General features: G+C 50.8%; 1 protein-coding gene across 1 annotated transcript; it reads left to right on the top strand.

Moving 5' to 3' along the window:
- Window positions 1-34,491: 34,491 nt before the first annotated feature.
- On the top strand, window positions 34,492-51,014 carry LOC119976237 (steroid 21-hydroxylase). The gene is made up of 10 exons (XM_038816584.1): window positions 34,492-34,753; window positions 36,181-36,270; window positions 38,542-38,696; window positions 38,820-38,915; window positions 40,049-40,159; window positions 41,546-41,632; window positions 44,694-44,897; window positions 48,553-48,722; window positions 50,258-50,361; window positions 50,466-51,014. The coding sequence occupies exons 1-10, from the start codon at window positions 34,528-34,530 to the stop codon at window positions 50,723-50,725; spliced, it is 1,503 nt and encodes a 500-aa protein (XP_038672512.1). The 5' UTR covers window positions 34,492-34,527; the 3' UTR covers window positions 50,726-51,014.
- Window positions 51,015-72,089: the final 21,075 nt, after the last annotated feature.

The following is a 72,089-nucleotide window of genomic DNA, read 5'->3' as shown; positions in this document are numbered from 1 at the left end:
TGCCGAGATTCAATGGATAGAGAAAAGTATGACAGTGCCGTGGAAGTTGGGCACACTTCCCAGGTCAGTCTCTACTTTTGGTGAGTGACTGTGGGAATCTTCAGACTAAACAACCATATATTCCGGACTGGCTTTCCTCCCTCTGGGACTGGGTGGGACAGTGGGTCAGACACTGTCCTTTCCCCCTCTGGGTCTGGGTGGGACAGTGGGTCAGACACTGTCCTTTCCCCCTCTGGGACTGGGTGGGACAATGGGTCAGACACTGTCCTTTCCCCCTCTGGGACTGGGTGGGTCAGTGGGTCAGACACTGTCCTTTCCCCCTCTGGGACTGGGTGGGACAGTGGTCAGACACTGTCCTTTCCCCCTCTGGGACTGGGTGGGACAGTGGGTCAGACACTGTCCTTTCCCCCTCTGGGACTGGGTGGGACAGTGGGTCAGACACTGTTCTTTCCCCCTCTGGGACTGGTTGGGACAGTGGGTCAGACACTGTCCTTTCCCCCTCTGGGACTGGGTGGGGGTCAGACACTGTCCTTTCCCCCTCTGGGACTGGGTGGGACAGTGGGTCAGACACTGTCCTTTCCCCCTCTGGGACTGGGTGGGACAGTGGGTCAGACACTGTTCTTTCCCCCTCTGGGACTGGTTGGGACAGTGGGTCAGACACTGTCCTTTCCCCCTCTGGGGACTGGGTGGGGGTCAGACACTGTCCTTTCCCCCTCTGGGACTGGGTGGGACAGTGGGTCAGACACTGTCCTTTCCCCCTCTGGGACTGGGTGGGACAGTGGGTCAGACACTGTTCTTTCCCCCTCTGGGACTGGTTGGGACAGTGGGTCAGACACTGTCCTTTCCCCCTCTGGGACTGGGTGGGTCAGACACTGTCCTTTCCCCCTCTGGGACTGGGTGGGACAGTGGGTCAGACACTGTCCTTTCCCCCTCTGGGACTGGGTGGGACAGTGGGTCAGACACTGTCCTTTCCCCCTCTGGGACTGGGTGGGACAGGGGTCAGACACTGTCCTTTCCCCCTCTGGGACTGGGTGGGACAGTGGGTCAGACACTGTCCTTTCCCCCTCTGGGACTGGGTGGGGGTCAGACACTGTCCTTTCCCCCTCTGGGACTGGGTGGGACAGTGGGTCAGATACTGTCCTTTCCCCCTCTGGGACTGGGTGGGACAGTGGGTCAGACACTGTCCTTTCCCCCCTCTGGGACTGGGTGGGACAGTGGGTCAGACACTGTCCTTTCCCCCTCTGGGACTGGGTGGGGGTCAGACACTGTCCTTTCCCCCTCTGGGACTGGGTGGGACAGTGGGTCAGACACTGTCCTTTCCCCCTCTGGGACTGGGTGGGACAGTGGGTCAGACACTGTTCTTTCCCCCTCTGGGACTGGTTGGGACAGTGGGTCAGACACTGTCCTTTCCCCCTCTGGGACTGGGTGGGGGTCAGACACTGTCCTTTCCCCCTCTGGGACTGGGTGGGACAGTGGGTCAGACACTGTCCTTTCCCCCTCTGGGACTGGGTGGGACAGTGGGTCAGACACTGTTCTTTCCCCCTCTGGGACTGGTTGGGACAGTGGGTCAGACACTGTCCTTTCCCCCTCTGGGACTGGGTGGGTCAGACACTGTCCTTTCCCCCTCTGGGACTGGGTGGGACAGTGGGTCAGACACTGTCCTTTCCCCCTCTGGGACTGGGTGGGACAGTGGGTCAGACACTGTCCTTTCCTCCCTCTGGGTCTGGGTGGGACAGTGGGTCAGACACTGTCCTTTCCCCCTCTGGGACTGGGTGGGACAGTGGGTCAGACACTGTCCTTTCCCCCTCTGGGACTGGGTGGGACAGTGGGTCAGACGTTGTCCTTTCCCCCTCTGGGACTGGGTGGGACAGTGGGTCAGACACTGTCCTTTCCCCCTCTGGGACTGGGTGGGACAGTGGGTCAGACGCTGTTCTCTGTTTGTTTGGCAATGCAAGAAAACCAAACTGCCCATGCAAAGATCTGCTCACTTCCTTGGCTGATGGATTCATTTAATTGAGATCTTTTCCAGGATAAATGTGTGTCTGACCTCATTCCAAAAACTGCCCCTCATGTCTCTACCAATCATCCAATTCACAGGGACAACAGCAATGGGCAAAGAAAATGGCCCATTGATACAGTACTGAGGGAGCATTCACCCAGTGAAATTGTCACAGTCAGCACTCAGTCACACATGCTGACAGCACTTAGTAACACTGTAACAGACAACACTCAGTCATCCTGTCAGAGACAGCACCTAGTCACACTGTACAGACAGCACCTAGTCACACTGTACAGAGAGCACCTAGTCACACTGTAACAGACAGCACCTAGTCACACTGTACAGACAGCACCTAGTCACACTGTAACAGACAGCACTGTCATCCTGTCAGAGACAGCACCTAGTCACACTGTACAGACAGCACCTAGTCACACTGTGCAGACGGCACCTAGTCACACTGTACAGACAGCACCTAGTCACACAAACAACACTCAGTCATCCTGTCAGAGACAGCACCTAGTCACACTGTACAGACAGCACCTAGTCACACAAACAACACTCAGTCATCCTGTCAGAGACAGCACCTAGTCACACTGTACAGACAGCACCTAGTCACACAAACAACACTCAGTCATCCTGTCAGAGACAGCACCTAGTCACACTGTACAGACAGCACCTAGTCACACAAACAACACTCAGTCATCCTGTCAGAGACAGCACCTAGTCACACTGTAACAGACAACACTCAGTCATCCTGTCAGAGACAGCACCTAGTCACACTGTACAGACAGCACCTAGTCACACTGTACAGACAGCACCTAGTCACACTGTACAGACAGCACCTAGTCACACTGTACAGACAGCACCTAGTCACACTGTACAGACAGCACCTAGTCACACTGTACAGACAGCACCTAGTCACACTGTAACAGACAGCACCTAGTCACACTATACAGACAGCACCTAGTCACACTGCACAGACAGCACCTAGTCACACTGTAACAGACAGCACTCAGTCATCCTGTCAAAGACAGCACCTAGTCACACTGTACAGACAGCACCTAGTCACACTGTACAGACAGCACCTAGTCACACTGTAACAGACAGCACCTAGTCACACTGTACAGACAGCACCTAGTCACACTGTACAGACGGCACCTAGTCACACTATACAGACAGCACCTAGTCACACTGTACAGACAGCACCTAGTCACACTATACAGACAGCACCTAGTCACACTGTACAGACGGCACCTAGTCACACTATACAGACAGCACCTAGTCACACTGTAACAGACAGCACCTAGTCACACTGTACAGACAGCACCTAGTCACACTGTACAGACAGCACCTAGTCACACTGTAACAGACAGCACCTAGTCACACTGTACAGACAGCACCTAGTCACACTGTAACAGACAGCACTGTCATCCTGTCAGAGACAGCACCTAGTCACACTGTACAGACAGCACCTAGTCACACTGTGCAGACGGCACCTAGTCACACTGTACAGACAGCACCTAGTCACACAAACAACACTCAGTCATCCTGTCAGAGACAGCACCTAGTCACACTGTACAGACAGCACCTAGTCACACAAACAACACTCAGTCATCCTGTCAGAGACAGCACCTAGTCACACTGTACAGACAGCACCTAGTCACACAAACAACACTCAGTCATCCTGTCAGAGACAGCACCTAGTCACACTGTACAGACAGCACCTAGTCACACAAACAACACTCAGTCATCCTGTCAGAGACAGCACCTAGTCACACTGTAACAGACAACACTCAGTCATCCTGTCAGAGACAGCACCTAGTCACACTGTACAGACGGCACCTAGTCACACTGTACAGACAGCACCTAGTCACACTGTACAGACAGCACCTAGTCACACTGTACAGACAGCACCTAGTCACACTGTACAGACAGCACCTAGTCACACTGTACAGACAGCACCTAGTCACACTGTAACAGACAGCACCTAGTCACACTATACAGACAGCACCTAGTCACACTGCACAGACAGCACCTAGTCACACTGTAACAGACAGCACTCAGTCATCCTGTCAGAGACAGCACCTAGTCACACTGTACAGACAGCACCTAGTCACACTGTACAGACAGCACCTAGTCACACTGTAACAGACAGCACCTAGTCACACTGTACAGACAGCACCTAGTCACACTGTACAGACGGCACCTAGTCACACTATACAGACAGCACCTAGTCACACTGTACAGACAGCACCTAGTCACACTATACAGACAGCACCTAGTCACACTGTACAGACGGCACCTAGTCACACTATACAGACAGCACCTAGTCACACTGTAACAGACAGCACCTAGTCACACTGTACAGACAGCACCTAGTCACACTGTACAGACAGCACCTAGTCACACTATACAGACAGCACCTAGTCACACTGTAACAGACAGCACCTAGTCACACTGTACAGACAGCACCTAGTCACACTGTACAGACAGCACCTAGTCACACTGTACAGACAGCACCTAGTCACACTGTACAGACAGCACCTAGTCACACTGTACAGACGGCACCTAGTCACACAAACAACACTCAGTCATCCTGTCAGAGACAGCACCTAGTCACACTGTACAGACAGCACCTAGTCACACTGTACAGTCAGCACCTAGTCACACTGTACAGACAGCACCTAGTCACACTGTACAGACAGCACCTAGTCACACTGTACAGACGGCACCTAGTCACACAAACAACACTCAGTCATCCTGTCAGAGACAGCACCTAGTCACACTGTACAGACAGCACCTAGTCACACTGTACAGTCAGCACCTAGTCACACTGTACAGACAGCACCTAGTTACACAGACAGCACTCAGTCATCCTGTCAGAGACAGCACCTAGTCACACTGTACAGACAGCACCTAGTCACACTGTACAGACGGCACCTAGTCACACTATACAGACAGCACCTAGTCACACTGTAACAGACAGCACCTTGTCACACTGTACAGACAGCACCTAGTCAAACTGTACATACGGCACCTAGTCACACTATACAGACAGCACCTAGTCACACTGTAACAGACAGCACTCAGTCATCCTGTCAGAGACAGCACCTAGTCACACTGTACAGACAGCACCTAGTCACACTGTACAGGCGGCACCTAGTCACACTATACAGACAGCACCCAGTCACACTGTAACAGACAACACTCAGTCATCCTGTAAGAGACAGCACCTAGTCACACTGTACAGACAGCACCTAGTCACACTGTACAGACAGCGCTGAGTAATATTGTAAAAGACAACACTCCGTCATCTTGTATGAGACAGCACCTAGTCACATTGTACAGAGAGCACCTGGTAATACTCTATCAGACAATACTTAGTCATCCTGTAACAGACAGCACCCAGTCAGAGTGTGACAGATAACACCCAGTCACACAGTACAGAAAACATTCAATCACATTGTATAGGCAACAGTCAGTCATACACTTACAAACATCAGCAAGGCTGGTTGTAGAGACACCACTCAGACAATAACAGGTAACACTCAGTCACACTGTAATAGACAGCACTCAGTCATAGTGTAACAGGCAACACCCAGTCACACTAACAGACAGCACCTAGACATACTGTAACAGGCAACATTCAGTTATCCTAGAAGAGGCAGCACCCAGTCATACTGTAACAGGCAGCACCCAGTCATACTGTAACAGGCAGCACCCAGTCAGTCTGTAACAGGCAGCACCCAGTCATACTGTAACAGGCAGCACCCAGTCATACTGTAACAGGCAGCACCCAGTCAGTCTGTAACAGACAGCACAAAGTCAAGCACATAGTCATAGCATCACAGATAGCACCCAGTCACATTGTAACAGTCAGAAGCAAGTCAGACAGTAGAGACAGCACCCAATCATACTGTAAAAGAAAGCACAGACTGTAACATAAGGTACCCAGTCATATTGTAACAGACACAACCCAGTCACTCTGTAAGAGAACAGGACCAAGTCATACGGTAACAGGCAGTACAAAGACAGACTATAATAGGCGATACTCAGTCACTCAGGAATAGAAAGCAACCAGTCAGTCTGCAAAAGGCAGCACCCAGTCTGTCTGTTACAGACAGCACTCAGTCAGGCTAAGAGACAGCAACCAGTCAGACTGTAAAAGACAGCACTCAATCAATCTAAAATAGACAGAACACAGTGGTACTGTACAGGCAGCATCCAGTTATTTTGAAACAGAGACCATCCACTCACTCTGTAACTAACAGGATCCAGTCATACTGTAACAGACAGCACAAACTCAGAATGCAATGGACAACACCCAGTCATATTGTAACAGGCAGCAGCCTGCCTGACTGTAACAGATGGTACCCTGTCAAACTATAACTGACAGCACTCAGTCACTTTGTAGCATACAGTACACAGTCAGACTATTACAGATAACACCGAGTCCGGCTCTAATAGACAGCACTCAGTCACTTTGTAACATACAGTACACAGTCAGACTGTAACAGACAGAACCCAGTCAGTCTGTAACAGACAGCACCCAGTCAGTCTGTAACATACACAGTCAGACTGTAACAGACAGAACCCAGTCAGTCTGTAACAGACAGAACCCAGTCAGTCCGTAACAGACAGCACCCAGTCAGTCTGTAACATACAGTACACAGTCAGACTGTAACAGACAGAACCCAGTCAGTCTGTAACAGACAGAACCAAGTCAGTCTGTAACAGACAGAACCCAGTCAGTCTGTAACAGACAGCACCCAGTCAGACTGTAACAGACAGAACCCAGTCAGACTGTAACAGACAGCACCCAGTCAGACTGTAACAGACATCACTAAGACAGACATAACAGACAGCACTAAGACAGACTGTAACAGACAGGACTAAGACAGACTGTAACAGAGAGCACTAAGACAGACTATAACAGACAGCACTAAAACAGACTATAAAAGAGAGGACTGAGACAGACTATAACAGAGAGCACTAAGACAGACTATAACAGTCAGCACTAAGGCAGACTATAACAGAGAGGACTGAGACAGACTATATCAGAGAGCACTAAGACAGACTATAACAGAGAGGACTGAGACAGACTATATCAGAGAGCACTAAGTCATACTGTAGCAGTCAACTCCCACGCAGGCTGTAAAGTAAAGTCAGCATCCAGTCACACTGTATCAGACAGCACCCAGCGACACCGTAACAGACAGCATCCAGTCACACTGCAACAGACAGCACCCAGTCACACTGTACCAGACAGCACCCAGTCACACTGTAACAGACAGCACCCAGTCACACTGTAACAGGCAGCATCCTGTCACACTGTATCAGACAGCACCCAGTCACACTGTAACAGGCAGCATCCAGTCACACTGTAACAGACAGCACCCAGTCGCATTGTAAAATACATAACTCAGTCACACTGTAAGACAGCACACAGTCACACTGTATCAGATAGCATCCAGTCACACTGTATCAGACAGCATCCAGTCACACTGTAACAGGCAGCATCCTGTCACACTGTATCAGACAGCACCCAGTCACACTGTATCAGACAGCACCCAGTCACACTGTAACAGACAGAACCCAGTCACACTGTAACAGACAGCATCCAGTCACACTGTAACAGACAGCACCCAGCCAGACTATAGCAGACAGCACCCAGTCACACTGTATCAGACAGCACCCAGTCACACTGTATCAGACAGCACCCAGTCACACTGTAACAGACAGCACCCAGTCACACTGTATCAGACAGAACCCAGTCACACTGTATCAGACAGCACCCAGTCACACTGTATCAGACAGCATCCAGTCACACTGTAACAGGCAGCATCCTGTCACACTGTATCAGACAGCACCCAGTCACACTGTATCAGACAGCACCCAGTCACACTGTAACAGACAGAACCCAGTCACACTGTAACAGACAGCATCCAGTCACACTGTAACAGACAGCACCCAGCCAGACTATAGCAGACAGCACCCAGTCACACTGTATCAGACAGCACCCAGTCACACTGTATCAGACAGCACCCAGTCACACTGTAACAGACAGCACCCAGTCACACTGTATCAGACAGCACCCAGTCACACTGTATCAGACAGCACCCAGTCACACTGTATCAGACAGCACCCAGTCACACTGTATCAGACAGCACCCAGTCACACTGTATCAGACAGCACCCAGTCACACTGTATCAGACAGCACCCAGTCACACTGTAACAGACAGCATCCAGTCACACTGTATCAGACAGCACCCAGTCACACTGTAACAGACAGCACCCAGTCACACTGTATCAGACAGCACCCAGTCACACTGTAACAGACAGCACCCAGTCACACTGTATCAGGCAGCACCCAGTCACACTTATCAGACAGCACCCAGTCACACTGTATCAGACAGCACCCAGTCACACTGTAACAGACAGCATCCAGTCACACTGTATCAGAGAGCACCCAGTCACATTGTAAAAGACAGCACTCAGTCACACTGTAACAGACAGCACCCAGTCACACTGTATCAGACAGAACCCAGTCACACTGTACCAGACAGCACCCAGTCATATTGTAAAAGACAGCACCCAGTCACACTGTAACAGGCAGCATCCAGTCACACTGTAACAGACAGCACCCAGTCACATTGTAAAATACATAACTCAGTCACACTGTAACAGACAGCACACAGTCACACTGTAACAGGCAGCACCCAGTCACACTGTATCAGACAGCACCCAGTCACACTGTATCAGACAGCACCCAGTCACACTGTATCAGACAGCACCCAGTCACACTGTAACAGACAGCACCCAGTCACACTGTAACAGACAGCACCCAGTCACACTGTATCAGACAGCACCCAGTCACACTGTATCAGACAGCACCCAGTCACACTGTATCAGACAGCACCCAGTCACACTGTATCAGACAGCACCCAGTCACACTGTAACAGACAGCATCCAATCACACTGTAGCAGACAGCACCCAGTCACACTGTAACAGGCAGCACCCAGTCACACTGTATCAGACAGCACCCAGTCACACTGTATCAGACAGCACCCAGTCACACTGTAACAGGCAGCATCCAGTCACACTGTAACAGGCAGCATCCTGTCACACTGTAACAGGCAGCATCCAGTCACACTGTATCAGACAGCACCCAGTCACACTGTAACAGGCAGCACCCAGTCACACTGTATCAGACAGCACCCAGTCACACTGTAACAGACAGCACCCAGTCACACTGTATCAGGAAGCACCCAGTCACACTTATCAGACAGCATCCAGTCACACTGTATCAGACAGCACCCAGTCACACTGTAACAGACAGCATCCAGTCACACTGTATCAGAGAGCACCCAGTCATATTGTAAAAGACAGCACTCAGTCACACTGTAACGGACAGCACCCAGTCACACTGTATCAGACAGAACCCAGTCACACTGTACCAGACAGCATCCAGTCATATTGTAAAAGACAGCACCCAGTCACACTGTAACAGGCAGCATCCAGTCACACTGTAACAGACAGCACCCAGTCACATTGTAAAATACATAACTCAGTCACACTGTAACAGACAGCACACAGTCACATTGTAAAATACAGCACTCAGTCACACTGTAACAGAAAGCACACAGTCACACTGTAACAGACAGCACTCAGTCACACTGTATCAGACAGCACCCAGTCACACTGTACCAGACAGCACTCAGTCATACTGTAACAGACAGCAGTCACATTGTAAGACAACGCCCAGTCAGTCTGTATCAGACAGCACCCAGTCACATTGTAACAGACAGCACCCAGTCATATTGTAAAAGACAGCACTCAGTCACACTGTATCAGACAGCACCCAGTCACACTGTATCAGACAGCACTCAGTCACACTGTAACAGACAGCACCCAGTCACACTGTAACAGACAGCACCCAGTCACACTGTCACAGGCAGCATCCAGTCACACTGTACCAGACAGCACCCAGTAATATTGCAAAAGACAGCACCCAGCGACACTAAAAGACAACACTACAGTATACTTTAACAGACAGCACTCAGTTAGAGTGTAAGAGACAGTACCTAGTAATAATCTAACAGCCACACTCAGTCTTGCTGTAATAGACAGCACCCAGTTAGACTGTAAAAGACAGCTCTCAGTCATACTGGAACAGGCACACCCATTTAGGCTGTAATCAACAGCACCCAGTCAGTCTGTATCAGACAGCACCCAGTCACACTGTAACAGGCAGCATCCTGTCACACTGTATCAGACAGCACCCAGTCACACAGTATCAGACAGCACCCAGTCACACTGTATCAGACAGCACCTAGTCACACTGTAACAGACAGCATCCTGTCACACTGTATCAGACAGCACCCAGTCACACTGTAACAGACAGCACCCAGTCACACTGTAACAGGCAGCACCCAGTCACACTGTAACAGACAGCATCCAATCACACTCTATCAGACAGCACCCAGTCATATTGTAAAAGACAGCACTCAGTCACACTGTAACAGACAGCACCCAGTCACACTGTAACAGACAGCACTCAGTCACACTGTAACAGACAGCACCCAGTCACACTGTATCAGACAGAACCCAGTCACACTGTAACAGACAGCATCCAGTCATATTGTAAAAGACAGCACCCAGTCACACTGTAACAGACAGCACCCAGTCACACTGTAAGAGGCAGCATCCAGTCACACTGTAACAGACAGCACCCAGTCACATTGTGAAATACAGCACTCAATCACACTAACAGACAGCACAGTCACACTGTATCAGACAGCACCCAGTCACATTGTAAAATATAGCACTCAGTCACACTAACAGACAGCACACAGTCACATTGTAAGAGACAGCACTCAGTCACATTGTAACAGACAACATCCAGTCTCGCTGCATCAGACAGCACCCAGTCACACTGTAACAGGCAGCATCCAGTCACACTGTATCAGACAGCACCCAGCGACACTGTAACAGACAGCACCCAGTCACACTGTAACAGACAGCATCCAGTCACATTGTAACAGACAGCATCCAGTCACACTGTAACAGGCAGCATCCTGTCACACTGTAACAGGCAGCATCCAGTCACATTGTAACAGACAGCACCCAGTCACACTGTAACAGACAGCATCCAGTCACACTGTATCAAACAGCACACAGTCACACTGTAACAGGCAGCACCCAGTCATGCTGTATCAGACAGCACCCAGTCACACTGCATCAGACAGCACTCAGTCGCACTGTAGCATACAGCACCCAGTCATACTGTAGCAGACAGCACCCAGTCAGTCTGTACCAGACAGCACCCAGTCACACTGTAACAGGCAGTGCCCAGTCAGTCTGTATCAGACAGCACCCAGTTACACTGTAACAGGCAGCATCCAGTCACACTGTATCAGACAGCACCCAGTCACACTGTAACAGACAGCATCCAGTCACACTGTAACAGACAGCACCCAGTCACATTGTAACAGACAGCACTCAGTCACATTGTAACAGACAACATCCAGTCACACTGTAACAGACAGCACCCAGTCACACTGTAACAGGCAGCATCCAGCCACACTGTATCAGACAGCATCCAGTCACACTGTATCAGACAGAACCCAGTCACACTGTAACAGGCAGCATCCAGTCACACTGCAACAGACAGCATCCAGTCACATTGTAACAGACAGCATCCAGTCACACTGTAACAGACAGAACCCAGTCACACTGTAGCAGGCAGCATCCAGTCACACTGCAACAGACAGCATCCAGTCACGTTGTAACAGACAGCTCCCAGTCACATTGTAACAGACAGCGCCCAGTCAGTGTGTATCAGACAGCACCCAGTTACACTGTAACAGGCAACATCCAGTCACACTGTATCAGACAGCACCCAGTCACACTGTAACAGACAGCATCCAGTCACACTGTAACAGACAGTACCCAGTCATATTGTAAAAGACAGCACCCAGTCACACTGTAACAGGCAGCATCCAGTCACACTGTAACAGACAGCACCCAGTCACATTGTGAAATACAGCACTCAATCACACTACCAGACAGCACAGTCACATTGTAACAGACAGCACCCAGTCACACTGTATCAGACAGCACCCAGTCACATTGTAAAATATAGCACTCAGTCACACTGTAACAGACAGCACACAGTCACATTGTAAGAGACAGCACTCAGTCACATTGTAACAGACAACATCCAGTCTCGCTGCATCAGACAGCACCCAGTCACACTGTAACAGGCAGCATCCAGTCACACTGTATCAGACAGCACCCAGCGACACTGTAACAGACAGCACCCAGTCACACTGTAACAGACAGCATCCAGTCACATTGTAACAGACAGCACCCAGTCACACTGTAACAGGCAGCATCCTGTCACACTGTAACAGGCAGCATCCAGTCACATTGTAACAGACAGCACCCAGTCACACTGTAACAGACAGCATCCAGTCACACTGTATCAAACAGCACACAGTCACACTGTAACAGGCAGCATCCAGTCACGCTGTATCAGACAGCACCCAGTCACACTGCATCAGACAGCACTCAGTCGCACTGTAGCATACAGCACCCAGTCATACTGTAGCAGACAGCACCCAGTCAGTCTGTACCAGACAGCACCCAGTCACACTGTAACAGGCAGCGCCCAGTCAGTCTGTATCAGACAGCACCCAGTTACACTGTAACAGGCAGCATCCAGTCACACTGTACCAGACAGCACCCAGTCACACTGTACCAGACAGCACCCAGTCACATTGTAACAGACAGCACCCAGTGATATTGTAAAAGACAGCACTCAGTCACACTGTAACAGACAGCACTCAGTCACACTGTAACAGACAGCACTCAGTCACACTGTAAAATACAGCACTCAGTCACACTGTAACAGACAGCACTCAGTTACATTGTGACAGACAGCTTCCAGTCACATTGTAACAGACAGCGCCCAGTCAGTCTGTATCAGACAGCACCCAGTTACACTGTAACAGGCAGCATCCAGTCACACTGTATCAGACAGCACCCAGTCACACTGTAACAGACAGCATCCAGTCACACTGTAACAGACAGCACCCAGTCACCTTGTAACAGACAGCACTCAGTCACATTGTAACAGACAACATCCAGTCACACTGTAACAGACAGCATCCAGTCACACTGTAACAGGCAGCATCCAGTCACACTGTATCAGACAGCATCCAGTCACACTGTATCAGACAGCACCCAGTCACACTGTAACAGACAGAACCCAGTCACACTGTAACAGGCAGCATCCAGTCACACTGCAACAGACAGCATCCAGTCACATTGTAACAGACAGCATCCAGTCACACTGTAACAGACAGAACCCAGTCACACTGTAGCAGGCAGCATCCAGTCACACTGCAACAGACAGCATCCAGTCACATTGTAACAGACAGCTCCCAGTCACATTGTAACAGACAGCGCCCAGTCAGTCTGTATCAGACAGCACCCAGTTACACTGTAACAGGCAGCATCCAGTCACACTGTATCAGACAGCACCCAGTCACACTGTAACAGACAGCATCCAGTCACACTGTAACAGACAGCATCCAGTCACACTGTAACAGACAGCACCCAGTCACATTGTAACAGATAGCACTCAGTCACATTGTAACAGACAACATCCAGTCACACTGTAACAGGCAGCATCCAGTCACACTGTAACAAGCAGCACCCAGTCACACTTATCAGACAGCATCCAGTCACACTGTATCAGACAGCACCCAGTCACACTGTAACAGACAGCATCCAGTCACACTGTATCAGAGAGCACCCAGTCATATTGTAAAAGACAGCACTCAGTCACACTGTAACGGACAGCACCCAGTCACACTGTATCAGACAGAACCCAGTCACACACTACCAGACAGCATCCAGTCATATTGTAAAAGACAGCACCCAGTCACACTGTAACAGGCAGCATCCAGTCACACTGTAACAGACAGCACCCAGTCACATTGTAAAATACATAACTCAGTCACACTGTAACAGACAGCACACAGTCACATTGTAAAATACAGCACTCAGTCACACTGTAACAGAAAGCACACAGTCACACTGTAACAGACAGCACTCAGTCACACTGTATCAGACAGCACCCAGTCACACTGTACCAGACAGCACTCAGTCATACTGTAACAGACAGCAGTCACATTGTAAGACAACGCCCAGTCAGTCTGTATCAGACAGCACCCAGTCACATTGTAACAGACAGCACCCAGTCATATTGTAAAAGACAGCACTCAGTCACACTGTATCAGACAGCACCCAGTCACACTGTATCAGACAGCACTCAGTCACACTGTAACAGACAGCACCCAGTCACACTGTAACAGACAGCACCCAGTCACACTGTCACAGGCAGCATCCAGTCACACTGTACCAGACAGCACCCAGTAATATTGCAAAAGACAGCACCCAGCGACACTAAAAGACAACACTACAGTATACTTTAACAGACAGCACTCAGTTAGAGTGTAAGAGACAGTACCAGTAATAATCTAACAACCACACTCAGTCTTGCTGTAATAGACAGCACCCAGTTAGACTGTAACAGACAGCTCTCAGTCATACTGGAACAGGCACACCCATTTAGGCTGTAATCAACAGCACCCAGTCAGTCTGTATCAGACAGCACCCAGTCACACTGTAACAGGCAGCATCCTGTCACACTGTATCAGACAGCACCCAGTCACACTGTATCAGACAGCACCCAGTCACACTGTATCAGACAGCACCTAGTCACACTGTAACAGACAGCATCCTGTCACACTGTATCAGACAGCACCCAGTCACACTGTAACAGACAGCACCCAGTCACACTGTAACAGGCAGCACCCAGTCACACTGTAACAGACAGCATCCAATCACACTCTATCAGACAGCACCCAGTCATATTGTAAAAGACAGCACTCAGTCACACTGTAACAGACAGCACCCAGTCACACTGTAACAGACAGCACTCAGTCACACTGTAACAGACAGCACCCAGTCACACTGTATCAGACAGAACCCAGTCACACTGTAACAGACAGCATCCAGTCATATTGTAAAAGACAGCACCCAGTCACACTGTAACAGACAGCACCCAGTCACACTGTAAGAGGCAGCATCCAGTCACACTGTAACAGACAGCACCCAGTCACATTGTGAAATACAGCACTCAATCACACTAACAGACAGCACAGTCACACTGTATCAGACAGCACCCAGTCACATTGTAAAATATAGCACTCAGTCACACTAACAGACAGCACACAGTCACATTGTAAGAGACAGCACTCAGTCACATTGTAACAGACAACATCCAGTCTCGCTGCATCAGACAGCACCCAGTCACACTGTAACAGGCAGCATCCAGTCACACTGTATCAGACAGCACCCAGCGACACTGTAACAGACAGCACCCAGTCACACTGTAACAGACAGCATCCAGTCACATTGTAACAGACAGCATCCAGTCACACTGTAACAGGCAGCATCCTGTCACACTGTAACAGGCAGCATCCAGTCACATTGTAACAGACAGCACCCAGTCACACTGTAACAGACAGCATCCAGTCACACTGTATCAAACAGCACACAGTCACACTGTAACAGGCAGCACCCAGTCATGCTGTATCAGACAGCACCCAGTCACACTGCATCAGACAGCACTCAGTCGCACTGTAGCATACAGCACCCAGTCATACTGTAGCAGACAGCACCCAGTCAGTCTGTACCAGACAGCACCCAGTCACACTGTAACAGGCAGTGCCCAGTCAGTCTGTATCAGACAGCACCCAGTTACACTGTAACAGGCAGCATCCAGTCACACTGTATCAGACAGCACCCAGTCACACTGTAACAGACAGCACCCAGTCACACTGTAACAGACAGCACCCAGTCACATTGTAACAGACAGCACTCAGTCACATTGTAACAGACAACATCCAGTCACACTGTAACAGACAGCACCCAGTCACACTGTAACAGGCAGCATCCAGCCACACTGTATCAGACAGCATCCAGTCACACTGTATCAGACAGAACCCAGTCACACTGTAACAGGCAGCATCCAGTCACACTGCAACAGACAGCATCCAGTCACATTGTAACAGACAGCATCCAGTCACACTGTAACAGACAGAACCCAGTCACACTGTAGCAGGCAGCATCCAGTCACACTGCAACAGACAGCATCCAGTCACGTTGTAACAGACAGCTCCCAGTCACATTGTAACAGACAGCGCCCAGTCAGTGTGTATCAGACAGCACCCAGTTACACTGTAACAGGCAACATCCAGTCACACTGTATCAGACAGCACCCAGTCACACTGTAACAGACAGCATCCAGTCACACTGTAACAGACAGTACCCAGTCATATTGTAAAAGACAGCACCCAGTCACACTGTAACAGGCAGCATCCAGTCACACTGTAACAGACAGCACCCAGTCACATTGTGAAATACAGCACTCAATCACACTACCAGACAGCACAGTCACATTGTAACAGACAGCACCCAGTCACACTGTATCAGACAGCACCCAGTCACATTGTAAATATAGCACTCAGTCACACTGTAACAGACAGCACACAGTCACATTGTAAGAGACAGCACTCAGTCACATTGTAACAGACAACATCCAGTCTCGCTGCATCAGACAGCACCCAGTCACACTGTAACAGGCAGCATCCAGTCACACTGTATCAGACAGCACCCAGCGACACTGTAACAGACAGCACCCAGTCACACTGTAACAGACAGCATCCAGTCACATTGTAACAGACAGCACCCAGTCACACTGTAACAGGCAGCATCCTGTCACACTGTAACAGGCAGCATCCAGTCACATTGTAACAGACAGCACCCAGTCACACTGTAACAGACAGCATCCAGTCACACTGTATCAAACAGCACACAGTCACACTGTAACAGGCAGCATCCAGTCACGCTGTATCAGACAGCACCCAGTCACACTGCATCAGACAGCACTCAGTCGCACTGTAGCATACAGCACCCAGTCATACTGTAGCAGACAGCACCCAGTCAGTCTGTACCAGACAGCACCCAGTCACACTGTAACAGGCAGCGCCCAGTCAGTCTGTATCAGACAGCACCCAGTTACACTGTAACAGGCAGCATCCAGTCACACTGTACCAGACAGCACCCAGTCACACTGTACCAGACAGCACCCAGTCACATTGTAACAGACAGCACCCAGTGATATTGTAAAAGGCAGCACTCAGTCACACTGTAACAGACAGCACTCAGTCACACTGTAACAGACAGCACTCAGTCACACTGTAAAATACAGCACTCAGTCACACTGTAACAGACAGCACTCAGTTACATTGTGACAGACAGCTTCCAGTCACATTGTAACAGACAGCGCCCAGTCAGTCTGTATCAGACAGCACCCAGTTACACTGTAACAGGCAGCATCCAGTCACACTGTATCAGACAGCACCCAGTCACACTGTAACAGACAGCATCCAGTCACACTGTAACAGACAGCACCCAGTCACATTGTAACAGACAGCACTCAGTCACATTGTAACAGACAACATCCAGTCACACTGTAACAGACAGCATCCAGTCACACTGTAACAGGCAGCATCCAGTCACACTGTATCAGACAGCATCCAGTCACACTGTATCAGACAGCACCCAGTCACACTGTAACAGACAGAACCCAGTCACACTGTAACAGGCAGCATCCAGTCACACTGCAACAGACAGCATCCAGTCACATTGTAACAGACAGCATCCAGTCACACTGTAACAGACAGAACCCAGTCACACTGTAGCAGGCAGCATCCAGTCACACTGCAACAGACAGCATCCAGTCACATTGTAACAGACAGCTCCCAGTCACATTGTAACAGACAGCGCCCAGTCAGTCTGTATCAGACAGCACCCAGTTACACTGTAACAGGCAGCATCCAGTCACACTGTATCAGACAGCACCCAGTCACACTGTAACAGACAGCATCCAGTCACACTGTAACAGACAGCATCCAGTCACACTGTAACAGACAGCACCCAGTCACATTGTAACAGATAGCACTCAGTCACATTGTAACAGACAACATCCAGTCACACTGTAACAGGCAGCATCCAGTCACACTGTAACAAGCAGCATCCAGTCACGCTGTATCAGACAGCATCCAGTCACACTGTATCAGACAGCACCCAGTCACACTGTAACAGACAGAACCCAGTCACATTGTAACAGGCAGCATCCAGTCACACTGCAACAGACAGCATCCAGTCACATTGTAACTGACAGCATCCAGTCACACTGTAACAGACAGTACCCAGTCACACTGTAACAGACAGTACCCAGTCACACTGTAACAGGCAGCATCCAGTCACATTGTAACAGACAGCATCCAGTCACACTGTAACAGACAGCATCCAGTCACACTGTAACAGACAGCACTCAGTCACACTGTAACAGACAGCACCCAGTCACACTGTAGCATACATCACCCAGTCACACTGTAGCATACAGCACCCAGTCACACTGTAGCATACAGCACCCAGTCACACTGTATCAGACAGCACCCAGCCAGACTATAGCAGACAGCATCCTGTCACACCGTAGCAGGTAGCACCCAGTCAGACTGTAGCATATAGCACTCAGTCACACTGTAGCAGACAACACCCAGTCAGACTGTAGCATATAGCACTCAGTCAGACTGTAACAGTCAGCACCCAGTCAGACTGTAGCAGACAACACCCAGTCAGGCTGTAACAGACAGCACCCAGTCAGACTGTATCAGACAGCACCCAGTCAGTCTGTAACATACAGCACCCAGTCAGACTGTAGCAGACAGAACCCAGTCACACCAAAGCAGGTAGCACCCAGCCAGACTATAGCATACAACTCCCAGTCAGACTGTAGTCACTGAAGTAATTGCCCCTGCCTCTGCAGTACAGCTATCTGTGGATATTTGAACTAAACATTTTTTAAATCCCTGAGTAGTTGGGTCTTTACTTGAAATTTACTGGCAATTTCAGGATTGATCTGGAAGTGATTTGTTTAATGTGGCTTGGGGAACTCTGGTCAATAGCACTCTAAGCAGCAGCGTGTTTAGGTTTGAGGTTCTTGCTGTTATACATTGGAGATATTGACATTGCTGAGTCATCAGAACAACGTGTATCATGTGGCCCCTTTATGAATGATGGAGTGTAAGATGGCAGAATGTTAAATCCTATGGAAGGGGATGTAAAATGAAATAATAAAGGTGATTTTGTACCCAATGCTTGTGATTCAATTATTCACGTGTAAGATCTGTACCATATCTGAGTGACATTCACTTTCTTTAGCGACAGAGTTTGTATAAATCGCTTCATGAGAATTCCAGCAGCAAACAACTGAGACTGGGGTGAAGTTGGACAATGTTAGAAATGTGGTAATAGATGCACATCATTTTCCATTTCCCCCCATTATTTTCGAGTGGAATTAAATATGGGTGCAGACTGGAAAGGGAGAGGGGCAAACTGAAATTCTTTATCCTCCTCCAGTCTGTCCACAGGTAGCTGTGTTTATGAGTACCTTTCAGACTGTGGCGTGTTCCCCCAATGCTCAGTTTGTGTGCTCTAATTGTGGAAGTAACTGGTAGCAGACTCTCTTTATGATGAATTGAAAAGGTTTGTTTATTTCACCTTCAAACCGGGAGAAAGTGGGTTGTTCGCAATGACACACACACATACATACAGTAAGGACCATTGAAAGAGGGCGTTTCTACAACTATAGATAATAACAGTAAACGAACCACATACACACATACAGATAGAACATGGGAAAAGGGAGTTTCTACAACTATAGATAACAACAGTAAAAGAACCACATACACACATACAGATAGAACATGGGAAAAGGGAGTTTTTACAACTTTGGATAACAACAGTAAAAGAACCACTTACACACATACAGATAGAACATGGGAAAAGGGAGTTTTTACAACTATAGATAACAACAGTAAAAGAATCACTTACACACATATAGATAGAACATGGGAAAAGGGAGTTTTTACAACTATAGATAAGAACAGTAAAAGAACCATTTACACACATACAGATAGAACATGGGAAAAGGGAGTTTCTACAACTATAGATAACAACAGTAAAAGAACCACTTACACACAGACAGATCGAACATGGGAAAAGGGAGCTTTACAACTATAGATAAGAACAGTAAAAGAACTACATGTACATATACAGTAAGGCGACGGAAAGAGGGAGTTTTTACAACTATGGATAACAATAGGAGACGAACCACAAATTAATATTGGTTCATACGATTTCTGGAATCTGGGAAGTTGAAGTCCAGGGGGTGATTCCTTCCAAGCGGAGTTCCTGGTTTGAGACAGCAACACTGAATATCCTTAAAATGAATGTGGTTCATCACAATGGGATTGCTCCATTTAGACTGCTTGGAAGGTGAGGATCAGAGACTTTTAAAATCAGCCAGGTATTGAGGAGTTGAGACACGGGGCGTGAGTCTCCCAAATGGGAACAAAGTCCCACAGCGAGCAGGTTTAGCCACGTATTTCCCGGTGCTTGCTATGCTGATAAACGCGTGACTATACAATGCAACTCGTGTTGAATAAGGGGCCTGAATGAGAAATGTGTGGCCGTTTGGGGCAGTGGGGAACTCCGCTCACCGGAACTCCCCAGTAAAGTGGCGTCCCAATCTCCGATATCCCCAAAACAATCTCCAACCTCCACTCTCCCAGCCCGAACGCAATACTGGAGAGTCTCCAGACCCACTCCAACACCCATGCCGGGCAACCCCGGGCCGATCGCGAGCATGCAAACAGTGCCAGCTTGGCACCTTGGCAATGGCAACCTGGCACCCTGGCATCAGCCAGCTGGCAGCGCCACCTGGGCACCTTGGCAATACCAGGCTGGCATCCAGGTGGTCAAACTATCAGGCTGGCACAGCCTGCCCCTTTACTCTCTGGGTGTAAAACATTTTTCCTCAAATTCCCTCTAAGCCTCCTGCCCCTTACCTTAAATCTATGATTCCTGGTTATTGACCCATCTGGCCTGCTTGAGCCTGTAACACAGGAACAGGAGGAGGCCATTCAGCCCCTTGAGCCTGTAACACAGGAACAGGAGGAGGCCATTCAGCCCCTTGAGCCTGTAACACAGGAACAGGAGGAGGCCATTCAGCCCCTTGAGCCTGTAACATAGGAACAGGAGGAGGCCCATTCAGCCCCTTGAGCCTGTAACACAGGGACAGGAGGAGGCCATTCAGCCCCTTGAGCCTGTAGCACAGGACTCTGTGTGAATATCTGTGTGAATGTGTGTGTATGCATGTGTCTGTGTGAATGTGTGTGTGTGTATGTGTGTGCGTGTGTCTGTGTGAATGTATGTGAGCCTGTGTGAATGTCTGTGTGAATGTGTGTGTGCATCTGTATGTGTGTATCTGTGCGTGTGTGTAAATGTGTGTATGCATCTGTATGTGTGTATCTGTGTGTGTGTGTCTGTGTGTGTGTGTGTGAATGTGTGTATGTCTGTGTGAATGTGTGTGTATCTGTATGTGTGTGTGTGTGTGTGTGTGTGAATGTGTGTATGTCTGTGTGAATGTCTGTGTGAATGTGTGTGTGTATCTGTATGTGTGTATCTGTGTGTGTGTGTCTGTGTGTGTGTGTGAAATTGTGTATGTCTGTGTGAATGTGTGTGTATCTGTATGTGCGTATCTGTGTGTCTGACTGTGTGTGTGTACCTGTGTGTGTGTGAATGTGTGTGTGCCTGTGCGAATATCTGTGTGAATGTATGTGTGCCTGTGCGAATATCTGTGTGAATATATGTGTGTGTGTATCTGTGCGTGTGTGAATGTGTGTGTGCCTGTGCGAATGTCTGTGTGTATGTGTATGTGTGTATCTGTGGGGGTGTGTGAATGTGTGCGTGCCTGTGTGAATGTCTGTGTGAATGTGTGTATCTGTGTGTGTGTGTGTGCGTGTGTGAATGTCTGTATGAATATGTGTGTGTACCTGTGTGCGTGTGTGTGCCTGTGTGAATGTCTGTGTGAATGTGTGTGTGTGTCTGTGTGTACCTGTGTGCGTGTGTGTGTGTACCTGTGTGCATGTGTGTGTGTGTCTGTGTGAATGTCTGTGTGAATGTGTGTGTGTGTGTGTGAATGTCTGTGTGAATGTGCGCATGTGTGTGTGTTTATGTGAATATGTGTGTGAATGTGTGTGTGTGTGCGTGTGTGAATGTGTGCGTGTGTGTGAATGTCTGTGTGAATATGTGTGTGTCTCTGTGTGTGTGTGCGTGTGTGAATGTGTGCGTGTGTGTGAATGTCTGTGTGAATATGTGTGTGTCTCTGTGTGTGTGTGCGTGTGTGAATGTGTGCGTGTGTGTGAATGTCTGTGAATATGTGTGTGTCTCTGTGTGTCTGTGTGTGTGTGTGGCCCTGATCCTGAGAGACTGGGGCTGGGATTCTCTGACCCGATCACCTAACTCTCTTCTCAAGTTTAAACTCAGCGTGTCTGTCCCACAGAGATGCTCCAAACCACTGCCAATCCCAATCACTTCACTCAACTTGGAAACTCATCTGCCCAACTCTTTATGGGTGAGGTGAAAAAAAAAAAAAAAATGAAAATCGCTTTATTGTCACAAGTAGGCTTCAATGAAGTTACTGTGAAAAGCCCCTAGTCGCTACATTCCAGCGCCTGTTCGGGGAGGCTGGTATAGGAATTGAACCGTGCTGCTGGCCTGCCTTGGTCTGCTTTCAAAGCCAGCGATTTAGCCCACTGTGCTAAACCAGCCCCTGCCAACAGTTTTCCCTTTCAGATCCCAGATCCGATATCAGTGTGTTACCCCATTCTATCTATTTGGGCCATTTCTTGTTTTGCGATGCTCCGCCCCTTCCAAAGCGACGCCCCGCCACGTACCGACAGCCTGAGGGCCTCCCCCGATGCTCCGCCCCACCCGATGCTCCGCCCCCCGATGCTCCGCCCCTTCCAAAGCGACGCCCCGCCACATACCGACAGCCTGAGCCCCCCCGATGCTCCGCCCCCCCGATGCTCCGCCCCCCCGATGCTCCGCCCCCTCCAAAGCGACGCCCCGCCACGTACCGACAGCCTGAGCCCCCCCCCGATGCTCCGCCCCCCCCGATGCTCCGCCCCCCCCGATGCTCCGCCCCCCCCCCCCCCCCCCCGATGCTCCGCCCCCTCCCAAAGCGACTCCCCGCCACGTACCAACAGCCTGAGGCCCGTCCCCCCCCCCCCCCCCCCCCCCCCCGGACCGGCCGAGTTCCCGATAGCGTGGGTCTCTCATGGTCTCACCCATCGGGAACTCGGTGTGGAGGCTGTGGACTCAGTCCAGCGCCGCCACAGTTGGGGGAGGGTCGATCCGCGGGCAGGGGGGACTTTATTTTGGGGGTGGGGCACATTGGGGGGGGGGGTGGGCTGGGCCATGCAAGCCGGCCAAAGGAGGGGGCACTATTTAGCGGGCCGGGTCCACGAACGGTCTCCGCCATGTAGCACAGCACAGCCGCCGCCGTGCGCATGCGTAGCCACGCACCCGACAATTCTCCAGGGCGCATCGGCAGCTGGAGCCGGGTGCTCAGGATTCAAGTGGGTGGACGAAAGTACAGGCATCCAACCAGTAAATTGGGCCATAAACCGTGCCCCCACGGAAGAGGCCCGCCCGCAGATCGGTGAGCCCTGAACGTGGGCCAGGCCATCATGGGGGCCCCCCCCCTGGGGTCGGATCCACCCGCGCTGACCCGAAGATCACCCGGCGACGTACCTACCAGGTCCCGTCGTGTGGGACCATGTCTAACCCACGCTGACAGGATGGCCAAACCCGGACAGCCGCTCAGCCCATCGGGGCCCGGGAGGGGGGTCGCTGTCAACGGCCCCGACCGGCGTGGCATGAATCCCGCTCCCACCCGAAAAACACCGTCGGAGAATACGGCAGCCGGTGTCGGGGCGGTGGGGTGTGATTTGCGCCCCCCCCCCCGGGGATTTTTCCACCACATGGGTTCTTTTCCAACATTCGCCCCAGAGGGCAGCCTTGGATGAACGATTCGTCTGAAAATGGCAGCTCCGACAGCACAGCATGAAATGAAAATCGCTTATTATCACGAGTAGGCTTCAATGAAGTTACTGTGAAAAGCCCCTAGTCGCCACATTCCGGCACCTGTTTGGGGAGGCTGGTACAGGAATTGTACCGTGCTGCTGGCCTGCCTTGGTCTGCTTTCAAAGCCAGCGATTTAGCCCTGTGCTAAACCAGCCCCTGTATTACCTCAGTACCGCTCTGACATATCAAACTAGACAACCTTCTGTCTCAGAGGTTAGTGCTGCCCACTGAGCCAATGCTACTTTGGAGGGGGTGGAGGGGTGGGGAAATTGTGAACTGTGGAATTGTGTTTGTCCTTTGTTGATATCACAAATAAAGGCACATAATAATAATAATAATTATTATTATTATTATAATAATCGCTTATTGTCACGAGTAGGCTTCACACCAACCTTGTATTCTCCAACACCTCGCCTGAGCCTGAATTAAGAGGGCAGTCGGCCCATGTGATGCTCAGGATTCAAGTGGGTGGACGAAAGTACAGGCATCCAACCAGTAAATTGGGCCATAAACCAGCAGCTGGCTTCTCCGATTCTGGGGCTATGACCCTATGTCGCCATGGGAACAGTGCCGTAAAACAGCCACCTGTTCCCCGTTTTGCTGCAAACCTTGTGGCGGTATCGAGAGATACCTGGCGACTCTGAAAGCACATTCATAATTAGGGTTAAGAAAGGCGACATTATTAACCACCATATTTATAGCCATTAAAAGGGAGCAACACACAGACACAGGCACACACATACAGATACAGACACGCACAGACACAGGCACACACATACAGACACAGACACACACATACAGACACAGGCACACACACATACAGACACAGGCACACACAGACAGACACAGACACACACACACAGGCACACACATACAGACACAGGCACACACAGACAGACACAGACACACACATACAGGCACAGACACACACACATACAGACGCAGGCACACACATACAGACACAGACACACACAGACACACACACACACACAGACACACACATACAGACACATACACACAGACACACACACACACACACACAGACACAGACACACACATACAGACACAGATACAGACACACACAGACACAGGCACACACATACAGACACAGACACACACACACACAGACACACACATACAGACACATACACACAGACACACACACACACACAGACACAGACACACACATACAGACACAGATACAGACACACAGACACAGGCACACAGACACAGGCACACACATACAGACACAGGCACACACATACACACACACAGACACAGGCACACACATACAGACACAGGCACACACATACAGACACAGACACACACACACAGACACACACAGACAGACACAGACACACACAGACACACACACACAGACAAAGGCACACACATACAGACACAGACACACACATACAGGCACAGACACACAGACACAGATTCACACACAGACAGATACACACAGACACATGTACACACACTGACACAGATATACATATACACACATACATACACATACACACACATAGGCACACCCACACACAGACACAGGCACACACATAGACACAGATTCACACACAGACAGATACACACACAGACACACACACAGACACATGTACACACACTGACACAGATATACATATACAGACACACACATACATACATACACACAAATAGGCACACACACACACACACACACACAGATGTACACACACTCAGACACAGGTATACATATACAGACACACACATAGGCACACATGCACAACACACACACAGACGCACATGCACAACACACACAGATGCACACAGACACACGCACAGACACATGCACAGATACACACGTACAGACAAACACACTCTAGGGAGATTATCTGGTCACTGCCACATGTGGGATCTTGCTGTGTATGAACATTATCTGCCCTACTTCCCACATTGATTACCTCCAGGAAGTACTTCATTGAGTATGAAGTACTTCAGGAAAGCCCGAGGATGTGGCGAGTGCTACACGAAAGGAAGCGTTTGTGTTGTGCTCCGCTGCCTTGAACAATGCTCCGTTAGTTTTGTTTTTGTCCCTGCTCCTTCCTCCTTCCTGTTTCGGGAATGTTTATTGCGATGGTGGGTCTGGCTTTCACCCTGACCCCTCCCAGCCCCGTCCTGATTGATGAAGCACAGGCTGCCTCTCTGTCTCACCCTGCCCTCCAGCTTCTTACACAAGGTTGAATTAATGCTGCAGATATAGTTTGTCCCTCGCGTGGAAAGAACCTTCAGCCAAAACTATTCCCACTCCATCTCCAGACAGTGGAAAAAACCATTCCACTCCCCAGAATTCCATCCAAGAATTATTTCTTCTTCGTTGAGTGGATACGCACAAATCAGGAGAAATCTTTTGTCCGTACTTCAGGAATTCCCTTTTCCTTGATGCTATTTGTTTTTAAATAAATTTAGATTACCCACTTCATTGTTTCCAATTAAGGGGCAATTTAGTGTGGCCAATGCACCTACCCTGCACATCTTTGGGTTGTGGGGGTGAGACCCACACAGACACGGGGAGAATGTGCAAACTCCACACAGACAGTGACCCAGAGCTGGGATCGAACCTGGGACCTCAGCGACGTGAGGAAGCAGGGCTAACCCACTGAGCCACCGTGCTGCCCCCTTGATGCTATTTGTGCTATGGATATCCCAGTCTGTATTAGGATACCTGAATCCTGAAGAAGGAGCCGTGCTCCGAAAGCTCGTGTTTGAAACAAACCTGTTGGACTTTAACCTGGTGTTGTAAGACTTCTTACTGGATTAGGATAGTTTGACTCTGTTTTTTGATTGACTCTTTTGCGGGATGTGGCTGAGCCAGCATTTATTGTCCCTCCCTAATTGCCCCTCGAGAAGGTGGTGGTGAGCTGCCTTCTTGAACCGCTGCAGTCCCTGAGGTGTAGGTACACCCACTGTGCTGTTAGGGAGGGAGTTCCAGGATGTTGCCCCAGTAACAGTGAAGGAACAGCCGATATATTTCCCAGTCAGGATGGGGAGTGACTTGGAGGGGAATCTCCAGGTGGTGGGGTTCCCAGGTATCTGCTGCCCTTGTCCTTCTCGATGGTAGTGGTCGTGGGTATCGAAGGTGCTGCCTAAGGATCCTTGGTGAGTTACTGCAGTGCATCTTGTAGACAGCTGCCACCGTGGATTGGCATTGGAGAGATTGAATGTTTAGTATGGTGCCAATCCAGCGGGCATTTTGTTGGAGATGGTCATTCACTGGCACATGCGAGGTGAGAATGTTACGTGCCACCTACCAGCCTAGGACTAAATGGTGTCCGGGTCCGGCAGCATTTGGGCATGGCCCTATCTCTTTTCCAAAAGACTCCAATTAATAAATAAAGGGCAGGAATAAGGAAATGATTGGACGCTACAATGTGGGAACATCAGGATCTCTCTGGATGGACAGATTCGGATGGGCAGGAATGCCTCAGTGGACAATGATGTTTTGATTGGACGGCAAGTTGGGTGGAGTTGAGATGTTATTTAGATTGATGGGTGAGTGAGAGGCTGAGGGATGGGTGAGTGAGAGGCTGAGGGATGGGTGAGTGAGAGGCTGAGGGATGGGTGAGTGAGAGGCTGAGGGATGGGTGAGTGAGAGGCTGAGGGATGGGTGAATGAGAGGCTGAGGGATGGGTGAGTGAGAGGCTGAGGGATGGGTGAGTGAGAGGCTGAGGGATGGGTGAGTGAGAGGCTGAGGGATGGGTGAGTGAGAGGCTGAGGGATGGGTGAGTGAGAGGCTGAGGGATGGGTGAGTGAGAAGCTGAGGGATGGGTGAGTGAGAGGCTGAGGGATGGGTGAGTGAGAGGCTGAGGGATGGGTGAGTGAGAGGCTGAGGGATGGGTGAGTGCGAGGCTGAGGGATGGGTGAGTGAGAGGCTGAGTGATGGGTGAGTGAGAGGCTGAGGGATGGGTGAGTGAGAGGCTGAGGGATGGGTGAGTGAGAGGCTGAGGGATGGGTGAGTGAGAGGCTGAGGGATGGGTGAGTGAGAGGCTGAGGGATGGGTGAGTGAGAGGCTGAGGGATGGGTGAGTGAGAGGCTGAGGGATGGGAGAGTGAGAGGCTGAGGGATGGGTGAGTGAGAGGCTGAGGGATGGGTGAGTGAGAGGCTGAGGGATGGGTGAGTGAGAGGCTGAGGGATGGGTGAGTGAGAGGCTGAGGGATGGGTGAGTGAGAGGCTGAGGGATGGGTGAGTGAGAGGCTGAGGGATGGGTGAGTGAGAGGCTGAGGGATGGGTGAGTGAGAGGCTGAGGGATGGGTGAGTGAGAGGCTGAGGGATGGGTGAGTGAGAGGCTGAGGAATGGGTGAGTGAGAGGCTGAGGGATGGGTGAGTGAGAGGCTGAGGGATGGGTGAGTGAGAGGCTGAGGGATGGGTGAGTGAGAGGCTGAGGGATGGGTGAGTGAGAGGCTGAGGGATGGGTGAGTGAGAGGCTGAGGGATGGGTGAGTGAGAGGCTGAGGGATGGGTGAGTGAGAGGCTGAGGGATGGGTGAGTGAGAGGCTGAGGGATGGGTGAGTGAGAGTCTGAGGGATGGGTGAGTGAGAGGCTGAGGGATGGGTGAGTGAGAGGCTGAGGGATGGGTGAGTGAGAGGCTGAGGGATGGGTGTGTGAGAGGCTGAGGGATGGGTGAGTGAGAGGCTGAGGGATGGGTGTGAGAGGCTGAGGGATGGGTGAGTGAGAGGCTGAGGGATGGGTGAGTGAGAGGCTGAGGGATGGGTGAGTGAGAGGCTGAGGGATGGGTGAGTGAGAGGCTGAGGGATGGGTGAGTGAGAGGCTGAGGGATGGGTGAGTGAGAGGCTGAGGGACGGGTGAGTGAGAGGCTGAGGGATGGGTGAGTGAGAGGCTGAGGGATGGGTGAGAGAGGCTGAGGGATGGGTGAGTGAGAGGCTGAGGGATGGGTGAGTGAGAGGCTGAGGAATGGGTGAGTGAGAGGCTGAGGGATGGGTGAGTGAGAGGCTGAGGGATGGGTGAGTGAGAGGCTGAGGGATGGGTGAGTGAGAGGCTGAGGGATGGGTGAGTGAGAGGCTGAGGGATGGGTGAGTGAGAGGCTGAGGGATGGGTGAGTGAGAGGCTGAGGGATGGGTGAGTGAGAGGTTGAGGGATGGGTGAGTGAGAGGGTGAGGGATGGGTGAGTGAGAGGCTGAGGGATGGGTGAGTGGGTGAGTGAGAGGCTGAGGGATGGGAGAGTGAGAGGCTGAGGGATGGGTCAGTGAGAGGCTGAGGGATGGGTGAGTGAGAGGCTGAGGGATGGGTGAGTGAGAGGCTGAGGGATGGGTGAGTGAGAGGCTGAGGGATGGGTGAGTGAGAGGCTGTGGGATGGGTGAGAGAGAGGCTGAGGGATGGGTGAGAGAGGCTGAGGGATGGGTGAGTGAGAGGCTGAGGGATGGGTGAGTGAGAGGCTGAGGGATGGGTGAGTGAGAGGCTGAGGGATGGGTGAGTGAGAGGCTGAGGGATGGGTGAGTGAGAGGCTGAGGGATTAGTGAGTGAGAGGCTGAGGGATGGGTGAGTGAGAGGCTGAGGGATGGGTGAGTGAGAGGCTGAGGGATGGGTGAGTGAGAGGCTGAGGGATGGGTGAGTGAGAGGCTGAGGGATGGGTGAGTGAGAGGCTGAGGGATGGGTGAGTGAGAGGCTGAGGATGGGTGAGTGAGAGGCTGAGGGATGGGTGAGTGAGAGACTGAGGGGATGGGTGAGTGAGAGGCTGAGGGATGGGAGAGTGAGAGGCTGAGGGATGGGTGAGTGAGAGGCTGAGGGATGGGTGTGAGAGGCTGAGGGATGGGTGAGTGAGAGGCTGAGGGATGGGTGAGTGAGAGGCTGAGGGATGGGTGAGTGAGAGGCTGAGGGATGGGTGAGTGAGAGGCTGAGGGATGGGTGAGTGAGAGGCTGAGGGATGGGTGAGTGAGAGGCTGAGGGATGGGTGAGTGAGAGTCTGAGGGATGGGTGAGTGAGAGGCTGAGGGATGGGTGAGTGAGAGGCTGAGGGATGGGTGAGTGAGAGGCTGAGGGATGGGTGAGAGAGGCTGAGGGATGGGTGAGTGAGAGGCTGAGGGATGGGTGAGTGAGAGGCTGAGGGATGGGTGAGTGAGAGGCTGAGGGATTGGTGAGTGAGAGGCTGAGGGATGGGTGAGTGAGAGGCTGAGGGATGGGTGAGTGAGAGGCTGAGGGATGGGTGAGTGAGAGGCTGAGGGATGGGTGAGTGAGGGCTGAGGGATGGGTGAGTGAGAGGCTGAGGGATGGGTGAGTGAGAGGCTGAGGGATGGGTGAGTGAGAGGCTGAGGGATGGGTGAGTGAGAGGCTGAGGGATGGGTGAGTGAGAGGCTGAGGGATGGGTGAGTGAGAGGCTGAGGGATGGGTGAGTGAGAGGCTGAGGGATGGGTGAGTGAGGGGCTGAGGGATGGGTGAGTGAGAGGCTGAGGGATGGGTGAGTGAGAGGCTGAGGGATGGGTGAGTGAGAGGCTGAGGGATGGGTGAGTGAGAGGCTGAGGGATGGGTGAGTGAGAGGCTGAGGGATGGGTGAGTGAGAGGCTGAGGGATGGGTGAGTGAGAGACTGAGGGATGGGTGAGTGAGAGGCTGAGGGATGGGTGAGTGAGAGGTTGAGGGATGGGTGAGTGAGAGGCTGAGGGATGGGTGAGTGAGAGGCTGAGGGATGGGTGAGTGGGTGAGTGAGAGGCTGAGGGGATGGGTGAGTGAGAGGCTGAGGGATGGGTGAGTGAGAGGCTGAGGGATGGGTGAGTGAGAGGCTGAGGGATGGGTTGAGTGAGAGGCTGAGGGATGGGTGAGTGAGAGGCTGAGGGATGGTGAGTGAGAGGCTGAGGGATGGGTGAGTGAGGGGCTGAGGGATGGGTGAGTGAGAGGCTGAGGGATGGGTGAGTGAGAGGCTGAGGGATGGGTGAGTGAGAGGCTGAGGGATGGGTGAGTGAGAGGCTGAGGGATGGGTGAGTGAGAGGCTGAGGGATGGGTGAGTGAGAGGCTGAGGGATGGGTGAGTGAGAGACTGAGGGATGGGTGAGTGAGAGGTTGAGGGATGGGTGAGTGAGAGGCTGAGGGATGGGTGAGTGAGAGGCTGAGGGATGGGTGAGTGGGTGAGTGAGAGGCTGAGGGATGGGAGAGTGAGAGGCTGAGGGATGGGTCAGTGAGAGGCTGAGGGATGGGTGAGTGAGAGGCTGAGGGATGGGTGAGTGAGAGGCTGAGGGATGGGTGAGTGAGAGGCTGAGGGATGGGTGAGTGAGAGGCTGAGGGATGGGTGAGTGAGAGGCTGAGGGATGGGTGAGTGAGAGGCTGCGGGATGGGTGAGAGAGGCTGAGGGATGGGTGAGTGAGAGGCTGAGGGATGGGTGAGTGAGAGGCTGAGGGATGGGTGAGTGAGAGGCTGAGGGATTAGTGAGTGAGAGGCTGAGGGATGGGTGAGTGAGAGGCTGAGGGATGGGTGAGTGAGAGGCTGAGGGATGGGTGAGTGAGAGGCTGAGGGATGGGTGAGTGAGAGGCTGAGGGATGGGTGAGTGAGAGGCTGAGGGATGGGTGAGTGAGAGGCTGAGGGATGGGTGAGTGAGAGGCTGAGGGATGGGTGAGTGAGAGGCTGAGGGATGGGTGAGTGAGAGGCTGAGGGATGGGTGAGTGAGAGGCTGAGGGATGGGTGAGTGAGAGGCTGAGGGATGGGTGAGTGAGAGGCTGAGGGATGGGTGAGTGAGAGGCTGAGGGATGGGTGAGAGAGGCTGAGGGATGGGTGAGTGAGAGGCTGAGGGATGGGTGATTGAGAGGCTGAGGGATGGGTGAGTGAGAGGCTGAGGGATTAGTGAGTGAGGCTGAGGGATGGGTGAGTGAGAGGCTGAGGGATGGGTGAGTGAGAGGCTGAGGGATGGGTGAGTGAGAGGCTGAGGGATGGGTGAGTGAGAGGTTGAGGGATGGGTGAGTGAGAGGCTGAGGGATGGGTGAGTGAGAGGCTGAGGGATGGGTGAGTGAGAGGCTGAGGGATGGGTGAGTGAGAGGCTGAGGGATGGGTGAGTGAGAGGCTGAGGGATGGGTGAGTGAGAGGCTGAGGGATGGGTGAGTGAGAGGCTGAGGGATGGGTGAGTGAGAGGCTGAGGGATGGGTGAGTGAGAGGCTGAGGGATGGATGAGTGAGAGGCTGAGGGATGGGTGAGTGAGGGGCTGAGGGATGGATGAGTGAGAGGCTGAGGGATGGGTGAGTGAGAGGCTGAGGGATGGGTGAGTGAGAGGCTGAGGGATGGGTGAGTGAGAGGCTGAGGGATGGGTGAGTGAGAGGCTGAGGGATGGGTGAGTGAGAGGCTGAGGGATGGGTGAGTGAGAGGCTGAGGGATGGGTGAGTGAGAGGCTGAGGGATGGGTGAGTGAGAGGCTGAGGGATGGGTAAGTGAGAGGCTGAGGGATGGGTGAGTGAGAGGCTGAGGGATGGGAGAGTGAGAGGCTGAGGGATGGGTGAGTGAGAGGCTGGGGATGGGTGAGTGAGAGGCTGAGGGATGGGTGAGTGAGAGGCTGAGGGATGGGTGAGTGAGAGGCTGAGGGATTGGTGAGTGAGAGGCTGAGGGTTGGGTGAGTGAGAGGCTGAGGGATGGGTGAGTGAGAGGCTGAGGGATGGGTGAGTGAGAGGCTGAGGGATGGGTGAGTGAGAGGCTGAGGGATGGGTGAGTGAGAGGCTGAGGGATGGGTGAGTGAGAGGCTGAGGGATGGGTGAGTGAGAGGCTGAGGGATGGTTGAGTGAGAGGCTGAGGGATGGGTGAGTGAGAGGCTGAGGGATGGGTGAGTGAGAGGCTGAGGGATGGGTGAGTGAGAGGCTGAGGGATGGGTGAGTGAGAGGCTGAGGGATGGGTGAGTGAGAGGCTGAGGGATGTGTGAGTGAGAGGCTGAGGGATGGGTGAGTGAGAGGCTGAGGGATGGGTGAGTGAGAGGCTGAGGGATGGGTGAGTGAGAGGCTGAGGGATGGGTGAGTGAGAGGCTGAGGGATGGGTGAGTGAGAGGCTGAGGGATGGGTGAGTGAGAGGCTGAGGGATGGGAGAGTGAGAGGCTGAGGGATGGGTGAGTGAGAGGCTGAGGGATGGGTGAGTGAGAGGCTGAGGGATGGGTGAGTGAGAGGCTGAGGGATGGGTGAGTGAGAGGCTGAGGGATTGGTGAGTGAGAGGCTGAGGGATGGGTGAGTGAGAGGCTGAGGGATGGGTGAGTGAGAGGCTGAGGGATGGGTGTGTGAGAGGCTGAGGGATGGGTGTGTGAGAGGCTGAGGGATGGGTGAGTGAGAGGCTGAGGGATGGGTGAGTGAGAGGCTGAGGGATGGGTGAGTGAGAGGCTGAGGGATGGGTGAGTGAGAGGCTGAGGGATGGATGAGTGAGAGGCTGAGGGATGGGTGAGTGAGAGGCTGAGGGATGGGTGAGTGAGAGGCTGAGGGATGGGAGTGAGAGGCTGAGGGATGGGTGAGTGAGAGGCTGAGGGATGGGTGAGTGAGAGGCTGAGGGATGGGTGAGTGAGAGGCTGAGGGATGGGTGAGTGAGGGGCTGAGGGATGGGTGAGTGAGAGGCTGAGGGATGGGTGAGTGAGAGGCTGAGGGATGGGTGAGTGAGAGGCTGAGGGATGGGTGAGTGAGAGGCTGAGGGATGGGTGAGTGAGAGTCTGAGGGATGGGTGAGTGAGAGGCTGAGGGATGGGTGAGTGAGCGGCTGAGGGATGGGTGAGTGAGAGGCTGAGGGATGGGTGAGTGAGAGGCTGAGGGATGGGTGAGTGAGAGGCTGAGGGATGGGTGAGAGAGGCTGAGGGATGGGTGAGTGAGAGGCTGAGGGATGGGTGAGTGAGAGGCTGATGGATGGGGCTTTGGTCTGTGAGGACAGAGGGAAGGTGGACTAATCCTGCTCTGTACCTGCCCTCAGCCAGCGGTAACGTTGCCAACCCTCCAGGATTGGCCTGGAGTCTCCGGGAATCTAACACCAATCCTGAGGACACAGTTCTGAGTGACCCTGGAGAAAACAATCATTGGGACAAAAGCCAGGATCTTCTGGGAAAGGATGATCCTGATCTGGAAAATCACAGCCATTTTTTTCCGCCATTTTCTTTAAACGTTTCTCTTTTCCAGATATAAAAATATTGAAAATGGAGGAAAAGAAAACTCTGTTTGTCTGAACTCCATCCGATTGGGTCATGAGCCTTTCTGTTTTCCAATTGGCTGAGGAGGAGGATGGTGCGTTTCAGGAATGATGGATGTGTTCGCTGACTAACAGGCAGGTCATGTGTGAAGCCTCCAGGAATGTATTTAATCCGAATGATCAGACCCAAGCCTGCAGTGTGGGCCGACCCTATCAATGTGAAGGACACTGGTATCGCTCCATCAGTCGCAGCATTTCACACCAGCGAGGGCTGAGAAACCCTCAACATGATAATCATATTCCTACTCAGCTTAATCTCTCTCTTCATAGCCCTAAAGCTCTGGGGGCGTGAAAGGTTCCAGAAGCAACGCAGCGGACAGGAGCTCCCCGGCCCACCTTTACTGCCGCTCATTGGAAACCTTCAGGACCTGAGGCAGCAAAACCTCCACATCCACCTCACCAAATTGGCCAAGAGATTTGGGCCAATCTATAGGCTGCGGACATGGAAACAAGGTGGGAAATCTGAGAGGATTAACACGGGGGAAATGCTACTAATACTGAGGTAGCTGCAGGCAGAACGAATGATAGAGAGACTGGGGCAGTAACCAGGTTAGAATATGAACATTAATAGTAATGTGTGTGTGTGTATATGTGTGTTTGTGCATGTGTGCTCATATGAGTATGTGCGTTTGCGTGTGTATGTTTGTGCATGTATGTGTCAACATTTGTGTGCTTGTGCGTGTTTGTGCACGTGTGTTTGCGCATGTGTGTGTGTGTTTGCGTGTGCGCGCATGTGTGTTTGTGAATCTGTGTTTGTGCGTGTGTTTGTATGTATGTGTTTGTGTGTATTTGTGCATGTGTTTGTGCGTGTTTGTGTGTGTGTTTTTGTGTGTGTTTATGTGTCCTTGTGCATGTGAGTTTGCGCATGTGTGTGTTTGTGTGCTTGTGCGTGTACGTGTTTGTGCATGTGTTTGTGTGTGCGTGTGTGTGCATGTGTTTGTGTGTGCGTGTGTGTGCATGTTTGTGCATGTTTTGTGCATGTGCTTGTGCGTGTGTTTGTGTGTGTTTTGCGTGCTTGTGCATGTATGTGTATTTTTGCATGCGTTTGTTGTGTACTTGTGTGTGTTTGTGCATGTGTTTGTGTGTGCATGTGTCTTTGTGCATGGTCTTTTTTCGTGTATTGTGCGAGCATGTGCATGTTTGTACCTGTCTTTGTGAATGCAAGAGTGCTTGTGTGTATGTTTGTGGATGTGTTTGTGCGTGTGCTTGTGCATGTATGTGTATTTGTGCATGTGTTTGTGTGTTTTTGTGTGTGTATGTGTTTGAGTACATGTATGTGTGTTTATGTATGTGTGTGTGTAAGTGCGTGTGACCTACACAGCAGTGTACTCATTGTCAGTATGAAGGTAAGTAGTTTATCTTTGTTTAAATAATTCCTTTACCAGGAATCTTTGAATCAACAAGAGCAGGGTCTAGGTTTTTTTCTGAATTCTATGATATATTCCCTCTCTTTATGCTTTAACCAGTTCCTCGGAGCCAAGCTTTGCACTGTGCACAGCGCTGATCTCCGTATTATGAATGTCACTGAAAGATAGTCACAAATGAATCCAACCAGCAATATGGGGGGTGGGGGGCAGAGGGGGGGGGGGGGGGGGGTGAGTTTATTTACCCACAGAGCTGTGAGAAGGTGGAACTCGCTCCCACAGGGAGCGTTGAGGTAAATAGTCCGGATGTATTTGAGGGAAAGCTGGGTAGATACACGAGAGAGAGAGAGAGTGAAAGAGGATTTGAAGGAGATGTTAATAGGCAGAGAGGAAATAGGCCGGGTTATAGGCAGCAACACCAGCATGGGGGCAGTTGGGAGAATGGCCTGCGTCTCTGCTGGAAGTACTTTGTTAAAATTCATATTGAAAAGTCCAAAACCTTTCACTTGCTTCCAGAAATCGTGGTGCTAAACAGTACGGAGCTGATCAAAGAGGCACTGGTAAAGGGACCATCAGACCTTGCAGGACGGCCTCAGACATTTATAGGTACGAGACTCGTTTCCTCCCTCTTTCCCTCTTCTGTTTCTCCTCTTGCCACTCGTTCACACCAGCTACCCTTCTCCTGGTGGATGGTTGTGGTGGTCGTGGGTTTGGAAGGTGCTGCCTCAGGAACCTTGGTGAGTTACATCGTGTAGATGGTACACACGGCTGACACTGTTTGTCGGTGGTGGAGGGTTTGAATGTTTGTGGAAGGAGGAGCAATCAAGCGGGGCTGCTTTGTCCTGGACAGTGTCGAGCTTCTTGAGTGTTATTGGGGCAGCACTCAAGTGGAGAGTATCCATTACACTCCGGGTAATGCGTATTGTGCCTTATACCTCATACGCTGCAGGAAAGGATGTCCCGAAGCGTGGTACATTGGCGAGACCATGCAGACGCTGCGACAACCGATGAACGGACATCCCGTGACAATCACCCAGGCAGGAATGTTCCCTTCCAGGACAGCACGGTGTCGCAGTGGGTTAGCCCTGCTGCCTCACGGCGCTGAGGTCCCAGGTTCGATCCCGGCTCTGGGTCACTGTCCGTGTGGCGTTTGCACATTCTCCCCGTGTTTGCGTGGGTTTCGCCCCCACAATCCAAAGATGTGCAGGGTAGGTGGATTGGCCACGCTAAATTGCCCCATAATTGGAAAAAAATGAACTGGGTACTTTAAATTTATTTTAAAAAAGGAATGTTCCCTTCCAGTCGGGGAACACTTCAGCAGTCAAGGGCATTCAGCCTCCTATCTCCGGGTAAGCGTTCTCCAAGGCGGCCTTCAGGACGCGCGATAACGCAGAATCGCAGAGCAGAAACTGATAGCCAAGTTCCTCACACATGAGTGCGGCCTCAACCGGGACCTTGGATTCATGTCGCATTACATTCACCCCCCCACCATCTGGCCTGGGCTTGTGAAATCCTACCAACTGTCCTGGCTTGAGACAATTCACACCTCTTTAACCTGCTCCGTCTGGACCTGTAAGGACTTAATTACCTGCAAAGACTCGCATTCAAAGTATTGTCTTGCATCTTTGACTTTGTCCATATAAATGTTTCTGGAATCCACCTCTTCATTCACCTGAGGAAGGGGCAGTGCTCTGAAAGCTAGGGATTCAAAACAAACCTGTTGGACTTTAACCTGGTGTTTTGAGACTTCTCATTGTGGCTTATAATTGGTGAACAGGCTTTGGGGAGTCAAGAGGTGAGTTACTCTCTGCAGGATTCCCAACCTTTGACCTGTTCTTGTAGCCACAGGATTAATATGGCTAGTCCAGTTCAGTTTCTGGTCAATGGTAACTCCCAGGATGTTGATGGTGTTTGACAGGAATGTCTTAATGATTCGAATAAAATCCCTGCAATCGCCTCCTGATTCTCCCTGCTGTAGCTGGCCCAAGGGAGGAGAGGGAGTGACGGAATGACACAGACCTGACGCCCATTTTCAATGGTTTCACCACAGGTCCGACACAGGATGAGAAGCAGAGAAACCGAAGAAACACGGAGATAAAGGCAAAAGAAGTGAAGGGTAGAACAAGGGAGAGGGTGAAGACAGAGGAAACAAAAGTGTCCATCATTATATCAGCCATCATCTAATTAAATGGTGGAACAGGTTTGAGGGTTTGAATGGAGCTTCTCCCATTGTTGGCATAAGGATTGGGGAACTCAGAATTAAAAAATTTTTTTTAGAGTACCCAATTCATTTTTTCCAATTAAGGGGCAACTTAGCATGGCCAATCCACCTACCCTGCACATCTTTGGGTTGTGGGGGTGAAGCCCACGCAGACACAGGGAGAATGTGCAAACTCCACACGGACAGTCACCCAGAGCCGGGATCGAACCTGGGACCTCGGCGCCGTGAGGCAGCAGTGCTAACCACCGTGCTGCCCCTGGGGAACTCCAAATTAAGGTTTTGGGAAGAGATGGGGATGTGAAGAAACAGCCAGTGCTCATGACCTGAGACTTGCTGCCCACCAGGGTGGTGCACGGGGGAGATGATCAATGATTTTGAAAGCGATGTGAATGGGGACTTGAGAGAAATAAACTCAGGAGTCTACAGGGATAGAGTGGAGGGGCAAATGGAACTGACTGGCTTGCTCTAAGGAAAGCTGACACAGACTTGATGGGCCGAATGGCCTCCTTCAGGGCCATGATTGGTCCGACAGGCCCAGCCCAATATTCAGTCCCGCTGACTTGGGAAAGGATGCTCAGGTGTGTTACAGGCCGGGTTTGGGTCTCTGCCCTGCCCTCGCTGGCTTAATTGTCTTAACCTGTCACTGTTCCCTGCAGGAAACTTCATCTCCTTTGGCGGGAAGGACCTGGCCCTGGGAGATTACACCAGCGCCTGGAAGATCCAGAAGAAATTGGTGCACGGTGCGATTCAGCGAAGTCGGAGCATGGCGCTGGAACCCTTGGTGGAGCGAGAGGCTCGGAAACTGTGTGAGGTACAGTCCGAACTGGGTGGATGGAGTAGGCCGAATCCACCTGAGGTGGCCTGATATACATTTGACCAAAATGGGGAGAGAACTTTCTTACAATAATCCGTCTCTCTTTATCATTCCCTTTAGACATTCCAGAGCTATGTGGGGACGCCAGTGGATACAACAAGAGATTTCTCCATGTCCACCTGTAATGTCATCTCCTCCCTCACTTTTGGTACAAAGGTAAATGTTCACAAGGATCCTCTCATCATTTTATTGCTGTTTCAGTAAATGTTGCCTGTTACCTTCTCTTATCACTGTTGCTCACTTGGCTGGGCTGTCCCTGAAGGCGAGAGCGGGATGACAGTAACTGTCCCCAGTGATCCCTGGTGCTGGTTACCATGGTAACCCGCCTCTCCCACTTGCACTCGCCCACCAGCTGGAGTCTCTGCTTCTCACCTGCAGGTCAGAGGTTGAGAGGTCAGCAAGTGCTGTGGCAGCCAACCGTCCATGTCTGCAATGTGGACACTCGGCAACCACACATCAAAAGGTTTGGTGTGAAGAAATAGGAACTGGAGAAGGCAGTTTGGCTCCGAGAGACATCTCTGCCACTTAGTACGATTATCGCCTATCCTCTCCCTCAGCTTCACTTTTCCCTTGATCAGTGGATCACTCACGGGGTCAATGTTGATCAATGGATCACCTCGACAGGGTCAATGTTGATCAATGGATCACCTAGACAGGGTCAATGTTGATCAATGGATCTCCTAGACAGGGTCAATGTTGATCAATGGATCACTCACAGGGTCAATGTTGATCAGTGGATCACCTAGACAGGGTCAATGTTGATCAATGGATCACCTAGACAGGGTCAATGTTGATCAATGGATCACCTAGACAGGAGCAATGTTGATCAACGGATCACCTAGACAGGGTCAATGTTGATCAATGGATCACCTACACAGGGCCAATGTTGATCAATGGATCACCTAGACAGGGTCAATGTTGATCAATGGATCACCTAGACAGGGTCAATGTTGATCAATGGATCACCTAGACAGGGTCAATGTTGATCAATGGATCACCTAGACAGGGTCAATGTTGATCAATGGATCACCTAGACAGGGTCAATGTTGATCAATGGATCACCTAGACAGGGTCAATGTTGATCAATGGATCACCTAGACTGGGTCAATGTTGATCAATGGATCACCTAGACAGGGTCAATGTTGATCAATGGATCACCCAGACAGGGTCAATGTTGACACACGCACACACACACACACACACACAGGGTCAATGTCGACACACACACACACAGTGGGTGAATTGTGCTCTGTGCTACATTACGTATTCCACTGTTTGACTGGTTTCAGTATGAGAAGAACGATCCTGAGCTCCAGGATATACATGACTGCCTGGTGGAGCTGGTCAGTCTCTGGGGGTCGCCCTCAATCAGTCTTCTGGACATGTTTCCCATACTGCAGGTAAGACACCTGAGAATTCCACCTGGTAGTCACTATCTCCACCTCAGGGTGCTCTGCTACTGATGTATCTGTAAAATCTCTGATATTATGACCAGCATTTTCTTCAACGTTTTACCTAGTTGTCTTTGTTAGTCAGGAGAACAAAGAACAACACAAGCATAAAGTCAAACCAATTTTATTCAACAACAACAATATTTACCCTTAAATTAACCCAAAACCATAAACTAAAGATCCCCAAGATAGGGCAGGCTGGAGCATTGTGGATAGCACAATTGCTTCAGCTCCAGGGTCCCAGGTTCGATTCCGGCTTGGGTCACTGTCTGTGCGGAGTCTGCACATCCTCCCCGTGCGTGCGTGGGTTTCCTCCGGGTGCTCCGGTTTCCTCCCACAGTCCAAAGATGTGCAGGTTAGGTGGATTGGTCATGATAAATTGCCCTTAGTGTCCAAAATTGCCCTTAGTGTTGGGTGGGGTTACTGGGTTATGGGGATAGGGTGGAGGTGTTGACCTTGGGTAGGGTGCTCTTTCCAAGAGCTGGTGAAGACTCGATGGGCCGAATGGCCTCCTTCTACACTGCAAATTCTATGATAAAAAAAAAAGATTTGTTATACTACCCATATTCTCTGAGTCCCAATTTCCTCAGGGTCTTTCTTCGTTGGAAGGTGCTTCCTTGCATGCTGCACGCTGCTTCCTTCCGCCGCTGATCATATGTCTCGATTGCCTATGTGCGGAGTCTTTGCTGGTGGGAGGTCTGCGTGATTGATTCTTAGACCCCTCCCCTCGCCTTTCCAGAAACTTCTCTGGCTTTTGGCCAATGAGGGCTCAGGAAAGGGATCCCAACACCCAATGGATTACATGATGACCACTTGACAGGTTACCAGGGCCGCCATCATCTCTGGTGGTGCTGCTTGCACATAACCTATTGCCCTCGGTGCCAGAAAGTCTGGTTTGACCGGGATAACTCAAAACAAATCAGTGCATACCAATACAACCCATGGTCTCCTGATGAGTGAGTGACAGGTCAGGTCCAGACATGCCCTGTCAGCTTGTTTGAGTTTCAGTGGCCAAGTTCGAATTCCCATCAGGCTGTTTGTTGAAGCTCGCTGTGACTTGATGCAAAATGTCCAATATTTAAATGTTAAGTGTCCGACTTTATTGGGCCATTCCAAATGACCACACCTCACACTGTGGAGCATCACCGTATCGAGGACACGGTGGGTAGTATATGGCTGGTTCAGAGTAACATTTGGATCGGTTTAACATTGTCAGTCGATTGTCAAAATGTATCCATGTTAGTTCCCATTTATTGGCTGTTTGCGAATGACACCACACATTCATGGACGGAACGTTTTTATTCCCCCCCCCTCCCGCTCCGTTATTATCATTAGCATTTTCCCAATTCCGCCTGGAAGGAATTTCAAAAGGCAGTGGAGAAACGAGATACCTTTGTCCGCCGGCAGATTGAGAGGCACAAGGTGAGTGAGCATCGTTCAACAACCATCAGCAGGTAACTAGAGCAATAGCTACTGAGCATGTGCGTGTGGAGCTATGCCATCATGATGTCATCACTGGGTGACGATGAGTAAGACGCTGTAGCTATGCCTGACTGTCCTGTAACCTTGTGTAACATTAGTGTGAACCTCAAGGTAATGCGCTGGGGTCCCAGGTTCAACTCCCATTACGGCACAATTTGTATTTAATAAAATTCTAATGGTGACCATGAAACCAATGTCACAAAAAATCCCACTGGTTCACTAATGTCCTTTAGGGAAGGAAATCTTCTATCCTTACCTGGTCTGGCCTACATGGGACTTTAGACCCACAGCAATGTGGTTGACCCTCAACTGCCCCTGAAGGGCAATTAGGGTTGGGCACTAAATGCTGGTACATCCTGAGTTGTCCCGGTCTCATGAACGAATAAACAAAAACAATTCTCTAGTCTCCAGAAATCAAGACATGGCGGCAGAATTTCTTACTGTCACTTTGTCTTCACTTCAACAAGATGGGCACACTTTGCCAGTCTATTTGAAGGCATGAAAGAAATATTTGCTTGTGTACAGAAAATTCTCCCATGTCTGTAAGCACTGCATCTTCGAAACATGGAGGACCTTTTGAAGTGTTGCGACTGTTGTAATATTAGGAGATGCCAGAATTAAACTGCATACAGCAGATTCTCACAAATATACACGTAGTAATGACCATATTGTGTTAATGATGTTGATTGAGGGATAAATATTGGCTGGGACACTGAGGAGATCTTCCCTACTCTCCCTATACCTTTCTTCAAAGTGGTGGCTACATGGGATCTTTACGTCCTCCTGTGAGAGAAGAGGAGGCCTCAGTTCAGCCTTCCATCCAAAAGGCAACCCTGCACTCCCTCAGTACTGCATTGGGAGTGTAAGTCTGGATCAGTACTTCCCAAACCGTTTCCACCACCATCACCCCATTTTAATGCCTCACTCAGTCTTCGTGTGACTGCAGAATGAAAACTATGGGGGGATAGGTGCAGTTTACAGGATATGGGGCTGGTGGGGGGAGGTTTCTGCTGTTGAGGGTGTACAGGAGTTGATTGCGGTAGGGAGGGGGTTTAGCTGGATGCGTATCTTTATTGGCAGCAGTGATCAGGCCTCAGTTCATTAAGGAAAGAGAATGTGAGGATTTAATCAGCTGTCAGAAATCAGCACAGCCATCGCTGTCTCTGAGCTCGCGACTCCCAAAATCCCATCATGCAACCCCACAGGGCAGCTTAAACCATAATTTGGGAAGCCTTGGTCCTGGCTGATATTCAAGCCCATAACCAGTTTGCTCAAAGGGATGTGTGAGGCACAAGATGAGCAGGGCACCTTTCCCCCATTATCCAGTGTAGAGTAAAGGGTTAACTCGAACAGCAGTTACTGAGCATGTGCGTATGGAGCTATGTCATTGTGATGTCACTCACTGGGAGATGATGAGTAAGAAGTACCTTGGAGAGGAGCTGTAGCTATGTCTGACTGTCCCGTAACCTTGTAAAGCGTTATTGGGGAGGTGGTGGCATAGTGGTATTGTCACTGGGCTAGTAACCCAGAGACCCAAGGTAATGCACTAGGGTCCCAGGTTCAAATCCCACCATAGCAGATGGGATACAAATCTGGAATTGAAAGTGCAATGATGACCGTGAAACCAATGTCCTTTAGGGAAGGAAATCGGAAGTCCTTACCTGTTCTGCCGTACATGTAACTTCAGATCCACAGTAATGTGGATGACTGTCAAATGCCCTCTGAAATGGGCCAACAAACCACTCACTTCCAGGGCAATTACAGACGGGTAATAAATGCTGGCCCAGCCCACGCAACCCACATCCCATAAATTAATTTAAAATAAATTACAGTCAAGAGTAATAGAAGAGGGGTAGCATGGTGGTTAGCATAAATGCTTCACAGCTCCAGGGTCCCAGGTTCGATTCCCGGCTGGGTCACTGTCTGTGTGGAGTCTGCACATCCTCCCCGTGTGTGTGGGTTTCCTCCGGGTGCTCCGGTTTCCTCCCACAGTCCAAAGATGTGCGGGTTAGGTGGATTGGCCATGCTAAATTGCCCGTAGTGTCCTAAAAAGTAAGGTTAAAGGGGGGGTTGTTGGGTTACGGGTATAGGGTGGATACGTGGGTTTGAGTAAGGTGATCATTGCTCGGCACAACATCGAGGGCCGAAGGGCCTGTTCTGTGCTGTACTGTTCTATGTCTATGTCTAAGAGGGAAGGAAAGTAGAGGGTTTTTTTCAGTGCCTTTCTGAGTCAGCACATGAGGTAAGAATTCTTTGCATTTCTGTAGCACCTTTAACAGAGTAAAAAATCCTGATGAACTTCACAGGAGGGATTGCAAAGCAAAATTTGACTTTGGGTCACAGTAAGACAGATGACACCATTCACCTGTCCCCAAAATACTTGAGAGTCCAAGGAAATGGTCAGGAAACACAGATAATCTGTTCTTTGTTAGAGATATTGGTTGAGGGATTTAAACTGGGGTGGGGAGTCTGGGGGAAGCCACCCTGCCGTTCCTTGAAATATTCGCCGCAGAATGTTTAACACTCATCTGAGTCCCGTGTGAAAAATACAATCAGGAGAGAGAGAGGTTCAGGGAGGGAATTCCTGAATCACGGGGCCAGGCGACATTCCTGCCCCTGATGGAGGAGATTAAAACAAAAGATAGAGGAGGGTCTGGAATTGGAGGAGTGCAGGGACCTTGGAGGATTGTAGGGTTGGAGGTGGTTACTGAGATCAGGAGGAGCAAGGCTTGTTGGAAAACAAGGAAGAGAATTTGAAAATGAAGTGGCTGTTGGGACCCATCACCAAACACTGAGGGTGATCTGTCAGTGGGATTCACTGCAAAATAGGATACAGGAGCAATCGAGTTTTGGATGGGTTGAAGCTTCCGGAGGGTTGAAGATTCCCAGGGGAATGGTGGAATATTCATATCTAGAGATGGGAAAGTTCTGTTTGTGGGTTTTGGCAGCAGATGGATTGAGGGAAGGGTGGAGGAGTAACATTTGGAGTTTTGTGTTGTAGGAGACATTTCAGAAGGGGAAGGTCCGCGATACCACGGATGCACTGATGAAGTATTTCTGGGACCAGGAGGAAGACACTGCCGAAGTGGGCGAGGTCACTGAGGAACATATCCACATGGCCATTGTGGACCTCTTTGTGGGAGGAACTGAAACAACATCTTCCACTCTGGGCTGGGCGATCGCCCTCCTGGTTCAGAGGCCTGAGGTGAGTGAGAGCTCAACAACTGGACGTGGCCCCTGTTCAAAACCAGCTGCCTCGTTTCCTGCAGCCCCTCTGTTCCTTCATTCAAGTGGGCAACTTGGCACTTCCAGGCGGAATTTCGGGATTGGCGCTCGCCATCCTGAGAGTCGGCATGTAATGTGCTCCTGCCGACTCTCGGAAGCCCATTGCCGTTTCACGGTCATTTGAAATCTGATTGACAGAGGGCAGGTCTCCTGTCTGTCCTTGGAAGTGTGGTCATCCCATCAGTTTGGGCAGCAGCTCTCCAGCCTGTCCAGGCACAGCACTGCAGTGGCTGGAAGAGGTACTGCAATGCTCTGCCTGGAAATGAAATAGAACAGTATAGCACAGAACAGGCCCTTCGGCCCTCGATGTTGTGCCGAGCAATGATCACCCTACTCAAACCCACGTATCCACCCTATACCATACAACCCCCCCCTTAACCTTACTTTTTTAGGACACTACGGGCAATTTAGCATGGCCAATCCACCTAACCCGCACATCTTTGGACTGTGGGAGGAAACTGGAGCACCCGGAGGAAACCCACGCACACACGGGGAGGACGTGCAGACTCCGCACAGACAGTGAATCAGCCGGGAATCGAACCTGGGACCCTGGAGCTGTGAAGCATTTATGCTAACCACCATGCTACCGTGCTGCCCGAAATGAAAATGAAAATCGCTTATTGTCACGAGTAGGCTTCAATGAAGTTACTGTGAAAAGCCCCTAGTTGCCACATTCCGGCACCTGTCCGGGGAGGCTGGTATGGGAATCGAACCGTGCTGCTGGCCTGCTTGGTCTGCTTTAAAAGCCAGCGATTTAGCCAAGTGAGCTAAACCACTAAGTCGCAAGGTAGGTTCCTGGGATCTCAGGGGTTGGAGGGAGCAGGAGATGGCCTTGAGGGTTAGAATGGGGGGGGGGGGGGGGGGGATCATGGCATCGGGGGTTAGACTGGGCTGGCGGTAAGGAAGGGCCAGAGCTCCCAGTTCCTGGAGAGGAGAGGGCTCCAAATCTGACGTAGTCTTCAGATTTTAGGCACTGCCCCCGCACCCCACACGTCCTGCCCGAGTTGGAGAATTGTTTCTTTTTTGGGTTCCCACTCCCCTCTGACTCGTGGCCACCAGCCTGAAAAATGAGGTTGGGTTTGGCACAGTGGGCTAAACAGCTGACCTGTAATGCAGAACAATGCAAGCAGCGCGGGTTCAATTCCCATATCAGCCTCCCCGAACAGGCGCCGGAATGTGGCGACTAGGGGCTTTCCACAGTCACTTCATTTGAAGCCGACTTGTGATAATAAGTGATTATTATTATTAAAAGAGGTGAAAGGGCGGGTTTCCCACCCGAGGCTCTGACCGACCCATCGTGACATTGCCCCTGGGTTGGGGTCAGCAGAATACTGGGGAAAACCCTGCCCTTGAAATTTTACACTCGCTCTCCCGCTGCCTCAGAACCTGGGGGAGTGTAAAATATATATTTTTTAAAATTTAGAATACCTAACTCATTGTTTCCAATTCAGGGGCAATTTAGTATAGCCAATCCACCTAGCCTGCACATTTTTTGGGGTGTGGGGGTGAAACCCACGCAAACACGGGCAGAATAAGCAAATTCCACACAGACAGTGACCCAGAGCCAGGATCGAACCTGGGACCTTGGCGCCGTGAGACTACAGTCCTAACCCACTGTGCCACCTTGCTGCCCCTCGGGGAGTGTAAAATATGCCGACTGTATTGCAGTAGTAACAAAGACAAATGCCAACTCAGAGATGAGGGATTAATGTTCTCCTGTTTCCAATGGTCCTCTGAAAACCTCACTACGCTCAGTCTTTGAAAGCAAGAACACAAATATAGAAGCAGCGATGGACCAATTGGCCCATCGAGTTTGCTCTGCCATTCAATACGATTGTACCTGACCTTGTGGCTTCAACTCCATTTTCCTGCCCACTCCCCACATCCCATCATTCCCTGCGGCCAAAAACATGTCTGTCCCAGCATTCAACTTGGTAATCCGTGACATCTGAGGTAATCTGAGGCCATTTCTTACCGTTTTGGGGGTGAATTTAAAAAACGGTGAAGACATTAGTTTGAGCACGGCAAAAGGGGACAGTGCTGGCTCACCACTTTGCAGGAAGCCATGATTCTGCTAGATGGGGCGAAGAGAAGATGTACAAGGGTGTTGCCTAGCCTGGAGGATTGTAGCTCAGAGGGAAGACACTGCCGAAGTGGGCGAGGTGACTGAGGAACATATCCACATGGCCATTGTGGACCTGTTTGAGGAGCTCTTGGGGCGCACTGTGGGCATTTTCCTTTCTTCTGAGTTACGAGCTCTGGTTTCGAGTCTCTCTCCAGGACCTGATGGGCGGTGAAGGTGGCTTCATAATGTGATGGGGTCTGCACGATCTCTCCGTGTGTGCGTGGGTTTCCTCCGGGTGCTCTGGTTTCCTCCCACTGTCTAAAGATGTGCAGGTTCGGTAAATTGGCCATGGTAAATTGCCCCTTAGCGCCCAAAGATGTGCAGGTTGGGTGGAGTTATGGGTTACGGTGATAGAGCGGGGAGTCGGCCTAGGTAGGGTGCTCTTTCAGAGGGTTGGTGCAGACTTGTGGGCCGAATGGCCTTCTGCACTATTGGTGACCAAACAGGTTGAGAATCATCCTGCAAAATCCTTCAAACATATGATAATGGCAGGTGGTAAGAGTGTGAGAGATTCTTGGGCAGCCATGTGATGGAACGTTCATTACAGCCTCTTACCTGCATGTCGTAGCCTGGAGCCTTGTTAAAGTACAGGTTGCCGCAGCAACCCGGACTGTAGCACAACTTCACCACTACTGTTACCAGAGAGGTCGGCTCCACCTCCACCGCAAACCTTCAGTGGTGAGGAGGGCCGGGTGGCCGATGGGAGACATTGGGCGGGATTTCCTGGGAGTAGTCCACCGTTAGTGGGATATTCCGGTTCCACCACTGTCAATGGGGTTTCCTACACCCTCCGTTACCGGGGAAACCACGCTGTCAGGGTTGCCATCGGCAGGATGGGAAGATCCTAATTTAAGGGCATTTAAGTGGTCACTGGATAGACATATGGATGAAAATGGAATAGTGTAGGTCAGATAGGCTTCAGATGGTTTCACAGGTCGGCGCAACATCGAGGGCCGCAGGGCCCGTACTGCGCTGTAATGTTCTATGTTCTAATGGGCATTTAATGGGCAGCACGGTAGCACAAGTGGCTAGCACTGTGGCTTCACAGCTCCAGGGACCCAGGTTCGATTCCCCGTTGGGTCACTGGCTGTGCGGAGTCTGCACGTTCTCCCCGTGTGTGCGTGGGTTTCCTCCGGGTGCTCCGGTTTCCTCCCACAGTCCAAAGATGTGCGGGTTAGGTGGATTGGCCAGGCTAAATTGCCCTCAGTGACCAAAAAAAGGTTAGGAGGGGTTATTGGGTTACGGGGATAGGGTGGAAGTGAGGGCTCAAGTGGGTCGGTGCACACTCGATGGGTCGAATGGCCTCCTTCTGCACTGTATGTTCTATGTATCCCGCTGATGGGAATGGCTGGAAAATCCCACCCATCAGGGGGTGGGGGGGGGGAGGTCAGAGTGAATGGCAGCAGCAAGTGACACAACTGTTTTTGACACCCACTTTGGTCTTTTTCAGATTCAGGACCGCATTTACGGTGAGATGTGCAACCTGGTCGGAGAAGGGCGTTATCCCACCTACGCTGAGAGGAAGAATCTGCCCCTTCTGTCTGCCACCATCGCCGAGGTTCTGCGGCTCAGACCGGTGGTTCCCCTCTCCTTGCCGCACCGTGCAACCTGCGACAAGAGGTGGATCCCACATCCCGGCCATTTCCTGCTGCGTCCGGAGGTCATTTCCCGGGGTCACCTCAGCTTCCTGCCCCCCTCGCCCCATGGGGCTGGTTGGGATTCGATGTAAAGATCGTGCAGTTTAGCTCATCCCTTCCTCACTTGACGTTGAACAGAAATATCCATTATTAAGTTAGCAACCCGGAGGTAACCTAGGGGTATGATTCTCGCTTAGGGACTTTTATTTTTTGCGGGAAAAGGCGAGAGGTCCTGGGTTCAAATCCCGGACAAGCCCTGTTTTTGGGCAGCACGGTAGCATGGTGGTTAGCATAAATGCTTCACAGCTCCAGGATCCCAGGTTCGATTCCCGGCTGGGTCACTGTCTGTGCGGAGTCTGCACGTCCTCCCCGTGTGTGTGTGGGTTTCCTCCGGGTGCTCCGGTTTCCTCCCACAGTCCAAAGATGTGCGGGTTAGGTGGATTGGCCATGCTAAATTGCCCGTAGTGTCCTAAAAAGTAAGGTTAAGGGGGAGGGGGGGGTTGTTGGGTTACGGGTATAGGGTGGATACGTGGGTTTGAGTAGGATGATCATTGCTCGGCACAACATCGAGGGCCGAAGGGCCTGTTCTGTGCTGTACTGTTCTATGTTCTATGTTCTATGTAACAAAGGTGGGGGGGAGGTGAGCTTCAGCTGTGGCAGGGGCACAAATGGGCAACGTGATGGAACTGGAAGTAGGCCGCTGGTGATGGAATGGGTTAGCGTCACACCCGGGCCTTGCTGGGGTACAAGCCTGCGGAATTAATGGGCAAGGCAAACCAGTTGGTCAATGAAGACTCCAACACCCTGTGATGGTCAAAGCACCAGAACTAGACACTTCCTACCCTTCCCCCTATTCCGTCCTACCCCCACCCTCACACCCCCAACACAGCCATGCAATCTCCACGGTGGGGAAAACAAAACCCTGGGCCAATAAGACAAAGAATAGTCTGGAAAATTCTTGTCCGATTCCTTCAGGCAATGGAAAGCAGTCCAGGAGATGGACTTTGCTAACACAAAGGTTTTTCTTTTTTAGTGGTAGGTGTTTTGTTACCTGTAACTCAGTTACAGTAGACACTCTGGAAAGAAGGCTAGAAGTCGTCCAGAAGTTTGATGGTAGGTTTATTGAGGAAAACAACTTAAATAACTGCATGAGCTCTTACTTAAAGAACTGCACTTGTAAATGAGGTTACAACTTTTCTATGCTCTGCAACTAGGCCTGACCACACTAGCAACCCTGAGCTAAATTTCCGTTCCTGTTCCCCTCACAGTCACATCAGCCAAAGTGAGTCTTGGTGAACCAATAGCTCGGGTCGGTTGAGTGTATACAGAAGGGGCTGATGGGTAATGGAAAGACCACCAGGGGGCAGCACGGCGTCACTTTTATACATGGCCGTGCTGCCCCCTGGTGGTCTTTCCATTACCCATCAGCCCCTTCTGTACACACTCAAGTAAGGATCACTACAGTAGGGAATCTTTGTCAAGATCGGTTTAACGAGTGTTTTTCCCCCCCCTCTGAAGTGTTGCAGGTTATTTTGTTCAAAAGGGAACCAATGTCATCACCAACCTGTTTGGAGCACATCAAGATGGAAGGAAATGGGCAGACCCGGCACATTTCAGACCAGGTAATCAGCAATGATAACTGGATTGGGACTGACCCAGCAGATTTCAGACCCAGTTTGGATTAAAATTGAATCTGACAACTGAGGGTTGATGCGTTTGATTGCAGAACGTTTCTTGGAGGCAGCTGATGGCGAGCAGAACATGCAGAGCATCATCTCTTTCGGGGCTGGGGCCAGGACCTGTCTCGGTGAACCAATAGCTCGGGTCGAGCTCTTCATTTTCATGGCTTATCTCCTGAAGAATTTCCAGTTCCTGCCAGCGAAGGATGTAGATCAGCCGGCCCTCCACGCACAGCCTGGAATCCTGCTGAAAGTGAAACCCTTCCCTGTATCGATTGTACGGAGATCAGTGCTCACACACAACTGATACCAAAGGCTGGACAGATATTGGGATTGGAGATTTGAGAAGGGGTTGCGGGGGAAGGGTTAAATGATGGCGGATTTGTGAGGGTCAGGGGATTTGAAGTGCTGACATCCTTCACATCTGCCTCTTGATTTCATTGTGTAGTCGCTTTGCTTATTTTTCTATCAATCAGCGCCTGAGTCAATGTTCCAGTAGAGGGGGCAAGAGAGCAAGGGGCTCACCAATGCTCTGTGCTGCCAAATTATAGGGTTGACTGTAAATGATAATGGGCGATTTTATTGAGCTGTTTAAGGCTAGAAATCCTGCAGCGAGTAACTCACCTCCTGACCTCCCAAATCCTGTCCACCATCTAAAAGCACAAGTCAGGAGCATGATGGGATACTCTCCACTTGCCTGGGTGAGCGTAGCTCCAACAACACTCAAGAAGCTCAACACCATCCAGGATAAAGCAGTCCGCTTGGTTACTACCCCTCCACTCACATTCAATCCCTCTATCGCCAACGAACAGTGGCAGACATGTGTACCATCTACAAGATGCGCAGGTTAGGTGGATTGGCCTTGCTAAATTGCCTCTTACAAAGAACAAATAAAAGTAAAGCACAGGAACAGGCCCTTCGGCCCTCCAATCCTGTACCGACCATGCTGCCTGTCTAACCTAAAATCTTCTACACTTCCAGGGCCCGTATCCCTCTGTTCCCATCCTATTCATGTATTTGTCAAGATGCCCTTTAAACGTCACTATCGTCCCTGCTTCCACCACCTCCTCCGGCAGCGAGTTCCAGGCACCCACTACCCTCTGTGTAAAAACTTCCCTCGTACATCTCCTCTAAACCTTGCCCCTTGCACCTTAAACCTATGCCCCCTAGTAATTGACACCTCTACCCTGGGGAAAAGCCTCTGACTATCCACTCTGTCTATGGCCCTCATAATTTTGTAGATCTCTATCAGGTCTCCCTTCAACCTCTGTCGTTCAACTGAGAAAAAATGAGTTTATCCAACGTCACCTCATAGCTAATGCCTTTCATACCAGGCACCATCCTGGTAAACCTCTTCTCTGCCCTCTCCAAAGCCTCCACATCCTTATGGTAGTGTGGTGACTAGAATTGAACACTAAATTGTTCAATAGTGTACCTGTGGACCTGTATACCCAGATCCCTCTGCCTGTCAATACTCTTGAGGGTTCTACCATTCACTGTATCTTCCCTACCTGCATTAGACCTTCCAAAATGCATTACCTCACATTTGTCCGGATTAAACTCCATCTGCCATCTCTCTGCCCAAGTCTCCAACCAATCTATATCTGCTGTATCCTCTGACAGTTCCCATCACTATGCACAATTCATATACATAAGAACTAGGAGCAGGAGTAGGCCATCTGGCCCTTCAAACCTGCTCCTCCATTCAATGAAAATGAAATGAATGAAAATCGCTTATTGTCACGAGTAGACTTCAATGAAGTTACTGAGAAAAGCCCCTAGTCGCCACATTCCGGCGCCTGTTCGGGGAGGCTGTTACGGGAATCGAACCGTGCTGCTGGCCTGCTTGGTCTGCTTTCAAAGCCAGCGATTTAGCCCAGTGGGAATGAGATCATGGCTGATTTTTTGTGGACTCAGCTCCACTTTCTCGCCTGAACACCGTAAGCTTTTAGTCCTATATTCTTCAAAAAACTATCTATCTTTATCTTGAAAACATGTCATGAAGGAGCCTCAACTACTTCACTGGACAGGGAATTCCATAGATTCACAACCCTTTGAGTGAAGAAGTTCCTCCTAACTCAGTCCTAAATCTACTTCCCCTTATTATGAGGCTATGTCCCCTAGTTCTGCTTTCACCCGCCAGTGGAAACAACCTGCCTGCATCTATCCTATCTATTCCCTTCATAATTTTATGTTTCTATAAGATCGCCCCCTCCCCCCCCCCCCCCCCCCCCCCCCCCGCATCCTTCTAAATTCCAACGAGTACAGTCCCAGTCTGCTCAACCTCTCCTTGTAATCCAACCATCTCAACTCTGGAAATTCCACCGACCTTTATGTCGTCCGCAAACTTACTAATCAGACCAGTTACATTTTCCTCCAAATCATTTGTATATGCTACGAACAGCGAAGGTCCCAGCACTGATCCCTGTGTAGCACCACTAGGCACAGCCGGTCCAATCAGAAACGCACCCTTTCACTGCTACTCTCTGCCTTCTATGACCGAGCCAGTTCTGTATCCATCTTGCCGGCTCACCTCTGATCCCGTGAGACTTTACCTTCTGTACCATTCTGACATGGGGGACCTTGTCAAAGGCCTTACTGAAGTCCATGTAGACAACATCCACTGCCCTACCTTCATCAATCATCTTTGTCACTTCCTCAAAAAACTCAATCGAGTTAGTGAGACACGACCTCCCCTTCACAAAACCGTGCTGCCTCTCGCTAATACGTCCATTTGCTTCCAAATAGTAGTAGATCCTCTTGAATAATTTCCCTGTCACTGACTTGAGGCACACGGCCTGTAGTTCCCTGGATCATCAAGACAGCTCATCACCATCTTCTCAAGAGCAACTAAGATTGGGCAATAAATGCTGGCCTCACCAGTGGTTCCCACATCCCATTCAGGCATTAAAAAAATTACAATTGTTTTGTGTCTTGTGTTTAATAAATGCTACATGCTGAAATGTGCTGGTTTAGGATTGGTCCATCTGAGCATCTGGTACATTTTTGTGCTGATTGGTTGCTCCCGATGATGGGGCGGGGGAGGGGTTGGAAGGGTGCAGGGAAATAGCTATGGGAAAAGGGGACGCATTCCCTCAGCAAATTCCACTAAACTTTCCACCAATCAAATGGATCATCAATAACTGTGGGCAGTTGGCAGCGGGTGGGCGGGGTTGTGTCGGCCTGGCATCTCTGATTGGACGTATACCTGGGGATTTGATCACATGACCTCCTCCACCTCCATCTGGCACATCTTCCCCACACGTTTCTGCCATTGGCCACCACATTGGCCATTGGTGTGTATTCTCATGTATTTTCTTGAATTCTGTTCAATTCCCTTTTCTTCCCATATACTGAATGATCTGTTGAGCTGCTTGCAGAAAAATACTTTTCACTGTACCTCGGTACACGTGACAATAAACAAATCCAATCCAATCCAATCCAATCCCAGCATTGCCAATCAGGAAGGAGACAGAATCTCCGCAGTGTGTCCTCGGTGGTGAGAGTCGCCGTTAGCCGGCAGTGTGATCTCCTGATCTCGCCGCTGTCAGTGGGATTTCCCATTCAAACCACCCCACCTCGCTGGGAAACCCCCAGTGGGGGTGCATCATCGGTGGGAACGGAAAATCTCGCCGGGTGAACAGCTGGAAGATCCTGCCCTCTTATGATGGGATGGGATGCTTTCTGGTTGCTGGGCAGCCTTTTCTAAAACCCATTTCCAATAATTAATAATTAGAAAACCAAAGTGGTGAACAACTTCAGAAAGTAGGGAGTCGCTATCTCTGCTGACACTCCAGTGCAGGGAGTGCAGCACAGTAGCATAGTGGTTGGCACTGTGCCTCACACCTCCAGGGTCTCAGGTTCGATTCCCGGCTTGGGTCACTGTCTGTGCGGAGTCTGCACGTTCTCCCCATGTCTGCGTGGGTTTCCTCCGGGTGCTCCGGTTTCCTCCCACAGTCCAAAGATGTGGAGGTTAGGTGGATTGGCCATGCCAAATTGCCCTTAGTGTTGGGTGGGGTTACTGGGTTATGGGAATAGGGTGGAGGTGTGGGCTTGGGTAGGGTGCTCTTTCCAAGAGCCGCTGCAGACTCTGCACTGTCAATTCTATGCTTCTATGATTCAGAGGCTGTGTCTGCCCCTCAGTTGCACGTGAAAGATCCTCTCGCACATTCATCCCTCAGCCAACACTGAAACAAAAGAGTTGATATTGCATTGCTGTCCGTTGGATCCTGCTGTGTGGGCACCATGTTTCCTAATCTGTCAGCAGCAACGACACTTCCAGTCTATTGAGTTGGCTGTTTGTTTTATCCTGGGGTTTCTCCCAACAATGTCCAGGAGATAACCTCCAATTCCTGGGGAATGGAGGATTAGTGACCCGAAGAGACTCTGAGGTGGGATTCGCGGTGCCTGGGCCTCCCCCCCCCCCCCACCCCCTCCCCCTCTCCACTCCAATCCTCACACCTATAGGGAAGAGACCTGACCTGTGCAGTTGGAAGATCCGTCCTTTTTACCGGACGGATATTGTTCCTGGTTCCTGACGTTCCTGACCTGCAAAATCTGGAGGCCAAACATTGGGTTGATGTTGCATTGTTTAGCACTGACACCCCTCGCCTTAGTATGCACAGGGGAATTATACTGTCAGTTTGACATTAATAATTCACAGAACAATCGGCAACCTGCATAAATCTTGGCCATCCGATTTTAAAGGTTGCAGAAGAGGGAGGGAGCGAGGTTATTGGCCAGCTGTGATCTAATTGAACCGTGGAAACAGGAGAGGCAAATTCTACTCCTGCTTCTGGGCCAACATAAGCAGCACGGTAGCATGGTGGTTCGCACAGTTGCTTCACAGCTCCAGGGTCCCAGGTTCGATTCCCGGCTTGGGTCACTGTCTGTGCGGAGTCTGCACGTTCTGCCCGTGTCTGCGTGGGTTTCCTCCGGGTGCTCCGGTTTCCTCCCACACTCCAAAGATGTGCAGCTTAGGTGGATCAGCCATGCTAAATTGCCCTTAGTGTCCAAAATTGCCCTTAGTGTTGGGTGGAGTTACTGGGTTATGGGGATAGGGTGGAGGTGTGGGCTTGGATAGGGTGCGCTTTCAAAGAGCCGGTGCAGACTCGTTGGGCCGAATGGCCTCCTTCTGTACTGTAAATTCTATGATTCTAATTCTAAATTCTATAATAATGTTGTGAATCTTCAGAATTCCCTCACTCAGAGGGCTGTGGGAGATCAGTCATTGTTTAAGGAAAGGATTGATAGATTTGTGATTAACAATGAGCCTTTATGCTATTTTTGCGGTGTGGGTATAAGGAATTGACTTGTCCGATCAGCCACAATCATATTGAATGGTAGTGCTAGCTCGATGGGCTGAATGGCCCATGTCCCTCGATCGCCTTTGTGTATAAAACTTAATGGATCTCAGTCTTAGAACATACAGTGCTGAAGGAGGCCATTCGGCTCATCGAGTCTGCACCGACTCACTTAAGCCCTCACTTCCACCCTATCCCCATAACCCAATAGCCCCTCCTAACCTTTTTGGACACTAAGGGCAATTTATCATGGCCAATCCACCTAACCTGCACATCTTTGGACTGTGGGAGGAAACCGGAGCACCCGGAGGAAACCCACGCAGACACGGGGAGAACGTGCAGACTCCACACAGACAGTGACCCAGCAGGGAATTGAACCTGGGACCCTGGCACTGTGAAGCCACAGTGCTATTCACTTGTGCTACCGTGCTGTCCCATAGTCAATCACTGAACATCCACCTCTGGAGAATCCCCCAAATTCACAGGCCTCATCTAAGCCCAAAATGGCCACCCCTGTATCCTGGGACAGACGACCTCTTGCTCCAGATTACCCAGCCAGGTCAAACATCCGCTTGGTGTCTACCCCGTCAAGCCGCTCCGAATTTTATACACATCGGTTATATTTCTCCAGAGAAGACAGTCCCATTTGATATTGTCCAGGAAGGTGAACAGAGGCTGACCTTAAATATGTTTGTTTAAGTCTGGGATACACTTTTCTTAAGGACTGAGAGTCAGGCTCAAACAACAATGAGACATTGTTCATCTCTACAGTACATGGGGTAGATTTGAAGCCAATCCCCAGACACATCGTGCTGCCCACAGACTGGATGATGGGATAGCTCCGCTCCTTGGAGGACTCATCCCAAGAAGGGGGGCCTTGCTGTCCTTTAAGATCAGAAGGGACGGAAGCAAACGTTTGCATGAACAGAAATAATTCGGGCACTAGGTAATTAATTTTAGATGCGTATAATAGCTTCATTAAGTTTCCATAGAGACGTACTGGGGCTTAAGAAACGCTTTGAAAGATAAGCAAAACAATTAACAGAACTTCGGCCTAACTTTAACGCAATTAGGATGATTGGCCTGACAGGAAGGTTTCGTTCACAAAGAGTATCCTAGTTGCAAGAATGTACCTTCGGAAAGGTTGACTGGACACTTACCTCAGCATTGAGTTTCCTGAGTTTCCTAGGCTGAGTTCCATGGCAAGCAATTACACAGAACGCGGACAGAATATAAGCCAGGATGGCATCAAGGGCTGCGAGGCAAACTGCACCTTGGCAGAGAGAGGAGTCAGGATTGAAACTTGGCTAAAGAACCCTGTCTCAACATGGTGAGTAGCAATCTCCTTCAGTACGCTAAACCCCACTGACCTCAGATTATTAGTAATAATCTTCATTATTGTCACAAGTAGGCATACATTAACACTGCAATGAAGTTACTGTGAAAAGCCCCTAGTCGCTACATTCCGGCGCCTGTTCGGGTACACAGAGGGAGAATCCAGAATGTCTAATTCACCTTAACAAGCACGTCTTTCGGGACTTGTGGGAGGAAACCGGAGCACCTGGAGAAAACCCATGCAGACACGGGGAAACGTGCAGACTCCACACAGACAGCGACCCAGCGGGGAATTGAACCTGGGACCCAGGCGCTGTGAAGCAACAGTGCTAACCACTGTGCTACCGTGCTAGATTACCCATAGAGCTCACAACGATACTCAAATACCCCTAACTCTGGGCCGTGGGCAATGGGTCCTGCCCTATGGCCAGCAAGACAGTCTGTAGATCAGAATCAATCAGATTAAATACAAATTCCTGAGAAAACAATACGTGCATTCATGGCATATCAGACTAAGGATATATTGATAGAGAGTAGAACTTCAGTGTGTGAGTGAGATTCGGTGTGAGTGTAGATTCAGTGTGAGTGTAGATTCAGTGTGAGTGTAGATTCAGTGTGAGTGTAGATTCAGTGTGAGTGTAGATTCAGTGTGTGAGTGTAGATTCAGTGTGAGTGTAGATTCAGTGAGAGTGTAGATTCAGTGTGAGTGTAGATTCAGTGTGAGTGTAGATTCAGTGTGAGTGTAGATTCAGTGAGAGTGTAGATTCAGTGTGAGTGTAGATTCAGTGTGAGTGTAGATTCAGTGTGCGAGTGTAGATTCAGTGTGTGAGTGTAGATTCAGTGTGAGTGTAGATTCAGTGAGAGTGTAGATTCAGTGTGAGTGTAGATTCAGTGTGAGTGTAGATTCAGTGAGAGTGTAGATTCAGTGTGAGTGTAGATTCAGTGTGAGTGAGATACAGTGTGAGTGTAGATTCAGTGTGAGTGAGATTCAGTGTGAGTGTAGATTCAGTGTGAGTGTAGATTCAGTGTGAGTGTAGATTCAGTGAGAGTGTAGATTCAGTGTGAGTGTAGATTCAGTGTGAGTGTAGATTCAGTGTGAGTGTAGATTCAGTGAGAGTGTAGATTCAGTGTGAGTGTAGATTCAGTGTGAGTGTAGATTCAGTGTGAGTGTAGATTCAGTGTGAGTGTAGATTCAGTGAGAGTGTAGATTCAGTGTGAGTGAGATTCAGTGTGAGTGTAGATTCAGTGAGAGTGTAGATTCAGTGTGAGTGTAGATTCAGTGTGAGTGTAGATTCAGTGTGAGTGTAGATTCAGTGAGAGTGTAGATTCAGTGTGAGTGTAGATTCAGTGTGAGTGTAGATTCAGTGAGAGTGTAGATTCAGTGTGAGTGAGATTCAGTGTGAGTGTAGATTCAGTGAGAGTGTAGATTCAGTGTGAGTGAGATTCAGTGTGAGTGTAGATTCAGTGTGAGTGTAGATTCAGTGAGAGTGTAGATTCAGTGTGAGTGTAGATTCAGTGTGAGTGTAGATTCAGTGTGAGTGTAGATTCAGTGAGAGTGTAGATTCAGTGTGAGTGAGATTCAGTGTGAGTGTAGATTCAGTGAGAGTGTAGATTCAGTGTGAGTGTAGATTCAGTGTGAGTGTAGATTCAGTGAGAGTGTAGATTCAGTGTGTGAGTGTAGATTCAGTGTGAGTGTAGATTCAGTGTGAGTGTAGATTCAGTGAGAGTGTAGATTCAGTGTGTGAGTGTAGATTCAGTGTGAGTGTAGATTCAGTGTGAGTGTAGATTCAGTGTGAGTGCAGATTCAGTGTGAGTGTAGATTCAGTGAGAGTGTAGATTCAGTGTGAGTGTAGATTCAGTGTGTGAGTGAGATTCAGTGAGAGTGTAGATTCAGTGTGAGTGAGATTCAGTGTGTGAGTGAGATTCAGTGTGTGTGTAGATTCAGTGTGAGTGTAGATTCAGTGTGTGTGTAGATTCAGTGTGAGTGTAGATTCAGTGTGAGTGTAGATTCAGTGTGAGTGTAGATTCAGTGTGAGTGTAGATTCAGTGTGTGTGTAGATTCAGTGTGAGTGCAGATTAAGTGTGTGAGTGCAGTTACAGACTGAGTGTACATTGGGCTTAGGTGGTTTATCGATTGGATACATGGGCATGTGCTACAGACTGGAATCAGGTCAAGGGATTTTGGGAGTTTATATATAGAGTAACAGATACCTGGGAGTGAGTTACAGACTGGAATCTACTCGAGATCTTTGGACGTTTTACATATAGAATAACAGAAAACCAGAGGTGAATTACAGACTGGAATGTAATCAAAGGATCTGGAGTGGTTTATATGGAATAACAGACACCCGGGAGTGAGTTACAGACTGGAATCTAATCGAGGGTTCGGGATGGTTTATATATAGAATAACAGATACCCGGGAGTGAGTTACAGACTGGAATCTAATCAAAGGATTTGGAGTGGTTTGTATATAGAATAACAGATACCTGGGAGTGAGTTACAGGCAGAATCTAATCGAAGGATTTGGTGTGGTTTATATAGAGAATAACAGATACCTGGGAGTGAGTTACAGACTGGAATCTAATCAAAGGATTTGGAGTGGTTTATATATAGAATAACAGATACCTGGGAGTGAGTTACAGACATAATCTAATCGAGTGGTCCGGGGTGGTTTATATATAGAATAACAGATACCTTGGATTGAGTTACAGACTGGAATCTAATCGAGGGGTTTGGGGTGGTTTATATATAGAATAACAGATAGCCGGGAGTGAGTTACAGACTGGAATCTAATCGAGGGGTTCGGGGTGGTTTATATATAGAAACACAGATACCTGGGAGTGAGTAACATACTGGAATCTAATCGAGGTGTTCAGGGTGGTTTATATATAGAATAACAGACACCTGGGAGTGAGTTACAGACTGGAATCTAATCGAGGGGTTCAGGGTGGTTTATATATAGAATAACAGATACCCGGGAGTGAGTAACAGACTGGAATCTAATCGAGGGGTTCAGGGTAGTTTAAATATAGAATAACAGACACCTGGGAGTGAGTTACAGACTGGAATCTAATCGGGGGTTTGGGGTGGTTTATATATAGAATAACAGATACCTGGGAGTGAGTAACAGACTGGAATCTAATTGAGGGGTTCAGGGTAGTTTAAATATAGAATAACAGACACCTGGGAGTGAGTTACAGACTGGAATCTAATCGAGGGGTATGGGGTGGTTTATATATAGAATAACAGATACCTGGGAGTGAGTAACAGACTGGAATCTAATTGAGGGGTTCAGGGTAGTTTAAATATAGAATAACAGACACCTGGGAGTGAGTTACAGACTGGAATCTAATCGAGGGGTTGAGGGTGGTTTATATATAGAATAACAGATACCTGGGAGTGAGTAACAGACTGGAATCTAATCGAAGGATTTGGGGTGGTTTATAATAAAGAATAACAGATACCTGGGAGTGAATAACAGACTGGAATCTATTCGAGGGGTTTGGGGTGGTTTATATATAGAATAACAGATACACTGGGAGTGAATTACAGACTGGAATCTAATCGAGGTGTTCAGGGTGGTTTATATATAGAATAACAGACACCTGGGAGTGAGTTACAGACTGGAATCTAATCGAGGGTTCGGGATGGTTTATATATAGAATAACAGATACCTGGGAGTGAGTTACAGACTGGAATCTAATCGAGGGTTCGGGATGGTTTATATATAGAATAACAGATACCTGGGAGTGCGTTACAGACTGGAATCTAATCGAGGTGTTCAGGGTGGTTTATATATAGAATAACAGATACCTGGAAGTGAGTTACAGACTGGAATCTAATCGAGGGGTTCAGGGTGGTTTAGAATAACAAATACCCGGGAGTGCATTACAGACTGGAATCTAATCGAGGGGGTCGGGGTGGTTTATATATAGAATAACAGATACCTGGGAGTGAGTTACAGACTGGAATCTAATCGAGGAGTTTGGGGTGGTTTATATATAGAATTTTTTTTTTTTTTTTTTTAAATTTAGATTACCCAATTATTTTTTCCAATTAAGGGGCAATTTAGTGTGGCCAATCCACCTACTCTGCACATTTTTGGGTTGTGGGGGTGAAACCCACGCAGACACGGGGAGAATGTGCAAACTCCACACGGACAGTGACCCAGAGCCGGGATCGAACATGGGACCTCAGCGCCGTGAGGCGGTTGTGCTAACCACTAGGCCACCGTGCTGCCCGTTTATATATAGAATAACAGATACCTGGGAGTGAGTTACAGACTGGAATCTAATCGAGGGGTTCGGGGTGGTTTATATATAGAATAACAGATACCCAGGAGTGAGTTACAGACTGGAATCTAATCGAGGGGTTTGGGGTGGTTTATATATAGAATAACAGATACCTGGGCGTGAGTTACAGACTGGAATCTAATCGAGGGGTTCGGGGTGGTTTATATATAGAATAACAGACACCTGGGAGTGAGTTACAGACAGAATCTAATCGAGGGGTTTGGGGTGGTTTATATATAGAATAACAGATACCCAGGAGTGAGTTACAGACTGGAATCTAATCGAGGTGTTCGGGGTGGTTTATATATAGAATAACAGATACACTGGGGTGCGTTACAGACTGGAATCTAATCGAGGGGTTCGGGGTGGTTTATATATAGAATAGCAGATTCACTGGGGTGCGTTACAGACTGGAATCTAATCGAGGTGTTCAGGGTAGTTTAAATATAGAATAACAGACACCTGGGAGTGGGTTACAGACTGGAATCTAATCGAGGGGTTCGGGGTGGTTTATATATAGAATAACAGATACCTGGGAGTGAGTTACAGACTGGAATCTAATCGAGGGGTTCAGGGTGGTTTATATATAGAATAACAGATACCTGGGAGTGAGTAACAGACTGGAATCTAATCGAAGGATTTGGGGTGGTTTATAATAAAGAATAACAGATACCTGGGAGTGAATAACAGACTGGAATCTATTCGAGGGGTTTGGGGTGGTTTATATATAGAATAACAGATACACTGGGAGTGAATTACAGACTGGAATCTAATCGAGGTGTTCAGGGTGGTTTATATATAGAATAACAGACACCTGGGAGTGGGTTACAGACTGGAATCTAATCGAGGGTTCGGGATGGTTTATATATAGAATAACAGATACCTGGGAGTGCGTTACAGACTGGAATCTAATCAAGGTGTTCAGGGTGGTTTATATATAGAATAACAGACACCTGGGAGTGAGTTACAGACTGGATTCTAATCGAGGGTTCGGGGTGGTTTATATATAGAATAACAGATACCTGGGAGTGAGTTACAGACTGGAATCTAATCGAGGGGTTCAGGGTGGTTTATATAAAGAATAACAGATACCCGGGAGTGAGTTACAGACTGGAATCTAATTGAGGGGTTTGGGGTGGTTTATATATAGAATAACAGATACCCGGGAGTGAGTTACAGACTGGAATCTAATTGAGGGGTTTGGGGTTGTTTATATATAGAATAACAGATACCCGGGAGTGAGTTACAGACTGGAATCTAATCGAGGGGTTCAGGGTGGTTTATATATAGAATAACAGATACCCGGGAGTGAGTTACAGACTGGAATCTAATCGAGGTGTTCAGGATGGTTTATATATAGAATAACAGATACCCGGGAGTGAGTTACAGACTGGAATCTAATCGAGGTGTTCGGGGTGGTTTATATATAGAATAACAGATACCCGGGAGTGAGTTACAGACTGGAATCTAATCGAGGGGTTTGGGGTGGTTTATATATAGAATAACAGACACCTAGGAGTCAGTTACAGACTGGAATCTAATCGAGGGGTTTGGCAATTCTCTAAATAATTAAATGTTGTATAAATACAGTGCAGTGGTTGGAATTTGAAATTTAAATTGTCTTTTTCTGCCTTCTAGGTGAACTTCTTGCCCGTTCAGATGCCAGCTATCGCTCTGGCAGCCCTGTACCTCAGTTCCCTGGTGTCTGCTCGAACCTCTACACAGTATCAGAGCTTCTCAGCTGGAGTGACAGAGGATGGGACCTCCAAGCTGCAGGCCTGGCTCATGGAGCTCCTCCCTTGGCCGTGTCTCCTGGGCCATCTGAATAGAGAGAAGCTGGAGAGCCGGGGGGTTATTAAGAAGTGGGTTCTGGATACCCAGGCTGAGGATGTGAAGGAACAAGCAGCAAGGGTCTCTGTCAGGGTCCCCCTGACTGAGAAGCAGGTTGAGGTGGAGGAGGACGAGGCTCCCTGTGGTGGTACCCTAGATGCTGAGGGTGTGGCCAATGAGGAGAAGATGGTCCAACCGCTGACCTCCATTGCTGGCCGACTGCAGTCCTTCACTCGCACCAAAGGAGGCATTGGGTTTCGCTTTGGGAAATAATACTTCTCTCTCATTATCACCTTTCCACTCCCTCCACCTCTTCTTTCTCTCTCTTAATCGCCTTCCCTGTCTCCCACCTCTCTCTCCATCCCCTTCCCTCTCTCCCACCTCCTCTCTCTCTCTCTTTAATTGTTGGCCTCCCCCTCTCCCACCTCCTCTTTCTCCATCCCCTTCCCTCTCTCCTAGCTTGTCTCTCCACCTCTCTCTGCATCTCCTTCCCTCTCTGCCACCTTGCCTCTTTCTCTCTTTATCCCCTTCCCTCTCTCCCCCCTTGCTTCTTTCTCTCTTTATCCCCTTCCCTCTCTGCCACCTTGCCTTTTTCTCTCTTTATCCCCTTCCCTCTCTCCCCCCCTTGTCTCGCCATCTCCCTCTTATCTACTTTCCTCTCTCCTACCTGCTCTCTCTCTATCTCTCTCTCTTGTCTCTTTTCCTCTCTCCCACTGTCTCTTTCTCTCTCTCTTTATCCCCTTCCTGCTCCTCAACCTGGTCTCTTTCTCTCTCTTGATCTACCTCACTCCCTCTTCCACCTTCTCTCTCTCCATCTGTCCATCTTTCTCCATCTTTCCTCCATTCTCTCCTCCCTCCATCTTTTTCTTTGTGCTCTATGCAACAGTTTTAGATAGAGGATCTGGATCGACGCAGGCTCGGAGGGCCGAAGGGCCTGTTCCTGTGCTGTCATTTTTCTTTGTTCTTTGTTCTTTATCTCATTTCCTTGCTTCCACTCTCTCTCTCTCTATCTACTTTACACCCTCTCTTCCACCTTCTAACCCCTCCCACACCTTCTTTAAACCAACCATTCCTCTCTTCCTCCCTCTCCCTCCCTCTCTTCTTCCTGTGGTCGCTTCCCATTCTTCTCTGCTCCCTCTCTCTCCTCTCACCTTCTTCTCTCAAACCCTCCTTCCGCCCTCTCTGCTTGTGGAGATTGAATTCTTTTGAAATTGTTTTTGGAATTGGATCGAGTGCGCGACTGAGGGAAGGGGGAATGAATGTTACGATGTATCTGTGAATAAATTGAGTGCGCTGCATATTTTAAACCACGCCCGAGCCTTGGAATCTTGTTCTGCCATATCCCTGTGTCACAGCGAGGGTGAGTTTCTGGGTTCTCCAAGGAGTCTCCATGGATCTTGGAGAGAGTCTGTGTCCTCATTAATATGCATATCCTGAAACACCTCAGCATGTCCCAAAACATTTCCCAGCTGATAGCGCACGTTCACGGTGCAAGCACTGTTGTGCTCGAGGCAACACCGCAGCCCAGGCAAGCACAGCAAGATTCCACAAACAGCAACAATGATAATGGCCAAATAATCTGCTGATTGAGGGATAAATATTGGCCGGGACACTGGGGACAACTCACGGAATCATCGAAACAGGCCCTTCGGCCCAGCTTGTCCATGCTGCCCAGTTTCTATCACTCAGTAAGTCCCACTTGCCTGCATTTGGCCCATATCACTCTATACCCACCCTGCCCATGTACCCGTCTAACTTTTTTAAAGGAAACTATTGCACCCGCCTCTACCACTGCCTCTGGCAGCCCGTTCCAGACACTCACCACCCTCTGTGTGAAAGAATTTCCCCTCTGGTCTATTTTGTATCTTTCCCCTCTCATCTTAAACCTATGCCCTCTAGTTCTAGGCTCCTCTACCTTTGGGAAATTATGTTAACTATCTACCTTATCAATGCCCCTCATTATTTTATAGACCTCTATAAGATCACTCCTAAGCCCCCTACGCTCCAGGGAAAAAAGTCCCAGCCTATCCAGCCTCTCCTCATAGCTCAGACCATCAAGTCCTGATAGCATCCTCGTAAATCTCTTCTGCACTCTTTCTAGTTTAACAATATCCTTCTTGTGACCAGAACTGAACACAGTATTCCATGTGTGGTCTTACTAATGTCTTGTATAACTTCAACGACGGCCCAGCCGTCTTGTATAACTTCAACAACGGCCCAGCTCCTGTATTCAATATTCTGACCAATAAAACCGAGCATGTGAATGCCTTCTTCATCACCCTGTCCACCTGCGACTCCACCTTCAAGGAGCTTCTCCATGGAATTGTGCCAAAAGAAGTCGGGGCCTTGATGAACCATCTCTCCTGAAACCTGACTGCTCTGGCAGTGCGGCCCTCCTTCAGCAAGGCACAGGGAGGGTCAATGGGAATTTCGTGCTCAATTCACTGAGGAGGGATTTGAATCTGTGAAGCTGCTGCTGACTCAGGGACAGTCGGAGGTCGGCGTCGGCCGCTCCCAGATGGTCGGGCCCTGGGCAGACAGTCGCAGCACTTACTCGTTTCTAGTTCGACGAATTGGGCGCAAAATGAACAGTCCCAACACCGGGCATTCTCAACCATGAAAGATTCCCTTCAGGATCCGCGTTGTCATTGGTCCATATTCCAACCTCCAGGCCCCAAAAATTCAGCAAAGGACAGGACTCCGTGTCAGGGCAGGCTACATGATTCTGAGGGACGAGGGTAGAGGTAGGAAAGAGAGCGTTCACACATCGTGTTAAAGGCAAGGAAGAAATGTCGACACAATGAGATCAGCCAGAAACGTAGAGAATGGTACAGCAGGAGTGAAGGGCCGATTGGACTTCTCCTGCTCCACCTTGACTGTGCTGTGGGTCAATGTGTGAGCTCACTCTGACTGTACTGTGGGTCAAGGTGTGAGCTCACTCTGACTGTACTGTGGGTCAATGTGTGAGCTCACTCTGACTGTACTGTGGGTCAATGTGTGAACTCAGTGTGACTGTACTGTGGGTCAAGGTGTGAGCTTAATGAGACTGTGCTGTGGGTCAGTGTGACTGTGCTGTGGGTCAGTGTGACTGTGCTGTGGGTCAGTGTGACTGTGCTGTGGGTCAGTGTGACTGTGCTGTGGGTCAGTGTGACTGTGCCGTGGGTCAGTGTGGCTGTGCTGTGGGTCAGTGTGGCTGTGCTGTGGGTCAGTGTGGCTGTGCCGTGGGTCAGTGTGGCTGTGCCGTGGGTCAGTGTGGGTCAGTGTGGGTCAGTGTGACTGTGCTGTGGGTCAGTGTGGGTCAGTGTGACTGTGCTGTGGGTCAGTGTGGGTCAGTGTGACTGTGCTGTGGGTCAGTGTGGGTCAGTGTGGGTCAGTGTGACTGTGCTGTGGGTCAGTGTGACTGTGCTGTGGGTCAGTGTGACTGTGCTGTGGGTCAGTGTGACTGTGCTGTGGGTCAGTGTGACTGTGCCGTGGGTCAGTGTGGGTCAGTGTGGCTGTGCTGTGGGTCAGTGTGGGTCAGTGTGGGTCAGTGTGGGTCAGTGTGGGTCAGTGTGACTGTGCTGTGGGTCAGTGTGACTGTGCCGTGGGTCAGTGTGGCTGTGCTGTGGGTCAGTGTGGGTCAGTGTGGCTGTGCTGTGGGTCAGTGTGGGTCAGTGTGACTGTGCTGTGGGTCAGTGTGACTGTGCCGTGGGTCAGTGTGACTGTGCCGTGGGTCAGTGTGGGTCAGTGTGGCTGTGCTGTGGGTCAGTGTGACTGTGCCGTGGGTCAGTGTGGGTCAGTGTGGCTGTGCTGTGGGTCAGTGTGGGTCAGTGTGACTGTGCTGTGGGTCAGTGTGGGTCAGTGTGGGTCAGTGTGGGTCAGTGTGGGTCAGTGTGGGTCAGTGTGGGTCAGTGTGGGTCAGTGTGGCTGTGCTGTGGGTCAGTGTGGGTCAGTGTGACTGTGCCGTGGGTCAGTGTGACTGTGCCGTGGGTCAGTGTGACTGTGCTGTGGGTCAGTGTGGGTCAGTGTGGGTCAGTGTGACTGTGCCGTGGGTCAGTGTGACTGTGCTGTGGGTCAGTGTGACTGTGCTGTGGGTCAGTGTGACTGTGCTGTGGGTCAGTGTGGGTCAGTGTGGGTCAGTGTGGGTCAGTGTGGGTCAGTGTGGGTCAGTGTGACTGTGCCGTGGGTCAGTGTGACTGTGCCGTGGGTCAGTGTGGCTGTGCCGTGGGTCAGTGTGACTGTGCTGTGGGTCAGTGTGACTGTGCCGTGGGTCAGTGTGGGTCAGTGTGGGTCAGTGTGACTGTGCCGTGGGTCAGTGTGACTGTGCCGTGGGTCAGTGTGACTGTGCCGTGGGTCAGTGTGACTGTGCCGTGGGTCAGTGTGACTGTGCTGTGGGTCAGTGTGGGTCAGTGTGACTGTGCCGTGGGTCAGTGTGACTGTGCTGTGGGTCAGTGTGGGTCAGTGTGGCTGTGCCGTGGGTCAGTGTGGCTGTGCTGTGGGTCAGTGTGACTGTGCCGGGGGTCAGTGTGACTGTGCTGTGGGTCAGTGTGGGTCAGTGTGACTGTGCTGTGGGTCAGTGTGACTGTGCTGTGGGTCAGTGTGACTGTGCTGTGGGTCAGTGTGGGTCAGTGTGACTGTGCTGTGGGTCAGTGTGGCTGTGCTGTGGGTCAGTGTGACTGTGCTGTGGGTCAGTGTGGGTCAGTGTGACTGTGCTGTGGGTCAGTGTGGGTCAGTGTGGGTCAGTGTGACTGTGCCGTGGGTCAGTGTGGGTCAGTGTGGCTGTGCTGTGGGTCAGTGTGACTGTGCTGTGGGTCAGTGTGGGTCAGTGTGACTGTGCTGTGGGTCAGTGTGGCTGTGCTGTGGGTCAGTGTGGGTCAGTGTGGGTCAGTGTGACTGTGCTGTGGGTCAGTGTGGCTGTGCTGTGGGTCAGTGTGACTGTGCTGTGGGTCAGTGTGACTGTGCCGTGGGTCAGTGTGGGTCAGTGTGACTGTGCTGTGGGTCAGTGTGGGTCAGTGTGACTGTGCTGTGGGTCAGTGTGGGTCAGTGTGACTGTGCTGTGGTCAGTGTGGGTCAGTGTGGGTCAGTGTGGGTCAGTGTGGCTGTGCTGTGGTCAGTGTGGCTGTGCTGTGGGTCAGTGTGGGTCAGTGTGACTGTGCTGTGGGTCAGTGTGGCTGTGCTGTGGGTCAGTGTGGGTCAGTGTGGCTGTGCCGTGGGTCAGTGTGGGTCAGTGTGGCTGTGCCGTGGGTCAGTGTGGGGCAGTGTGGGTCAGTGTGACTGTGCTGTGGGTCAGTGTGGGTCAGTGTGGGTCAGTGTGGGTCAGTGTGGCTGTGCTGTGGGTCAGTGTGGGTCAGTGTGGGTCAGTGTGGGTCAGTGTGGCTGTGCTGTGGGTCAGTGTGGCTGTGCTGTGGGTCAGTGTGGGTCAGTGTGGCTGTGCTGTGGGTCAGTGTGGGTCAGTGTGGCTGTGCTGTGGGTCAGTGTGACTGTGCCGTGGGTCAGTGTGACTGTGCCGTGGGTCAGTGTGACTGTGCTGTGGGTCAGTGTGGCTGTGCTGTGGGTCAGTGTGGGTCAGTGTGACTGTGCTGTGGGTCAGTGTGGCTGTGCTGTGGGTCAGTGTGGGGTCAGTGTGACTGTGCTGTGGGTCAGTGTGACTGTGCCGTGGGTCAGTGTGACTGTGCCGTGGGTCAGTGTGACTGTGCTGTGGGTCAGTGTGGGTCAGTGTGGCTGTGCCGTGGTCAGTGGGACTGTGCTGTGGGTCAGTGTGACTGTGCTGTGGGTCAGTGTGACTGTGCCGTGGGTCAGTGTGGCTGTGCTGTGGGTCAGTGTGGCTGTGCCGTGGGTCAGTGTGGCTGTGCTGTGGGTCAGTGTGGGTCAGTGTGACTGTGCCGTGGGTCAGTGTGGGTCAGTGTGACTGTGCCGTGGGGTCAGTGTGACTGTGCTGTGGGTCAGTGTGACTGTGCTGTGGGTCAGTGTGGCTGTGCTGTGGGTCAGTGTGGCTGTGCTGTGGGTCAGTGTGACTGTGCTGTGGGTCAGTGTGGGTCAGTGTGGGTCAGTGTGGGTCAGTGTGGTCAGTGTGACTGTGCTGTGGGTCAGTGTGACTGTGCCGTGGGTCAGTGTGACTGTGCTGTGGGTCAGTGTGGGTCAGTGTGGGTCAGTGTGGGTCAGTGTGGCTGTGCTGTGGGTCAGTGTGACTGTGCCGTGGGTCAGTGTGACTGTGCCGTGGGTCAGTGTGGGTCAGTGTGACTGTGCTGTGGGTCAGTGTGACTGTGCTGTGGGTCAGTGTGACTGTGCTGTGGGTCAGTGTGGGTCAGTGTGGGTCAGTGTGGGTCAGTGTGGGTCAGTGTGACTGTGCCGTGGGTCAGTGTGGGTCAGTGTGACTGTGCCGTGGGTCAGTGTGGGTCAGTGTGACTGTGCTGTGGGTCAGTGTGACTGTGCTGTGGGTCAGTGTGACTGTGCTGTGGGTCAGTGTGACTGTGCCGTGGGTCAGTGTGACTGTGCCGTGGGTCAGTGTGGCTGTGCCGTGGGTCAGTGTGGGGTCAGTGTGGCTGTGCTGTGGGTCAGTGTGGCTGTGCCGTGGGTCAGTGTGACTGTGCCGTGGGTCAGTGTGGCTGTGCCGTGGGTCAGTGTGGGTCAGTGTGACTGTGCCGTGGGTCAGTGTGGCTGTGCTGTGGGTCAGTGTGGCTGTGCTGTGGGTCAGTGTGGGTCAGTGTGGCTGTGCGGTGGGTCAGGTGTGGGTCAGTGTGACTGTGCCGTGGGTCAGTGTGGGTCCGTGTGGGGTCAGTGTGACTGTGCTGTGGGTCAGTGTGGCTGTGCTGTGGGTCAGTGTGACTGTGCTGTGGGTCAGTGTGACTGTGCCGTGGGTCAGTGTGGGTCAGTGTGGCTGTGCTGTGGGTCAGTGTGGGTCAGTGTGGGTCAGTGTGACTGTGCCGTGGGTCAGTGTGACTGTGCTGTGGGTCAGTGTGACTGTGCTGTGGGTCAGTGTGGGTCAGTGTGGGTCAGTGTGACTGTGCTGTGGGTCAGTGTGACTGTGCCGTGGGTCAGTGTGACTGTGCTGTGGGTCAGTGTGACTGTGCTGTGGGTCAGTGTGGGTCAGTGTGGGTCAGTGTGACTGTGCTGTGGGTCAGTGTGACTGTGCCGTGGGTCAGTGTGACTGTGCTGTGGGTCAGTGTGGCTGTGCTGTGGGTCAGTGTGACTGTGCTGTGGGTCAGTGTGACTGTGCCGTGGGTCAGTGTGACTGTGCTGTGGGTCAGTGTGACTGTGCCGTGGGTCAGTGTGGGTCAGTGTGACTGTGCTGTGGGTCAGTGTGACTGTGCTGTGGGTCAGTGTGACTGTGCTGTGGGTCAGTGTGACTGTGCTGTGGGTCGTGTGGGTCAGTGTGGGTCAGTGTGGGTCAGTGTGACTGTGCCGTGGGTCAGTGTGGGTCAGTGTGACTGTGCCGTGGGTCAGTGTGGGTCAGTGTGACTGTGCTGTGGGTCAGTGTGACTGTGCCGTGGGTCAGTGTGACTGTGCCGTGGGTCAGTGTGGGTCAGTGTGGGTCAGTGTGGGTCAGTGTGACTGTGCTGTGGGTCAGTGTGACTGTGCCGTGGGTCAGTGTGGGTCAGTGTGGGTCAGTGTGGCTGTGCTGTGGGTCAGTGTGGCTGTGCCGTGGGTCAGTGTGGGTCAGTGTGGGTCAGTGTGACTGTGCCGTGGGTCAGTGTGGCTGTGCCGTGGGTCAGTGTGGCTGTGCTGTGGGTCAGTGTGGGTCAGTGTGACTGTGCTGTGGGTCAGTGTGGGTCAGTGTGGCTGTGCTGTGGGTCAGTGTGGCTGTGCTGTGGGTCAGTGTGACTGTGCTGTGGGTCAGTGTGGGTCAGTGTGACTGTGCTGTGGGTCAGTGTGACTGTGCTGTGGGTCAGTGTGACTGTGCTGTGGGTCAGTGTGACTGTGCCGTGGGTCAGTGTGACTGTGCTGTGGGTCAGTGTGGGTCAGTGTGGCTGTGCTGTGGGTCAGTGTGGGTCAGTGTGACTGTGCTGTGGGTCAGTGTGGGTCAGTGTGGCTGTGCTGTGGGTCAGTGTGGGTCAGTGTGGGGCTGTGCTGTGGGTCAGTGTGGGTCAGTGTGACTGTGCTGTGGGTCAGTGTGGGTCAGTGTGGCTGTGCTGTGGGTCAGTGTGGGTCAGTGTGGCTGTGCTGTGGGTCAGTGTGGGTCAGTGTGGGTCAGTGTGGCTGTGCTGTGGGTCAGTGTGACTGTGCCGTGGGTCAGTGTGGGTCAGTGTGGCTGTGCTGTGGGTCAGTGTGGGTCAGTGTGGGTCAGTGTGGGTCAGTGTGACTGTGCCGTGGGTCAGTGTGGGTCAGTGTGACTGTGCTGTGGGTCAGTGTGGGTCAGTGTGACTGTGCTGTGGGTCAGTGTGACTGTGCCGTGGGTCAGTGTGGGTCAGTGTGGCTGTGCTTGGGTCAGTGTGGTCAGTGTGGGTCAGTGTGGGTCAGTGTGACTGTGCCGTGGGTCAGTGTGGGTCAGTGTGACTGGTGCTGTGGGTCAGTGTGGGTCAGTGTGGGTCAGTGTGGGTCAGTGTGGCTGTGCTGTGGGTCAGTGTGGGTCAGTGTGGCTGTGCTGTGGGTCAGTGTGACTGTGGCGTGGGTCAGTGTGGGTCAGTGTGGGTCAGTGTGGGTCAGTGTGACTGTGCCGTGGGTCAGTGTGACTGTGCCGTGGGTCAGTGTGGGTCAGTGTGACTGTGCCGTGGGTCAGTGTGGGTCAGTGTGACTGTGCCGTGGGTCAGTGTGACTGTGCCGTGGGTCAGTGTGGGTCAGTGTGGCTGTGCTGTGGGTCAGTGTGGGTCAGTGTGACTGTGCCGTGGGTCAGTGTGGCTGTGCTGTGGGTCAGTGTGGGTCAGTGTGGCTGTGCTGTGGTCAGTGTGGCTGTGCCGTGGGTCAGTGTGGGTCAGTGTGGGTCAGTGTGGCTGT

The sequence above is a fragment of the Scyliorhinus canicula genome, chromosome 13 (genome assembly GCF_902713615.1).
Source record: "Scyliorhinus canicula chromosome 13, sScyCan1.1, whole genome shotgun sequence".
NCBI lineage: Eukaryota > Metazoa > Chordata > Chondrichthyes > Carcharhiniformes > Scyliorhinidae > Scyliorhinus > Scyliorhinus canicula.
This window is presented reverse-complemented; position numbering and strand designations above follow the sequence as displayed.

Coding starts and splice junctions, on each gene's coding strand:
- LOC119976237 (XM_038816584.1), top strand. CDS start 34,528: ATGATAATCATATTCCTACTCAGCTTAATCTCTCTCTTCATAGCCCTA. Junction 36,271..38,541: donor ACGGCCTCAGACATTTATAG/GTACGAGACTCG, acceptor TGTTCCCTGCAG/GAAACTTCATCTCCTTTGGC. Junction 40,160..41,545: donor ACATGTTTCCCATACTGCAG/GTAAGACACCTG, acceptor TATTATCATTAG/CATTTTCCCAATTCCGCCTG.